The sequence below is a fragment of the Phoca vitulina genome, unplaced genomic scaffold (assembly GCF_004348235.1).
Source record: "Phoca vitulina isolate PV1807 unplaced genomic scaffold, GSC_HSeal_1.0 scaffold1, whole genome shotgun sequence".
Lineage (NCBI taxonomy): Eukaryota > Metazoa > Chordata > Mammalia > Carnivora > Phocidae > Phoca > Phoca vitulina.
In genome coordinates, this window is record NW_022589704.1 from 80,807,225 (window position 1) to 80,879,313 (window position 72,089).

A 72,089-nucleotide genomic window follows, 5' to 3' on the forward strand; every position below is an offset into this window, starting at 1 on the left:
CAGGGACATGCAGACAAGAACAGCACTGTAGGACCAGGCACACAGAAAGAGGAGTCTTCCCTGAGTTGAAACTCTAAAAAATACTGGAGGAAGCAAACATTCTCAGAGATACCATTGCTATAAACTCCACACTTAAATTATGTCCCACGCAAGGCAAAAAGAAAGACTAAAACTTATCTGGAATTAATCATAAGGGAACTTACATGAGGAAATGACACTCCAAAGCATAGGACACAGGCATGACAAGGAGAGTGTGGAGTACCCAGAATATGATGGGCAGTGTAAGGAGAGACCTAGATAGGAACTTCAGAGCAGAGACATTTCTCTCAACCCCCCTGGCTGAGTCTTTACCAATTCTTAATGAGTGGAATTGATGAAGAAAGAATATTTGTAGAGTGAGTACTATTGGCCATATACTGTTAGGCAGTCCAAAGTCAGGTGGATTTTATATTTCCTTTGTATGATTTTTGCTTACATTAAATGTATAGAACACTGCTCATGGTTCTTATTCCACAGAAAGAAGTCTTTCATTGCAGATAATCATTTGTAGTTTCTATGAAATCTTTAACCTGGTGTACCTCTCCTAGGTGGTACAGTTAAGACCCTGATGCCCAGTGTGGGTGGATAAGAGTACATTCTTGGTGGAATCATGCTTTTATTGGGGTGAATTCCATGTGATTTTACTATCTGGGCCATTTTCACAAGCAGCTTCTTCAAGGAGGGTTTAGCCTCCCAGTCATACTTTGTGTCTTCAAAGCCACAGACCTGGGCATATACAATGCCAACCCCATGGATACTCTTTTTAAATAGCTTAACTGATTGGTGCAAGGAAGTCTCCCCAGTGGAATCTCTGCATCTCACCTACTCAGCTGGCTCTCTTCTTTTTTTTTTCCTTCAATTTTTTTTCTTATTGTGGTAAAATACACATTAACATAAAATTTACCATGTTAACCATTTTTTTAAATTTTTTAAATTTTTAAAAAGATTTTATTTATTTATTTGAGAGAGAGAGGGAGAGAGAGAGAAGGAGACGGGGATGAGGCAGAGGGAGAGGGAGAAGCAGACTCCCTCCTGAGCTGGGAGCCCAATGCAGGACTCGATCCCAGGACCCTGGGATCATGACAGAGCCAAAGGCAGACACTTAACCAACTGAGCCACCCAGGCACCCCCCATGTTAACCATTTTTAAGTGTTCAGTTCAGTGATATTAAATATAATCATAGTGTAAGGCAATCATCACCACTATCTGTAAATACCTCTTTTTATTTTACATGTTTTGGAAATTAATATTATTTTTATTTTTATTATTATTTTTATTATTATTATTATTATTAATATTATTTTAAATTACTGAATTTTAAAATTCAGTAAAACTGAAACTGCATACCCATTAAACAATAACTCCCCATTTCTCCCTCCCTCCATCCCCTGGCGATTACCATTCTATTTTCTGTCTCTATGATTTTTTTGTTTTGCTCTCCTCCTGATAACATTTTAGCTGGTCAGGGAAACCAGGCAGTGGGAGGAGGTGGTCAAAATATGGAGCTGTTGGAGACGCAACAAGGAAAGATGGGACCTGTACTTTGTTAAGCATCCAACACAGTTAATTATATGACCTTGCACAAGTTCCTTAACCATGCTGTCCTCAGTTTCCTCATTTGTAAAATGGGGATAATAACAATACTTACCACATATGATTTTTGTGATGCGTAAAGAATTATACATGTAAAATATACAGAGCAGTAGCTGGCATGTACTAAGTAAGCACTAAATAAATTTTAGTGATGGTGATGATGATGGTCTCTCATTAGGATAATTAACCTTGGTTGAATTAGCCAATTTGAGCAGAATATGAATTTATAGCTGACACAACACCTCCCCCCTGCGCCCCGGGTTGTGTGGGGTTAGAAATTCATCTGTAAGGGTGGTTTGCTTGTTCAGATGGTCTGTGTACTATTTCATGTCTGTGCCAGTTTATTCACATTATGTAGATTTACAATGTTTATTTTCTGTTGAAAACACCCTGTGACAATGTGAAGGATGCAAATAAACCAACACTTCTCATGTGGGAGGAAGCCCATACGTCTATCACTGAGATTAATGATCATGTTAGTGACCATACCATTACCTGGAAAATTTTGGCAATTACCAGAGAAAGTATCCAAGGAGCTATAATAAAATTGCTGTTAGAGAAATTGACATTTTCTTTACATAGGGCATCACTGCTTACAATTTGGGCTGTAAGTGGCTCAAGAGATGATATGGCTTGAGATTGAAAGGCCAAACTAAGCATGTACTTGCAAATGCTCTACTTGTGCTTTGCAGACAGTAAGTAGAGCATTTTTTAATTCCACTCCTACCTTGATGCTGTTATTTGTTTCCATGACACTAGTTCTGGGAATGGCACCAGGCATATTCAGCATCTGCAAGTGACGGATTAGATAGTAATTGATGTGTGTTATGAAACTCACATCTGGGCCTTCCACCAACTGAGAGTCAGTTTGATTTGACCTGGCAAAAGGAGTTTCAAAGCATTTGGTTTTTAAATTATAGTGATTTATAGAAAAGTGCCTCTTAAGATGACTATCAGCTGGTAGCAGGTTGAGTTTCCAGAAAAAGTGTGCTTCATTGTCCTGATTTCTCCAAATGGCAAACCCACTAGGGCATTCCTCTTCAAGATGGCCTCCTGGGGCTATCTCTTCCTTTTGTTGAATATGCTGCCTACAGATAGGATTGCAGATGCTAAGATTGTAGTTCACTGTGCTGTAAGTTTATTTTGTTTACTGGATAGTACTTGGATTATCAAAACTGTGGGAATAAAGTACTTTGGTGATAAAGTTGGAATTTAAAAAATCTTCATAAATTTATGTGAAGTTTTTTTTTTCAATTCAAAGTAGTGTTTGCCCAACAAAAATTTTCATGCCTTAAATTCTCTTTTCCTACATTTCCCTCTTTCTTTTATGTTATCTCCCTAGTATACAGCCTACAAGCATTGAATATCTTCCTTCTCTCTCAAGTCCTTCTTCCCTAACAAAATCTGCAGATCTGCTATCAGTCTTTTATTCGTGTTTTTGGATTTCACCTTAGTATGATTAAGTTTCTGTCTATATTTTACCTTTACTGGGTGTTTGCACTTTAGGTTTTTTATTTCTGGTTGGGAAATGAAAAGCTCTTCTCCTCTGTTAAAGGAATTTCAAGTGTCATTAAGCAGCAAGAGAATCTTTCTGGAACTGGGTAAGACAGTTTTCTGATACCATTCTAGATCTTGTAAGACAAGCACTGGAGGTAAACCTGATTTAATCACACTGGGGGTTTCCCAAGGAGAATCATCAGGAATCACCTTCCATTCTGCTATGGCTGCTGGAAGCCACCAGGTGAGGAAGGACATGTTTTGGTCACTAAATATAGGTCTCCTTTGTAGGTTCCCAAGATAGTGCTTCTCCAGCTTTAATGTACATATGAATCACTTGGTACCTTGTTAAAATATTGATTCTGAATTAGTAGATTGGGCATGGGATCTGAGTTTCTGCATTTCTGGATTCATCTCATGTGATGCTAATGTGGTTGGTCTCTAGACCATGCCATTAGAGTAGCAAGGGTGTGGAGGGTTCCACTTTTGCAAATCTTCATTGTCTCTTCTTGACTTTATTCTCCTTTTCCTGAGATTAAATTTATATAGGTATACATTATGGCACATTTAATGTTATTGTTACTAGTGATTGTGACATTCCATAAGATAATTCCTTTAAAATAATCAAATGTCATCATTCATTCAAAAAATATTTATCAAGCACTCACAATGTACTAGGTATTTTTCTACATACTAGTCATATAGGAGTGAATAAGACAAAACCCTATCCTCATGGAGTTTTCACTCTATTGGGAGAAGCAAACTACCAAATAGCAAATAAATATACAAAAGCATGCCAGATGGAGATAGTGCTATGCAGAAAAATAGGTGAGGATGATAGGATAGAGAATGATGGGGTAAGGGTGGGGAAGAAGTAGGTCTATGGTAGGGTTGTTTCCCTCCTCTTCAAACTATAACAAAAGTTAAACTATTATGTTAATGATTAAACAAGCTAGTATTTAATTCAAACACTAGAAACCCAAGGAAAGACTTACTGAATGAAAACAGTAAGTTGTATTTTCTCAAAGCCAAAAATTCTGAGTTTGTAAATGTAGTGTACATCAAATTACATGGCTCTCCCTAGGAGTAAACCTCTCACCACCTGACATGTATGAACTCCTCCAGGCTACTAGGGCACCACTTATATTACCCATCAGTACTTCCAAGTAGCCTAGAACATTAATGACTTCTGAAAAAAAAAACCAAAAAACAAAAACACAACAAACCTTTTTTTAAAAGGTTATCAAGAATTTATTTAGAATAGAACCATGAATATAGTCAACTGATCTTTGACAAAGGAAGAGTGGAGTAAAGATAGTCTTTTACAAATGGTACTGGAACAATTGGACAATCACATGACATCCACATGCAAAAAAGTAAATTGAGACACAGACCTTATACTCCTTCACAAAAATTAACTCAAAATGTTTCATAGATCTAAATGTAAGATGCAAATTTGTAACACTCCTAAAAGGTAACATAGAAGACCACCTAGATGAGTCTGGGTAGGGTGATAAATTTATATATAACCCCAAAGGTGTGATCTATGAAATATATAATTGATAAGCTGGACTTCATTAAAGTGAAAAACTTATGCTCTGCAAAAGACAATGTTAATGGAATGGGAAGACAATCCACAGACGAGAAAATATTGCAAAAGACACATCTGATAAAGGACTGTTACCCAAAATAGACAAAGAACTCTTAAAACTCAACAATAAGAAAACAAGCAAACTGATTTAAAAAAATGGGCCAAACACCTTAACAGACACTTCACCAAAGGAGATATACAGATGGTAAATAAACATATGAAAAAATGCTTCACATCATATGCAAATTAAAACAATAAGGTACCACTATATACTTATCAGAATGGCTAAAATCCAGATCACTGACAATACCAAATGCTGGTGAGGATATAGAACAAAAGGAACTCTCATTCATTGCTGATGAGATTGCAAAATGGTACAGCTACTTTGGAAGACAGATTGGTGGTTTCTTACAAAATGAAACATACTCCTACTGTAGAATCCAGTCATCATGCTCCTTGCTATTTGCCCAAAGGATTTGAAAACATGTCCACACAAAAACCTACACATTGATGTTTATAGTAGCTTTATTTATAATTTCCCAAACTTAGAAGCAACCAAGATGTCCTTCAGTAGGTGAATGGATAAACAACTGTTTCACATCCAGACAATGGAATATTATTCACTGCTATAAAGAAATGAGCTATTAAGCCATGAAAGGACATGGAGGAATCTTACATGCATATTACTAAGTGAAAAAAAACACTCCTAGGGGCTCCTCAGTCCTCAGTTGGTTGAGTATCTGACTCTTGGTTTCGGCTCAGGTCATGATTTTAGGGTCGTGAGACTGAGCCCCATGTCAGTGCAGAGTCTGCTTGAGATTCTCTCCCTCTCTCTCTCTGCCCCTCCCCCCGCTTGTGCACGCACACTCTCTCAAATAAAAAAAAATAAATAAAATATTTAAGAAAAGAAAAAAAGAAAAAAAAAAAACAATCTGAAAAGGCTACACACTATGTGATTCCAACTATGTGACATTCTGGAAAAGGCAAAACCACAGACACAGTAAGATCAGTAGTTGACTGGTGTGGGGGAGGGGGTGACGGATGAGTAGGCAGACCACAGAGGATTTTTAGGGTGGTGAAAATACTCTGTATGATTCTATAATGATGGGTACTTGTCAGTATCCATCTTTCCAAACACAAAGAATGTACAACACTAAGAGTGAACCCTAAGATAAACTATGGACTTTGAGTGACTGTGATGTGTCTATGTAGGTTCATCAGTTGTAACGAATGTATCACTCTGGTGGGGATGTTGGTAATGGAGGAGGCTAGGCAAGTGTGGGGATAGGGGATTCATGGGTTATCTCTGTACCCTCTTCTCAGTTTTGCTGTGAACCCAAAACTGCTCTAAAAAAATTAACTCTTAAAAAAAAAAAGAACCTATTTAGTCATTTTCCTCAGTTCACTGATCAGAGGCCCTGCTATTCTGATATTTTGCCTTCAGTATTTGCAACAAGCCAAACCTCCTCATTTTATAGATGAAGATCCTGAGGTGAAAAGGGTGGGAGCTTAATGGCCAAAACTGCACTGGCAGTCGGTAGGAGCTGGGACCCTGAATGCTGGTCTCTAAATTAGCAGCTTCCTGGTCTCTTCACTTTGCCTCTGGCAACGAGTGCTTCAATAGATAGAATTACATAGAGTTTTAAACACAATGGTCTCAAGATTTTTCAAGGAAAGATCAAACAAGTATGCTAATTGAGACCTCTTTTTTGTCCCCCTCCATGAATATGTGGATCTCTGTGATCAAATAGTGTGGATGTCTGCACAGGGTCTGTGCCAGAGTATCTGTATTTGGTTGGTGCAGAACTCAGGAAATATCAACAACAATAATAAATCGGCATCTTTTAAATGAACTAATATCTTTTTTAAATAATAGAATTGGATGCTGTGTGATCTGGCCAGTATGTCTGGTCAAAACACAAGTGTTCCTTCAGAGAAAAGCAGCTGGTACTATAAAATGCACTTTTGAGAAAGAAAAAAAGAATGAAGTAACTTCCAAGCAAGTTTTCCATTGCAAGAATACTAAATTTGTGTCATTACTCTAAAAATGAGCCAATAAAGATTGTTTGTTTACATTTAAAAACCAGAATTGCGGATAGCTACATTCAATAAGCACTTTGGGGGCAGGTGGTTGAATGGGCAGCTTGCTGGGGCACTAGCAATCCCAATTGGAGCTTTCCTAGCCCTTGGGCTGTCCACCAACACTTGCAAACAAGATAGGTAAGAAGAAAGCAAAAACCATCTGGACAGCACGTCTTCTTAATTTAAGGTTGGGTTTTGTTTGTTTTGTAATTCTAAACTAGTTTTACGTCTATTTGATCCTTCGCTAGGGAACTTGAATTGGTTTGGGTTTGCTCTTGTTTGAAGTCTATGTACCTACAACAAAGAAAATTACTGTAGAAAGAGTCCTGTTGCTGGAGGCTTTTCCCTCTCTTTCTTTCTTTCTTTCTTCTTTCTTTCTTTCTTTCTTTCTTTCTTTCTTTCTTTCTTTCTTTCTTTCTTTCTTTTTCTTCCTTCCTTCCTTCCTTCCTTCCTTCCTTCCTTCCTCCCTTCCTCCCTTCCTTCCTTCCTTCCTCCCTTCCTCCCTCCCTCCCTTCCCTCCTTCCTTCCTTCCATCCATCCCTCCCTCCTTCCTCTCTCTCTCTTTCTTTCTTTCAACAGCAAATCTCTATTGTTACTATTCACTGATCATTTTGGAACCATCGCGTGAGTTGCGTGAGTTATACCAATGGTAATTCCTTTAGAAAGATAAAATTTTTAGGTTTTTGCCAATTGAAGTATTCAGTGTAAAAACAGATTTCTCCAAATGTAGCAAATTGTTGGTTCATTTACTAACCATGTTTGTTTCATGTATTTGCATTTGCCAGACAAACACTGAGAATATATATTTTAATTTTATTGCAAAACTACCATTTCAAGGCATACCGTGAAATTATAATTTATGTTCCTGAGATTTTTGTAGTTTTAGAATGATCATTTCAATTTAGCCCTGGGTACCTTATACCATTATGCTAGGAACACTTCCAGTTTAAACATATATAATTTATTTTTAACAGATTTTGCTTGGAGTACACAAATGAAATGTAACAGTCATTACAGAGATTGTCTTAGTTCATTTACTAAACATGAATCCATGTCCTCCATTTCCCTTATTCTGTGCATGACTCCCTGGCTGGGCTTCTGTTCTCTGCTTTGATGCAAATTGTAGGTTGAAGGAGGCTCTGAACATAAAGTCCCTTTCAGGGGACAATCCTGGCAAATGGGAGTGCGGGTTATTCAGATATTCTGGATTTTTAAATAGTTCATTCTGAAAAATCAAATTTATAAATTGATCTTTCCTCCATTTCTAGCCATTTTACACATGGAACCCCTCTTTGCTTCAAAACCCCCAAACAAACAGCCTTGATCTTGAGACTTTTCTTTTTGGAAGATGACGATTTCATTTTTTGAAGTTATTTTACCTTTATTTGGAAAAAGTTATTCAAACTCAAATTCTTTTTTTTTTTTTTAAAGATTTTATTTATTTATTTGACAGAGAGCAGAGAGAGAGAGCCAGAGAGCACAAGCAGGGGGAATGACAGAGGGAGAGGGAGAAGCAGGCTCCCCACTGAGCAGGGAGCCTCACGCGGGGCTCGATCCCAGAACCCTGGGATCATGACCCGAGCCAAAGGCAGACGCTTAACCAATCTGAGCCACCAGGGCACCCCTCAAACTCAAATTCTAATGAGAGTCTTCATTCTCTCTCAAGTGGCACAGATCAAACAAAGGTGGAGATTGGGCCTATCACAGCTCCATGAGTTTTTAGCAGGAATTACACACAGCATTGAGTATAGAAATTCAAATAGTGTAAAAACATTTTGTGATAGGCTCTGTATTGAACCTATGCCCAGCAAGTTTTGGCCTCCAAATATTTACACTGGGTTTGTATTACCTTTGCCCACCAAATCTTTGTGGCTTATTATGTATTGTCAAGCTCAGTACAGATGGTGTACAAAATATTGCCTTTTTTCTCTACGTAGAAGAATGTTTGAGGAAGGTCTCACAATATCAAGCTGTTTGTTGTGTGGACAGATTTGATGCCATTTGAAACTGGGATTGTGTAGAGCAGTTATCAAGAGGGTGGCGAGTTTTTGGATTCCGCAAGTAGGCGGGGCTCACAAATGCAGTTTTCATCAGTCGTGAATAAATGTCCCTAAGGGATTAAGGTAGCAGAGCAAGCTTTTGCAGACTTGTATGCACTGTGTACGGGGCTTTCAGAAGATGCCATAAGGAGTTGTAGAACTTCCCTGGCAGAAGCTGAAAAATAAAGATGGATTCTGTGAGCGTTAGGGGTTCTTAGGTGATTTTACTTCAGGCTATCCAATAAAAGTGGCACATGCCATTAGTCTTATGGAGAGAGGGTTTTAAATATCTTTTTTCAAAATTATGTTCTCTTTTGATTTATTCTGTGGTCGCTTTTATTTGTCTCATATTTCTGAAAGAGGCCCGTGATGGGGGGCCCAAGGGATCATCCCTTTTACAATCTGACATGTTGAATTTTGTGTAATCCACACATTTTTTTTTTATATTGGACACTTTCCAAGCGCTGAATTAATTCTGCTGTTTAAAAAAAACAAATCAAAACAAGAGACTTCTTAAGAGAGCCAAACCCTCAAAATATGGCCGTGTGTCTTCACAAAGCGGAAGCTAATTGTCATATTTGAATAACTACAAATATCCAGCACAAGATGAGATGCTCTGGCCTCTTCATGGATGACATCTTGATGGTGCTTCCAGCTTTTGTTCATGCCCACGCCCTCTCTTATCTCAGATATTCCGTCTACAGAGGGGAAAGATGAAGTGAATCTTCAGCAGGGAGGGGCGGGCGGAATAAGAAGGTGGAAGTGACTTCAGTGCATAAAGATCTGCCAAGCACTGGCCCGCAGGCTCTCATTACATCGAGGTTGGAGGAGAACAATAAAAAGATCAAATTCAGCAGAGATAAGCGCCACGCATCATCTTAACTGATCGATAAGCAGCTTCTGAGAGTAACGAATGTGAGCTGAGCTGGCTCAGTCTCTCCTAGACTCACCCAGGGGTGAAGATGACATCCCTTCCAGGCTGGGAGGCCTTTAAAGCCAGAAAACCTATAAGGATACAGGCATGCTGCAATGATTTCTCTATAACATTTTGAAGGTCTGCTTTATTGATGGAAATAGAATAATTTCACCAATGCAAGCAGTGTGAATTAAAAAAAAACAAGATAAATTATGCCATTATTGCCACATTTTTCACAGCCGCCCTACTAAACACTGACATTTTAAGAGGAGTTTATATAAAGAGGAACATTATTTTTGATACAATACTGAACTTGCGGGTTACTAAAGCGAATACTTGAGAACAGTCTGAGCATGTTCTGACTAGAACAAAGTCTTAGAGGTGGCTTCCAGTCAGGCATAGCTACATCTTTCATTTAGACATTTCTAGAATGAAAACGAGAGAGTTTTAAGAGACCTTAAACCCTATCTCCCCACCCGCGCCTTCAAGTATAAATTTAGATAAGTGTAATGTACAGAAAATAAGCATCCAAATAGACTCATTTGATTATATGGCTTTTCTGTCTAGGAATTATGGAAACAGGATGCTTTATTTGATCTTGGGTTATAATATTACTGAAAGTTTTTGCTAAGGTTAATAAAAAGGAAATTCAATAGATACATTAAAATGTCTGAAACAGGCTCGTGAGTTAGGACACTGAGCTCACTGCACTTAAAGCTTGGAAGTCAGAATTCTGACGCCACTCAGCAGTGAGTCTGTGTGTGTGTGTGTGTGTGTGTGTGTGAAGTGGGAGGTTGCTCTAGGAAAAGAAATCTCTCTGGCTCAGTATTTTAGAGCAAGTTGCTTCAGAGAAGCACCTTTTAATTGGCATTTAAACTCGTCTATTATTGCAAGTTGGTATAAGAATGACAATTTTCATTTCTGGAGACTCTTTACTACCATTCTCATCCATATTTAAACATTGGGAAGCAAGGAAGGCCATTAGTTCATCTCAAGGATTGTTTAAAAATCTGTGATAATTTGAATCAAAATTTCATCTGAGAAAACTTGGAAAACCTGTCTGGCTAGAAAGCTTTTCTTCTCTTCTTCTTCCTCCCCCCCATCCCTTCCTAAAGTTCTTCTGATTTGTGAGCCCAGGGCAAGTTTAATTATAATTAGTTAATGTTAGTTAATTAGGTAATGTTCATATAGTGCTTTGAAGATGAAAAGTGTTTTAGAAATGCTAAGTGCTATCATTATTAGTATCAGCAAAGGGGGAAAAGTAAGCATGAGGACCACTTTTGGAAGCTGCAGAATGGGAACATGAAATGCTCGGTGCCACGTAACTCTCCAGTTCCACCATCTCACATGTGGAATGAGAAGTAGCCTTTTGTCTTCATTGTTCGGGTGTCCAGAGCTCCTTTCCTTCCTCCTTCCCTGTGCTATGCTGTCACTGTTCAAAGAAGTGAAGCATGAGTCAGTCTTAGGCTAAACCCTAAGCCCTAACCACCCCCCCCCCAATATGTACACTTGAGAACATACTCATATACAAGCATGTTCACACACATAGCTCAGCCTTCAGTGTGAGGTCATGCTCAGGTATATTTCTGAACTCTGAGAGGTTCCACAGGTTCCAATGTTTCGTATTTTCTTTAATCTTTCTTGTTCCGTATTTCCAAAAAAAAAAAAAAAAAGAAGATAGTAGGAAGGGAAAAATGAAGGGGGGCAGAATCGGAGGGGGAGCCGAACCATGAGAGACTATGGACTCTGAGAAACAAACTGAGGGTTCTAGAGGGGAGGGGGTGGGGAGATGGGTTAGCCTGGTGATGGATATTAAAGAGGGCATGTACTGCATGGAGCACTGGGTGTTATACGCAAACAATGAATCATGGAACACTACATCAAAAACTAATGATGTATTGTATGGTGACTAACATAACATAATAAAATTAAATTAAAAAAAAAAAGAAGAACACAGTAGAAAATGAACAAGAACACAAAGAACCACTGTTCTTTGGATTAGGTTATTTATTGAAGGAAATGATCCCGCCAAGTAAACAGTAGCATCTCTTACTTGAAAACACAGGGAATTCTCTTAATTGTAACTGAGATGCAAACTTTGGAGGCACATGGCTCCTGAGCTTTAGAAAATGCAGGACTGTCCCATGCAACTTACAGAGCAGAACACATTTGCAGGCCGGGTTGTATCTGGATGTCACAATTTTTTATTAGCTATGCTGAGCAAAGTAGGTCAATGTAATTTCTGATGTACAGGTGGAGGAAAGCGGGCGCTGGCCAGAGCTAAGTCCAGGTGAGGATGGAGGTTGCTATTTGGACAGTAGTGCTAATTGGAGGCAGTGCCTTTCTCCAATCTGTCCTCCAAACAGAAATCACATTTCTTGTAGATTTAATTTTGAAGAGGCTTATGATAAATAAGACAGTAAGACTTGGGATCTTGGAATGAAATAAATCAGTGTGTGGCCATAAAGACTCTAAAGGGCAGAAAGAGGATTCAGGGCCAACATTGCCATCTTACGTTGGGCTTCTACAGAGGAAGTATAGATGATGTTTGAGTGATCCAAGTTCGAGGAAAGTCATAGAGGAACCTCTCACCTCAGGATTCCTCACTTCTTTGTTTAGCACATTGATTGCTTGCTCTCTTTCCTTAATATAAATTGTTTAGGTGGCAGTAATACCAGGGAAATGGCATAGATGTGTCTTGGACTTGAGTTAAATTATTCCCAAGAGTCCAAATTGGTTTCTCACTGTTTGGTGGAGTAATTTGTGTATCTCACTAAAGGGCTAATGAACACTTCACTTTGGCACTTGGAAATAGACACATTCAGATCATGTTAATCAAACACAATTAACTTTCAAGGAAGGAGGCTGGAAGAGCGGGCCAAAACAAATATGCTGAAACAGAACAGAGATGAATACAAAGTCCTACAGTTAAAAAAAAATCAACTGCACATACATAGAACAACTATGTGGTTTATTAAAACAGAGCAAGACAAAACAGCACGCACCCAGCTTTAAAGGCTTTAGTTGACTAAGAGCTCCATATGTGCGCAGCGATGTGACCTGAATGCAAAAGTGCCAGGGTGTCTCAGCGTCACACGGAAAGGGCCCACCACTGAGCTTGAAGGAGGGCCACATCCTCAACACCAAGTTTTCCTGGTCTTTGAGCTTTTAGAATGCGTGAGTGTCTTTAGAGGAATGGCTGAACTGGGAGAGATTCAGCCCAGAAAAGTACAGATTCTAGAGATAGGTAGGGTGCCATTTTAATATAAAAAAAAAATTTTTTTTTGAATATTAAAATGTCCAACATCTGGAACAGAGATGAGGCCCAGAATGACTATGGCCAAGGAAGAAAGGATTAGTCAAGCTATGTTTCTGGACTTTAAATCCTTCCATACATCAACCCAGACCTTCTCCCTCATGCTATTCCTCACCGTTCCTTTATCAGAATCCTTTGCCATCTGCCCTGGCTTGCCTCATGGTTCCCCAAATTCACCTTCCTAGTCACCTGTGGGGCTTTCCCTCACCTTTACGTTGTCCCTACTGCTTTTCTGTCCAGCTGATTCCTTCAAAGTCTTGCCCAGTGTTTCTCAACCTTGGCTGCATATTAGAATTCCCTAGAGAGCTTTTAAAAATGCTATGCCCAGGCTCTATGTCCAGAGGTTCTAATGTAATGGGTTTGAGGTGGGGCCCAGGCCATCAGTATTATTTTAAAGCTTTCCAGGTGATTTTAATGGAAACCTGGCATTAAGGACCACCAGTTTGGTCCCAGTGGGACTATGGTGATGCGTTGCTCTATTTCACTTATTCCTCTGACCTCCTGCTGAGAAACTCATTTATAATTAATATTATGTCTGATTTCATTCATTCAGCAAGAAAGAACTACCTGTTTTATATTGTTAATCATCTTTCCGGGTGCATACATCTCACTTCTTTAGTTGAACCCTCAGTCCCGTGGCTGTGTTTTATAGTCCATATTCCCCTCTGTTCCGGCACAATACCTTACCCATGGAAGTGTGCACGGGGGGGCAGGGGGGGGGAGAGTTTTCCTTTAAGTTACTGTAGAAAATCCATAGATATTCCTTACTTAATTGGCAAATAAAATATGACGTTTGATAGTTGATACTGAAGTCACAAAAATCATTACCTCCAGAAATGTCCGTAAGAAAAGGGTGGGCCATGAAAGTTTAGCTAAGCTATCGGGTGAGAACACCAGTTAGGAAATAAAGAGCACTGGGGCTGCATTCATTGTTGTAGTAGATATAATGGAGAGTACCTGCGGCGGCTCACCAAACTTACCACCGGAGAGGCACGGAGTAAGTGGGCGGGGCTCAGCGTGCCCGGACTTAAGGAGCAGTTGTCGGGTCAAGAGGCCGCAGTAGCACACGAGGTTCGTTATGTCTAATGTGGCTATCTTTGCTTTCTTTGTTATCCGAGGGAGGGTGACTTTTGGAATCGTTGTACTGAATTTTGTTTTATCCCTACAGGTGGATTTGTGTAAGCCGAAACAAAAACTAATGCCAAGAGACCGAGGGAGTACCCGAACTGCTAATAAATTCCAGTGCCGCCTAATAATAATACTTTGTATTTATATAGCGTCTTTCTCCAAGGCGCTCAAAGCACTTTACGGGCTCTGAAAGTTAATCAAGTTGGGAATGTTTCAATCATTGTGGGAGTGAGATCCAGGGCTACAAACCCCCAAGCTGTGAGCCTTGCTCTCCGTATTTATACACGAGGACCCTGTTAGTGTGGGGAACTTCAAAAAGTCTGAGGCTCTTTGGCCTTAGAGACATTGTAACATGAAGTGAACTGAAATTCATTTCTAGCCCGCTAGCATGAGGATCCAAACAGCGTTTAAACTATTTTAACAAATAAAAACGTTAAAAGACAGCATATGCAGCTGTCTGGCATTACTTTGTCACCCTGACAATTGCTGAAATATAGTGATCCTGGTGTTTGTGTTTCTAGTTATTATAGGAATAATTGTGAGGAGGAAGAGTGAGTTTTACTTTAAGTTTTGTTTATTGGAATTTTCTCGTTTCTCTTTATTCAAATATGTATCATCTCTGAGTAATAAAAAGGACTGGGGAAGGAGAATAAGAGAAGTAAGTTCTTCCCTGGGCTAAGCTATAAAATGATTTTATTTCAGAATTTTGGCTAATAATGAGATTCATGGAAATGATCCATGTCATCAAAGACTATTTATATGAACTTAATCTTCAAATTTGGCCTGTGCAGCCCTTGCTTTGGAACCCCTTCCTTAGCACTTGGACTTGGAAGTTTTATTGTGGAGCTGGATTTTGTTTAGGCAACTACTTTTTTTTTTTTCCTGGGGTCTCCGAAACTTGAAACGAGTTACATGTAGCAAGGTTTTATGTATCTTCTAAAGAGCCAGATGGAGTTGACTTTGAGCATCTGCCATATTGTAGTGGAGTAGGTCTTCCAAAATTAGAATATCGGCTCTTTATCCAAAGAGACTTTGTAATTCCAAGTACAGTGCAATGAAAAATCACTGGGCGCAGTAAGTACTTGTTGATTGATTTTCTTAATACAGGATCTTCCAGAGTAAGTTGAGTAGCATGGCAATGGTCAAAATGATTTTAGATGGGACTGGAGCCCTACATTTCATGAAATGGAATCACATAGAAAATCATTCTTTTTTCAATTCTCCTTCCATTTTTTTCTGATTATGTAAAGGAGACAGGCTTAGCTGGGTACTAGTATGTCTTTAACACTACTACCTTTGAAACAAAAAGAGGAAGCCTCAGCCTTTGACTGCAATAGCATAGAGAGACACTTTGATATAACATTGTTTAATATAACATTGTTTTGGCTTTTGGTATAAATGATACTGCTTTTCCATTTTTGGTAATGATATAAGGTATCTTTTAAATATATTTAGGTAGAAAAAATGAAGATATTTAAAGAAAATATTAAATAAACAACAGCACAGGTGGTATGTGTATGTCATAAGAATTAGTCTATGAGAATGACCGGATTCTTTACTATTTGGGTTTATTACTAAATCTAACACTTGTTTTCATTTTCTCTTATTTCTTTGTCGGAGTTGCTTGCTACTCTTTAAATGTGAATTTGACTTCTCACTACCCCTAAATTATATGTATATAAATGGCAAAAACCATTAGTTTCCACTAATTTCTTACTAACTGTCTAGGTAAAAGTGTATCCTTTTCTGAGTAAAGGTTAAGCGTCCACTGTGTGTAATGAATAAACTTTTCATTTATGCCTTTAGAATAATACTATCTATGTACAATTTTGGGGAGACTTGAAAACAGTCATTCTGTGTTCTGTGATTTATTTATTTTAGAGAGAGAGAGCGAGCGAGTGAGTGAGAGAGTATGTGAGCAGGGGCAGGAGCAGAGAGAGAGGGACAAGCAGACTTGGCGCTGGGCGTGGAGCCCCACGCAGGTCTCGATCTCAGGCCCCTGAGATCATAACCTGAGCTGAAATCAAGAGTCAGATACTTAACCAACTGAGCCACTCAGGCACCCCTGTGTTCTGTGATTCAGTTGAGGAATCATGGTTGAGAAAGGCTTTTGAAGTTGTTCATCAAGTCAAACTTATTAGCTTAATTAGCTCTGCTTTGAGGACATTCAGTGATGTAAAGAAAGGGAAGAAACATCAGAAAGAGGTAAGAAAGAAGGGGGCAGACAAAGGGAGTGGGTGCATTGAAATGGCAGGGAAGGTTAAAAGTGAAAGAGGAATCCCACAGGATCAGAGGAGGGAAACAGAGAACAATGTAAAAACACATGGTGAATTAATAGGTTTGTTTATGGAATACTGGGTACTAACAAAACTATTTTTAAGTATACAGATAATTTACATCCTGATAATGTTTGCTCTCAGGGGCTTGGTGATTTCAAAAGGGAAGGCAGATTTGGGCTCAAATACTGTTACCTGCAATGAGCTCTGTGACCTTGGGAGAGTTGCGGAACTGTTCCTGTGAAATGCAGTTCTAGCATCTACCCTTACAGGATGGGTGCATGGGTTAAATGAGAGCTGGTTAGGAAGGGCAAGTAGGAACTCACTGCAACACAACGAACAAGTGCATTGTAGAGCTGGGATCACCAACCCCCAAAACAAAGGAGGAAGAGTGGTGTTTTTGTTTTTTTGCTTTTTTTTTTTTTGTTTTTTTGTTTTTTTTTTTACAAGACCAACAGATAGTCTGAAAGAACGTGTTTCTTTGCTCTTTTCCTTGGCAGCCCTCAGTATTTCTTGTTGACGATGCTCTCTCCCTGGCTGCAGGATCACCGTGAGCTTGTGGCACCCGGCTCTGGAATCTGCTTCTGGCCACCCTCCAGAGACTGACTTTTAGGCTTACGTTCAGTTGGGGTGGGGTCATTCAGACGGTTGCTGTGATATATCTACAGCCTGTCAGTGAACATCAAGGTCAGCAAGAGAAGTTCTTCCCTGGGCCAAACTATGGCATAAGGGAATTTTATTTCAGACATCCTTTTTGACTTATGTTCTTCCTCCGCAGGACAACTCCTTTTCAGGTACACAGGATCCTTGTCTTATATCTCCTCCTTGTTATCACTCACCCTGCATCCTCACATCAAAACCACTCTCAAGAAAGCAGCTATTTAGACTTTGTGTGAAATCAAGTTAACAGTTTTACCTTTCCCAGGTGTGTTTGCAACTTGAGGTTTTTATTGCAAGTTGTGGAACTCTGCTCTTGTTAAAGGGATTACAGACAATTCCAGAATTTTCTGGAAAAGAGCCCAAGGGAGCAGGGTCTTATAGGCAGAATCCTGGAAATGAGCCATGTCCTCATGCCTCATGGGCTAGCTCTCTGGGCCTGTCCTTACAGTCCTCGAGACCAATGTTTACCAGAGCAATCCTCATTTCAAACACTCTACTCTTGTATGAAACCATTTTCTTGGTTTGCTGGATTTGGTTTGGGAAACATAATTATGTCTGGTGTCTAGCAGACACTGAATTCTCATTTCAATGGATTTGTTATATGGCAGTGTATATAGGCAGGGTACCCAGATGCCTCTATCTCTTGGTGCTATGTTGACCCTCTATCCTTCTTGGGGTATCAAAAGTTCCCGACCCTGTTTAGGTGCCCATGATTAGGGCATTGTACCTTGCTAAGCATATTCACAGCAGGCTCAACCCCATGCAGCCATTTTATCTATCTTTTGATCAATCTACCTTGTTTTTTTTGTTTGTTTTTTAAGAGAGAGAGAGAGAGTGTGCATGCATGTGCACAGGTGTGGGAAGGAGAGGTGGGGAGGGGCAGAGGGGGAGAGAGAGAATCTTAAGCAGCCTCCACACCCAGTGCAGAGACCCAGGCAGGGCTTGATCTCATGACCCTGAGATCGTGACCTAAGCAGAAATCAAGAGTTGGACACTTAACTGACAGCCACACAGGTGCCTCTATCTATCTATCTATCTATCTATCTATCTATCTATCTATCAGCTATCCATCTATCAGCTACCCAACTATCCATTATAAAGAAAATAGAGGGAGAGAGTAGAAGGCTTTCAGACATTTTCTTTAGACAGGTCAAGATTTTCGATAGCTGTTCTTTCCATGCCCCTTCAAGAGGCTGGGCTTGATAACATTTAGGACCAAGCATGAAACGCTGCCTCTTTCCACAATGCTGCATGGTAGAAGGGTCTCCAGAGATTTGCTGTGCAGGCTGCTAGCATTTCGTTTTGATGTTATTGTTGCTGTTCTGGGTTTTAAATATTTTAATGAAAATTTTTATTGTGTTTGTGGACTGGCTTTTAGCAAAGGCTGCAGTTTAAGAAATTCTAATAAATGAATGAGAGATGTGTATAGAGAGAATTAAAAATGAAACCTAGTTAACCCACAGCTACAGAGAATTTCATAAAACGCGATAGAATCTGATGTTGTTTTAGAAGGTGAAGTGCATGACTAGGTACTGGAGAAATAGATTATGCCTCTCTTTTAGAATTATTACAAACCGCCAAAGTCTGCACATTCTTGGTTGGTTTGGTGAGTATTTGATTGTCTCCTTCTTTCAAGTGGATCATTATTGTTGTTGTAATGGGGTCTGCGTGTTTCAGAGCACTGCCTGATTATACAAAGAACAAAGACAATGAAGAAAGTGATGCCCTGCCTGGAAAACCTAGCCTTGTGTCACTATCTCCTTCCTCTTGCAAATAAGTGATGAAACCTTATCCACAAGAGCTCTCTGTTTATACATTTTATGAATAGGCCTAAATATCTAAGCCTGTCTATAACATATTTCCAATGAGCAATACAGCTTATTTTGTGAACTGCACTCCTTCCTCCCACCTCTGGTTTTGATGCCTTAGGGCCTTTCTGTAAAAAATGATCTTATGCAATCCAGCTTGGTGGTTTTCACATGCTTTAAAAATGCATTCTCTTCTGGTGTGATGGTGCCAGGAGTGCCGTAGGATTGTGTGGGCTTATCCCTCCCTTCCTATGCTTCCAAATGTCCAAAGATAAAATGGAAAATAATTATGAGAAGTGATGGTGCCGGTCATTTGCTTGTTTGCCTCAGACCTATTTCTTGCCCTTCTCAGGCTCTGCTCTGTATCGTCAGGGTCAGCCAAAGGGAGGCAGAGGCAGGGCATGGGAGAGTGGGAGGAAGGGAGACACCTGGGTATTGTGCTTTCTTTCTGTCTCAGGTAGCAACTCTAGCAGTGTTTCTAGTTCCCAAACAGCTCCACTTGGTGACCCCAGCTGCCCCCCCCCACCGCCCGAGGCAGGCTTGTCTAAATCCAGCTGTCTCCAGGCTGTCCCAGCCTCTGAGATCTGGCAATACCATCTCCTGCCTCCTCCCATTTGTAGTGAAAAACCCCGTTATTTTCTGATTATACATATTGCATGGCCATTGTAAAAAAACAAAACAAAACAACACACACACAAACAAAACTATAAAAAGAAAAATGTTGAATTACCTGAAATCCCACTATCTAGCAATAACCATAATCAACATATTAGTATGTTTCCTTCCTGTGTTTTTCTGCTATAAATACGTATAAACTGGGAATGCTTTTGGAAGCATCGACTAGATGTTATTTGTGGCTTCTTGGGGCTATAATCTGTGGATGAGCTTCTGTGATAAAAGCTTTGCTATCAGAACATCAGTCCCATTCTCAGGATGATGGGCACAAATGCCAAGATATGGCAAGTTGTGGATAGGGCCCCCTGACCCTCTACGAAAATACGCACATGCACACACACACGTGCACATGTACACCCCACCAGTGCCATCACCACCAGACCCAGTTGTCCTGAAGCCACCTCCAGGGTGAATGTCTTTGGAAGAAGTCCCACCTGCACATTGTCCACTGCAGATGGATACCGACAGGCTCCGAAGATTTCTTTCCAAAGGGAAGCAGGCTTGTGCAGCAACTCAGGAGGCCTACAAACAAATGTGTTCCTTGAGCAGAGTAACAGCAATAACAAACCTTGTATGTTTGTGGTGCTTTCCTTCTGATGAGCTCAAGGCGTCCGGCATTATCGAGCTTCTTGTTTGTTCCTCCCTGTGAGGAAGTGGGGAGCCTGTTTTCATTCCTTCTTTGTACATGGGGCATCTGGGACCTGCAAGGTAACTACATGACCAACAGCCCCTGATGATTTCTAACTCTGAGAAGTTTATGATTTCTCAACTGCAGCCCCGGGCCCTGCTCCCAGGGATTCTAGTTTTGTAGGTTCTGGTGTGGGGCCAAATAATCTGCATTTTCCCAAAGCTCCTCAGGTGCTGATATGTAACTGGGTTTGGGAACTGTTGTGGTGGGAACCTTGTTATGTTCACACTACCTAGTCTTGTTTGAACTCATGTGGTGCATGCTAAGTGCTAGCATTTGTGAAATTTTTGTGTTCTTTACAGTGTCAGTCCTTTAATCTTAAGGTGGCTTAAATGGGGGATATTCAGGCCTTTTTTGGTCATGATTGGTCCTCTTCCTGCTTCTGGCTGTCTGTAGAGATGGTTTTCTGTGCTTGTCGCCTGGCCTCATTGGGTGCAGGGAAGCCTCATGTTTTGGAAGCAGAATGTGGGGTCATACCTGTGATGACCACAAGGTGAGTTCTAGGCAACACTGGGAAAAGGTCAAAGCTCCTCTCTGGATCCCTCCTGTGTCTCCTTTTGGTCCCTGCTGGCTTTGCTGTCATAAAATTTCCCACTGTGCTCCACCCTGGCTCTGAGAGTATGAATTGGCTCTAAGGGATCAAAGGAGACAAATGATCTGACTTTGCCCTCTCTTTAAAATTCTTTAGTCCCAGGCCTGATTTCCTGAGTGGCTAGGTGGTTAGCCAATCTGAATTAATCTGTTGGTGGAGCAGAAGTGGATGTATGAGATCTCTGTTGCTGCAAAACAAACTAACCAAATACTGAGTGGGTCCGGCATTTGGGAAGAGTTTAGTTGGATGGCTCCTGCTTGGGTTTTTAATGACATTGCTGTCAATTATCATCTCAAGGCTTGATGGTGGCTAGAGGACCAGCATCCTGGTTGACTCACTCACATGGCTTTGGCTGAAGCCTCAGCTCCTCTCTTTTTCCGCAGGGCTGCTTGAGTGCCCTCATGACATGGCATCTGACTGTCCTCAGAGTGGGTGATACAAAAGAGGGTAATACAGTCAATGATACTGTTAGAGTGATGTAACCGGACAGGTGGTAGCTACACTTGTGGGAACACAGGGTAATGCATGAACTTGTCAAATCGCTAAGTTGTACACCTGAAACTGTTACATTGTGTGTCAACTCTACTCAAATATTAATAGTAATAATAATGATAAAACAAAAAAAGAGAGTGGGGAAGAAGCCACACCTCCTTTAATGTCCTAATCTCAGAAGCCACACAGTATCACTGACATCTCTACCACATTCTTTTCGCTAGACATGGCACTAAAATCAGTTTGCACTTAAGCAAAGGGGGATTAGGCTCCACCTTTTGAAGGGAGGAGTATCAAAGAATTCACGGAGTATTTTAAAATTATCATGGTGGATAACCCTGTAATATGCTAACCCTTCCAGATAGCATATTTGCATATTAATAAGGCCTCAAGCTGTTCAATGCTTAACAAATGCTAGAGCTCCCTTCTCTGACCTATTGACTTTAGAGAGGGAATAATGGGGGCATTTCAGTCTCTGGTTGATTTTTTAATACCCTCCCCTGTTTGTGATGTGTACACACACACACACACACACACACACACACACACACACACATATGCAATCACACTTGCTAGTTCTGGATCTGGTCCACATCTGGTGAGTCACCCAACCACTGTTGCAAGCAAAACTTTCTCTCCCACAGGACCTTCCCCACCCCCATTCCCAGTCAGGCGCTGGTCTCTCTGGTTTCTGACTTTTATTTTGAATACTTCATCCCGGTAATCCTATTCTTTGTCCTCGGTTTGGACTTGAAGAAAAGCAGAGCAAGAACTGGAATGACATTTGTAAGGAGGAGGAAAATCTTTTCCTTCCGCCTATGTATTCAGGAGTTGTGATATCCCTATATCCTAGCAACAGTCTTGGAGGTGAGGCAATGCTTTGTGAGAATCAAAGCAAGTCTGACTGTAGCAGCGTGAGTATTGAAAAGGCCTTTGAAAGATGAAAAAACTGCCAATTATATGTCTTTGAATTGGATTCCATCCAAGCCCTCCCTGAAGGAATCCCATTTACCTGGTGTCGGAGCAGGACCAGGAAGGGAGGAAGGAAGCCTGGAACTAGGCATGGAGTGCCCAAGTGCATGAAGCAATTCCTTTTGACAAAGAACGATACCTCTTTCCCAAGTTAGGTTGGTGAAATGTGAAGGGTGGATAAACCAAAAATTATGGATTTGTCACGCTTCACCCAGGACATCACGAGTTAAAGACTTGTAAATCACCTGCAAATATGCCATTAATCAATGGTAAAGAGGAATAAGGATGCTTCTCTGTGTAGGTCAAATATGCAAAGGAAATTGCCCTAGGAGTAGACTCATCTTCCAAACCCTCCTCTCTGTATCTAGCCTAAGGAAGACCTGCTTTTGTATGCCTTTTGGAAAAAAAGACCTCATTATTATAAAAGATATAGGAACAGTGTTGCTGATTATAAAGTGGCATGTTTTTATGTCTTCCTAGGGACATGGATGGAATCTTACTTGGTTTGTTATTTCATTTGGGTGTGTTTATGAGGGATGTTAATTAGGAGGAGCAGGTGGTACTGTGTAGATTTGATATAAAGCATCCTTTTCTGAGTGGTTACTGAGTGCCAGGCATCAAAGCAAAGCTTGTTACTTGCATTATTTCATTTAACCATTATAACAACCCAGAGAGATTGCTTATTATTAGCTCCATTTTTTTTTTACAGATGGAAAATTGGAGTTTCTGGAGGGTTAGGTAACTCGCCCATGGTCACACAGCCAGTTAGCAGCCAAACCAAACCTAAATTCAGATCTGACGGCTTTCGGCACAGTGTGAACTCTGCTTTGCCTTATAGATATAAACGTTGCTTGAAGTGGGAGGTTACCAAAATCTCCCACTTCCCATGTAGCACGGTTTTAGACTTTTCTGGAAAGTAGTGAAAAGATTTTGTGCCTTTTCTCAGCATCTTAATCTGTAAAATGGGCTAATGGCTAGATTAATGTGGGGATCAAATGAGATAGGTTAAAGCATTTCTTAAACTGGAAAGTTCAATTTAAATACAAGACATTATGCTCTCATTTCATTTAGAACCTGCTTCAAAAGAGTGGTCAGATTAGCTAAAGGGCATGTAGTGGCTTCCAGCTGTGTCCAAAGCCTTCCATTAAGACTGTTTGCAGAGTTTGGGCGATGATGGGATTTCCACCCAGTGCTCTTGTGTTATTTCTTGAGAATTGGAGCATAATGAGTATTAGGGTTGGCTGAAATTTTCATAGCGCAAAGGTAACATTGTTTGCATGAGTTCTATGCACTAACACTTTTGAAATTGAGCTATATGAGTAGTAAATCACCACCTTTGTAGAAGATAAGCACTTGCCCATTTTCAAATATTAAAATCTAAAAAAGGCAAAGGAAAACATGTTAAAATTACTATTTAGTGCAAAATGCAGGAATGACCCTGAGTTTCAAGTACAAAAGAAAAACAACCTGAGCTGTTCTCCCATATAAATTCAGGTGGGAAAGAGCAGTATACAATGAAGTAATTGAATAAATAACATGAGATATTTATAAGATGAAATTTCTCTTCCTAGACAGAAGGTCCTGAATGCAAAATGTAAAATATTTATCTTCTTGCTACTCACCATTGTCTATTTTAAATAAGGTTGTCTAGTTCATTAATAATGAAGAAGACAGCAGAACACCATCATTCCTGAGATGATTGTACAAATTTATAATAATTTATCATTTCTAGGTGCTGACTTTCATATTAGTTTTCTGTGCATCAATATCTGCAAAATGGAGGCTATCAAATTGTTCTTACTTAATGGATTCAGAAATCCTGCTGTGCATAGAAGTGAGCTTCCTATGATGGAATACTTTGAAGAAAGGGTGGATGAAAAAACTTGAATTTAAGTTTATCTTGGTGTCCAACATGCCAGAGTTCCTAGTCCACTGCCTCCTACCACATCATTTTTCAAAAGGAGATAACTGAAGCCTTAATGAACAAACTCAGAGGTGAAGGAACTATGGGTAGAACCCCAGTACTGTTTCTTTCTTTAAAAAAAAAAAACAAAAAACCTATTTATTTGTCAGAGAGAGAGATCGAACACAAGCAGAGGGAGCAGCAGGCAGAGGGAGAAGCAGGCTCCCCGCTGAGCAGGGAGCCTGATGCAGGACTCAATCCCAGGCCCCCGGGATCATGACCTGAGCTAGAGGCAGATGCATAACCGACTAAGCCACCCAGGGGTCCCTGGCACTCTGTTTCTTAAACCGCACTTTTGTTCAATCTTAGTGTGCCTCCCACTGAGCCACCCCAAGCTCTGCTTGATGATGTAGGGAGGCTGCTCTCCCGGCCTCTGCTTTGCTTTCTGGTTGGAGCTGGGGTATGTAAGGGATAGTGGGTGTGCAGAAGTCAGGACACAATGGGAGTCAGCCTTGTAAAAGATTTCAAAACTCCTTAAGCATTTTTCCAGCCCACAACATTTGCATTGGCTTCACTCCCTGCCCACCTAATCATCTTATTCCCCATCAGACAGCACGTACAAATGCCGGCAGCCATAGCCTCAATTTTCCCAAATCCACCAGTTCCTGTAAAGCCAAGAGAAAGCAGAAAGGAGGGCTGAGTACTCTCAGCTTACTTTCTTCTTGGAATCGGCCCAAGTTTCTTCTCTTTTCTCCAGATTGCTTGTAGTCTCTCTAGTCACCTGAGTTTATTTTCGAGGCTGGTGCGGATGGTGGAACGCAGATACGCAGAGCTGTGTGCCCACGTGTAACTGCAGGGGCCAAGATGATGATGTAAGATTGCTGGATGTTCCCAGAACCAGACGGATGGTTGTAAACAAAGTGCAAAGTGAGGCTGAGAGTGGCTCCCAGCAGGGAAAAGAAAGGTGCAGGTAAAGCACAGGACCAGCTGATTCTCTAATCTCATCTCAAATGCCCCTATTTTAATTCAATGCCATATTGTTTGCCCCTAGATAGGACTGGTTGCTTTGGGCTCAGAGCAGCAAACATGTTCCAGACATTGTGCTAGGTGCTGGAAAAAACAGCCAAGGAGAAGACCTGTTCCCCTGTCCTCCAAAGGTCATCACCTTCATCAGCATCACCTGGAGACCAGATAAAAGTCCAGACACCTGAGCTTCACTCTGAACCTCTGAACTTGCTGAATCAGAGCATCTGGGGGTTAGGTCCAGGGATCTGGTATTAAAACAAATCTAGGTTAATTTCCGTAAAATTTGAGAGAAGGCAAAATTTGAATGGCTCCTGGTTAGAGGTGGGGGGACACTTGTGTGTCCCAGCTGGGAACAAACTGTTTAATTTCCATTAACTTAAGTACTAAAAAAAAAAAAAACAAGTTAAAGTCAGGTCAAGAAAAATTTACTGATACCTACTCTGGTCTTGGTGATTTGGGGGATGAAGATGTCTAAGGCAGGCTCTTGCCTTCCGTTTAGCAGCAGACATAAGACTTACTGATGTAAGCCCAAGGATGAAAAATAAGTAAAAATTTAGGGAGGATGGAGTATGGGGAACATCATCTTGTATGGGGGGAGGGGCATTTAAATGTGCACCTGGGAATCCTGGGCAGTGACATCAGCATCAGCAAAAGTCGCTCCTTTTTGCCCCCCTTTTAACACCCAATTAGGCATCCATCCATGAACAGAAGCGTTTCTGTGAGAGTTGTGGGATCCAGCACCATATATGAGGGGACCTTGGAGGAGTGTGGCCCACCTGTGCATCTGGCGATAGGCAGACAGGCCTTGGTTTGGGCTGTGGAACCAGCAGGACTGCGAACCGGCCCCAGCCTCTCTCTGCTGCAGCTGGGGAAAACCTGCCGCATGCCCATGGGTGGAGAGAGACTTTGTAGAAATCCAGCCTTTCAAAGGGGAGATTCCAGCACTCCCCTGGAGAATCCTGGGAGAAGGTAAGGGGGTTGAGGTGGATGAGGATATTCACTGATGGGACATGGCTTTTCTTTTCTTTTCTTTTCTTTTCTTTTCTTTTCTTTTCTTTTCTTTTTTTTTTTTTTTGATGGTTCATGCGGTAAAATGAATGTTCCTTTCTACTAGTTAAAAATTAACACCTATTAAGCACTTTTCATAGGCTTATACGTATTAACCTTTTATCCTCACAGCAACACAGTGAGTTAGATATTATTGCTCTTCCCACTTTCCAGATGAGAAAATTGAGGCCCAGGGAAGTCAGTTGCCCAATGTTACACAGCAAAGAAGCAGTAGATCCAGGATTTGAGCTCAGCAGTCTGTCTTGGGGGCTTTGGCACTAGGTACGTAGTCTGTCCCTCCGTTCAGGGAGCTGGTTGGAAAGATGTGCACTGTGCACATGGCTGGGCTTTCTCTTCCCCCTGGGCTTCTGCAGAAAAAGTTCATGATGGTATTCCCCTGGAGAAGAAGGGAGAGCTGTGACCCTTAGGAGAGTCTACCATATGAAGGAGAGGATGAGAGAAGCTACGGGAGCTAGAATAAGTTTCAACTTTTACAGAGTCAGCAAAGCTAACACAACATTTCAGGGCATTTCTTCTCTATCCAGAGGTGAAAGGCAACCTGTGTGACCTGTCTCAACACTCAGGTGTGCATTTGGACAGGAGCCAGTTAGCTCTCCTTCGGCTGCTAGTTCTTCTGCTGGTGTCAGCAGCTCAGGGCAGGAACACAGAGGCAGGGTCAATTTTACTCAGGATCCAGGGTTGGCAACATGGGTTATGTAGGTGGAAAAGTAAACACTTTGAGGAATCCTAGGGTTCTGGCAAGAATATACTTGTAATGCCTGATCTTGATGTTGGATGTGGGGAGAAAAGCGAAGCTGATAGACTATAGAGTTTTGGGAGACCTGCATGGTTGGTGTCCGATGGAGGACCAGCCGCACCAGCATGGTGAGTTTGGAAGCTGGGAGGTGCTGGCCACAGCAAGGCTTGTGAATGACTGCAGTGGCCCAAGCGAGTGGTTGGAGCTTATCAGTGAAGAACTGAGAGATGAGGGTGTTGAAGGAATCATTATGTGAATGCTGATGTCACCGAGTATGTTGGCGCTGCCAGAGGAACCCGGTATAGAGGACTTCTGGAAGTGTCCTCGAGTGGGTGGAAGGCAGTATGATCTGAATGAGATGTTCGAAATTATACCAGCTCTTGCACAACGCAAGCTGTGACTTGTGGGCAATTATTAAATGATGGTAGTAAGAGGCAGGGGATGACACTGATTAGGGAAGGGTTTATCAAAGAGGTGGTCCTTGAGCTGAGCCTGAAAGCAGGAGAAATTCTTGATGGGCTGGCCTGAGAGGAGGATTGTAGAGTGATGAGAGCAGAAGAATTAATGAGGCAAAGCATGAGACAAGCCATGGAGGGCTGCTTAGAATATACTTCACTATATAATAGTGATTGTAATTATCAATTGTGCAAATGTGCGTATTACTCATTAATATAAATTGCACTGGGGCTTGTTTTAATGGTATAGCTTCTTGGCCCCATCAACCTTTAAAGGACAGTGCATTATGTCAAACAAATACTGTAGCTACAAAGAGGCCAGTTTTTTTTAGAAAATTTATCTCTGAATTTCTGAGATAAGCAAATGTATTACTACATGGCAATAAGGAGGCGTTTACAGATCTTTGTCTCGCTCTTTATCTTATTGCCAAGATAGTCATCTATTATTTTTTTCCAGAGAGAGAGAGAGAGAGAGAGAGAGAGAGAGATTTTTTTAAATTAAGTGATCCAGAAAATTAACTTTCTGCCCTGATGAATAACTTTGGACAAATACCTCTATCCCAGAACCTACTGGGGGCATTCTGGCATATCTTGGGTTTGGGCATATGGAGGAGCCTTTATGAGTCTTCAGGCATTTCTAGTGAATTTTTAGTAGCTTCTATTTGCTAATATTTTGGGGGTTTGGTGAAAATTGAGCTGTATTTAAATGGAGCCCGAGAGAGTGTGCTTGTGAGAGCACGCACGCCTGAACACAACACTCCCACCCTTTTTCCTCGAGTTGGCGCTGGCCCTGCTCAAAGCTACTGTTCCTTGAGATGCTGAGGGGTGAAATAATTACACCAGATATTATACCAGTTACTGCATCCAGAAAAACTGGGCCCTGGTGTTCTGTGATGTGTGGGTTAGAAAGTTGGCTTAGAGAACTTGCCTTAAAAGAGTCTTTTAAAACAGAATGAAAAAGCTTTAATGTTTTGGAGAGAAAAGAAAAGGTGACTTTTGTATGCTTCTTAATGCATATGTGCAGCTTCGAATGGATTTATTATAGAACTCAAGAACAGAATATTAAGAAATTAAGGATCATGGTGCTTAAAATAGATACCACATTTTTTTTTTCTCTTCTCACTTTAAGCAAAGCAATCTGCTAGGCAGGTGAGATTTCTGAAATGAAAACAATAAAATATCCAGAAGCCTGGGTGGCTATTCCTCTACCAGTAATATTTCCAAATGGACTTTTGATGAATATTTTAAATTTTATCCCAGCTACATAGAGATAAGCAGAACTAGGGAAAACAAGCTTTGATGCCCTTCAGGCTGGCCAAAGTAGACTAAGTGGAAAGAGCTGCGATGCATTTAAAAATGTTCTTAATCTCCTACAAAATCAAATCAGTGCTCAATTCTCTGCTTTCTTTATCAGATTACAGATTTGTCTTTTGTTTTTGAAATCGGTGACAGCTAGGAAGGAAAAAAAATAATCATCCTGGGTCTTTTTATAAGCTGTATAATTGTGTTTCTTCTCTCATCAGATAACTTTCTTCTTCCATTTGCTATTATTGCCATTAAACCATCAACAGAGATGGGCGTTAAGCCTCGCTAGGGTTCCAGTGAGACCAGCATGCGTAGTTGAAAAAGTGTAACCACGACTGTATGTATATTGTGCCTGAAATTGAGCCTGAATATATGCAGATATTCTGTTTCTCAGGAGGAGGTAGTGTGTTACCTTTCCCTGGGAATAGGGCCTCGAGGGTGTGGGATGCAGGTGGATGCATTCTGGATGGGAGAGGCCAGTGAGTAGGATGGGAAGTGGGAGCGCTATTGGCAGAGAGTCCGACGCAGGGGGCACCTGGGGGAAGACGCTGCTAAGAGACAGTATCAAAAGATATTTTTTGCATCTTTTCTAAGATTCCCAGCATAAGAGATGGAGATTTTTAAAACACTGGGCAATTAGAAAGTCTTGCCTGTGAGGTTTTGCAATGCAATCTGAGGCCTACATGCAGAATGGCAACCCCCCAGCGTAGACCCCTAAATGTATGCACCCACATCTGCGTGCCACCCCTATGACTACTCTCGGCAGAACTATAGACACCTGTTGTCAGGCCGGGTGAGTTACCACCTGTGAGGACATTCCTCCTTTCCAGATCAGCAAGAGTTGATTCTGTACATAGGAGGAATTTCTAAAAAGCATTCACTTCCTTAAAAATCCTCCAAAAGACTTCAGCAGGATGTAAACCCAGAGAGTGATCCTGAGGGACCGTAACAATCCTAGAACTTTCCAAGAGGAAGGAAACTCTGGCAACAGTCACAGGCAGCGTGTCCCAAGACACCTCCCTCTGCGTCCTTCACGACCCCCTTCCGTTGCTCCTCCCTTGCCTTTTTTCAGAGCCCATTATACAGTTAGCACGGGACTCACACAGAAAGGGTTGGCGGTTCTTGCTGCTGTGTTTGCCCTTTGGAATCTCTAACTGGCAATGTCTGGGGTCACACAAAGGAGATGTTGTTGGATAGCACCTTCTGGGACAGACATGTCCATCAAAGATACTGTAACTTTTGGCAAATAAGTAATATTTTTATGAGTTTCTCTGATACAAGGTAGGGTTTTCTTTGAGTACAGAAATCAGAAGCTAGTCAAAAAATAGCTCTATTTCCTTTTGGTAGTAGAAATGGGAGTAGCAGTCGAGAAGGTGGTTGAGAGAGAGAGAGAGACAGAGAGAGAGGGGCAGGCCCTGGGTACCAGGCTGTATTTCAGGGCCTGTCAACATTTCCATTACTGAGACCTCAGGTGACTAACTTAATGCAACCATAAACATTTACTCTCTGGATTGAAAGTTATCAGCTTGAAACTTATTTTGATGATATTTTGCTTCTTTTTTTTTTTTTTTTTTGAAGAGGGAGAAGGATGTATTCCCCTCCTGGGCCATGTTAAAATTAGAAAATAAACATAAAATGCCTACTTCATTTGGCTATTTTTGAGAGACCACTGATATAAGATAATGTAATGTGGGCTTGGAATTAAAACTTTTTCTATTTCCACAGTTCCCTTTTATTTTTAAATACTGTCTTAACTTACATCTTCTTCTTTGCCTTCCAGAATGTGTGTGTGCTTGTGTGTATAAAATATATTATTCTTTATATCAATCCTCTCTCCACCTCCTCTCAGACCAAACATTTGTTCTTATCTTCGAGGCAGTGTGCTTTGGGCTCAGAAAAACAAAGAATGATAAAATAGTCTCTGTCCTTAATAGCAAATTTCTTTTCTCTTGGAGAAACATTTTTTTTTAATTGAGGCAAAATTGATACATAACATTATCTAAGTTTTAGCTGTGCTTGTCATTGGACATCTGTATGTGCTACAAAGTGACCACCAAAAGTCTAGTTACCATTCATCACCACACAATTGACCCCCTTCCTCTCTGTTAACCATCAATCTGTTCTCTGTATCTATGAGTTTATTTTTGTATTATTTTCTTTGTTCATTTCTTATATATTTTTTAGATCTACATATGAGTAAAATCAAATGATATTGGTCTTCTTCCAGCTAACTTAGCTCACTTTGCATAATACCCTCAATTTCCATCCATGTTGTCACAAATAGCAGGATTTCATTCTTCTTCATGGCTGAGTAGCCTTCTGTTGTATACATAAAGCACATCCTCTTTACCCACTTATCTCTTGATGGACACTTAGGTTTTTTTCATATCTTGGCTATTGTAAATAATACTGTAATAAACATACGGGTGCATATATCTTTTTGAATTAGTGTTTTGTATTCTTTAGATAAATACCCAGGAGTGGAAGAGTTGGATCATATGGTAGATCTATTCTTAATACTTTGGGGGAACTCCATATTGTATTCCATAGTGGTTGCACCAATTTACATTCCTACAATGGTGTATGAATTTAAATTCCCTCCAACAGTATGTTCCCTTTGCTACACATCCTCTCCAACACTTGTTATTTCTTGCTTTTTGATACTGCCATTCTAACAGGGGTGAGGTGATATCTCATTTTAGTTTTGACTTGCATTTCCCTAATAATCTTTTGAACATCTTTTCATGTACCTGTTGGCCATATGTATATGACATTGGAAAAACATAGAGATCCTCTGCCCATTTAGAGCTTCTAATTTTCTGTCCATATATAACATTTATAATTGTTGTTCATTTTCTTATTGCTGAGTTGTATGAGTTTTTTTTTTTTTTTAAATATATTTTGGATGTTAACCCTTTATTGGATATGTGGTTGGGAAATACCTTTTCTTATTCAGTAAGTTACCTTTTCATTTTGATGATGGTTTCCTTTGCTCTGTGAAGTTTTTTAGTTTTGATTTAGTTCCATTTGTTTATTTTTGCTTTTCCCTTGTCTTTGGAGATATATCCACAAACACATTGCTAAGACTGATGTCAAGGAGCTTACTACCTGAATTTTCTTCTAGGAATTTTATAGTTTCAGGTCTTACATGCAAATCTTTTATCCATTTTGAGTTAATTTTTGTGTATGCTGTAAGAGAGTGGTCTAGTTTTATTCTGTTGCATGAGGCTCTTCAGTTTTCCCAGCACTATTCTGAAGAGTCTGTCCTTTCTCTACTATATGTTCTTGGCTCATTTGTTGCAAATTAATTGGTTGTACTTAATTCTTTTTTTTATTATTATTTTATTTTATTATGTTATGTTAGTCACCATACAATACATCATTAGTTTTTGATGTAGTGTTCCATGATTCATTGTTTTCGTATAATACCCAGTGCTCCATGCAGTACGTGCCCTCCTTAATACCCATCACCAGGCTAACCCATCCCCTCACCCCCCTCCCCTCTAACACCCTCAGTTTGTTTCTCAGAGTCCATAGTCTCTCATGGTTCATCTCTCCCTCCGACTCCCCCCCTTCATTTTTCCCTTCCTTCTCCTAATGTCCTCCATGTTATTCCTTATGTTCCACAAATAAGTGAAACCATATGATAATTGACTTTCTCTGCTTGACTTATTTCACTTAGCATAATCTCCTCTAGTCCCATCCATGTTGATGTAAAAGTTGGGTGTTCATCCTTTCTGATGGCTGAGTAATATTCCATTGTATATATGGACCACATCTTCTTTATCCATTCATCTGTTGAAAGGCATCTCAGCTCTTTCCACAGTTTGGCTATTGCGGACATTGCCGCTATGAACATTGGGGTGCATATGGCCCTTCTTTTCACTACACCTGTGTCTTTGGGGTAAATACCCAGTAGTGCAATTGCTGGGTCATAGGGTAGCTCTATTTTTAATTTTTTGAGGCACCTCCACACTGTTTTCCAAAGTGGCTGTACCAACTTGCATTCCCACCAACAGTGTAAGAGGGTTCTCCTTTCTCCACAACCTCTCCAACATTTGTTGTTTCTTGCCTTGTCCATTGTTGCCATTCTAACTGGTGTAAGGTGGTATCTCAATGTGGTTTTGATTTGAATTTCCCTGATGGCTAATGATGATGAACATTTTTTCATGTGTCTGTTAGCCATTTGTATGTCCTCTTTGGAGTAGTGTCTGTTCATGTCTTCTGCCCATTTTTTGACTTGATTATTTGTTTTTTGGGTGTTGAGTTTGAGAAGTTCTTTATAGATCTTGGATACCAGCCCTTTATCTGTAGTGTCATTTGCAAATATCTTCTCCCATTCTGTGGGTTGCCTCTTTGTTTTGTTGACTGTTTCCTTTGCTGTGCTGAAGCCTTTTATATTGATGAAGTCCCAAAAGTTCATTTTTGCTTTTGTTTCACTAGCCTTTGGAGATGAATCTTGAAAGAAGTTGCTGTGACTGATGTCTTCTCTATGTTCTCCTCTAGGATTTTGATGGATTCCTGTCTCACATTGAGGTCTTTCATCCATTTTGAGTTTATCTCTTTGTATGGTTTTAGAGAATAGTTGAGTTTCATTCTTCTGCATGTGGCTGTCCAATTTTCCCAGCACCATTTGTTGAAGAGACTGTCTTTTTTCCATTGCATATTTTTTCCTGCTTTGTCGAAGATTATTTGACCATAGAGTTGAGGGTCCATATCTGGGCTCTCTGTTCTGTTCCATTGGTCTATATGTCTGTTTTTGTGCCAGTACCATGCTGTCTTGGTGATCACTGCTTTGTAATATAGCTTGAAATCGGGCAACGTGATGCCCCCAGCTTTGTTTTTCTTTTTCAACATTTCCTTGGTGATTCGGGGTCTTTTCTGATTCCATACAAATTTTAGGATTGTTTGTTCCAGCACTTTGAAAAATGTCATTGGGATTTTGATCAGGATGGCATTGAAGGTATAGATTGCTCTGGGTAGCATAGATGTTTTAACAATGTTTATTCTTCCGATCCATGAGCATGGAATGTTTTTCCATCTTTTTGTGTCTTCTTCAATTTCTTTCATGAGTGTTCTGTAATTCCTAGAGTATAGATCCTTTAACTCTTTGGTTAGGTTTATTCCGAGGTATCTTATGGTTTTTGGTGCTATTGTAAATGGAATCATTTCTCTAATTTCTCTTTCTCCAGTTGCATTGTAGTGTATAAGAAAGCAACTGATTTCTGTGCATTGATTTTGTGTCCTGCCACATTACTGAATTGCTGTATGAGTTCTAGTAATTTGGGGGTGGAGTCTTTTGGATATTCCACATAAAGTATCATGTCATCTGCGAAGAGAGAGAGTTTGACTTCTTCTTTGTCAATTTGAATACCTTTTTTTTCTTTTTGTTGTCTGATTGCCGTTGCTAGGACTTTTAGTACTATGTTGAACAATAGTGGCGAGAGTGGGCATCCTTGTCCTGTTCCTGATCTTAAGGGAAAGGCTCTCATCTTTTCCCCATTGAGGATGATACCCACTGTGGGTTTTTCATAGATGGATTTTATGAACTTGAGGAATGTTACCTCTATCCCTATACTCTGAAGAGTTTTAATCAGGAGAGGATACTGTATTTTGTCAAATGCTTTTTCTGCATCAATTGAGAGGACCATATGGTTCTTCTCTCTCCTCTTATTAATGTGTTCTATCACATTGATTTGTGAATGTTGAACCACCCTTGCATCCTGGGGATAAATATCACTTGGTCATGGTGGATGATCCTTTTAAAGTATTGTTGGATCCTATTAGCTAGGATTTTGTTGAGGATTTTGGAATCCATATTCATCAGGGATATCCGTCTGAAATTCTCCTTATTGATGGGGTCTTTGCCTGGTTTGGGGATTAAGGTAATGCTGGCCTCATAGAATGAGTCCAGAAGCTTTCCTTATGTTTCTATTTTTTGAAACAGCTTCAGGAGAATAGGTATCATTTTTTCTTTGAATGTTTGGTTGAATTCCCCAGGGAATCCATCAGGCCCTGGATTCTTGTTTTTTGGGAGGTTTTTGATCATTGCTTCAATCTCGTTACTGGTTATTGGCCTATTCAGGTTGTCAATTTCTTCCTGTTTCAGTTTTGGCAGTTTGTAGGTTTCTAGGAAGGCATCCATTTCATCCAGGTTGCTCAATTTATTGGCATATAGTTGTTGATAATAATTTCTAATAATTTTTTCTATTTCCTTGGTGTTAGTCATGATCTCTCCCCTTTCATTCATAATTTTATTAATTTGTGTCCTTTCTCTTTTCTTTTGGATAAGTCTGGCCAGTGGTTTATTGATCTTATTAATTCTTTCAAAGAACCAGCTTCTAGTTTCCTTCATCTGATCTACTGTGTTTCTGGTTTCTTTTTTTTTTTTTTTTTTTTTTTTTTTTTTAAAGATTTTATTTATTTATTTGAGAGAGCGAGAATGAGAGAGAGAGAGAGCATATGAGAGGGAGGAGGGTCAGAGGGAGAAGCAGACTCCCTGCTGAGCAGGAAGCCCGATGCGGGACTCGATCCCGGGACTCCAGGATCATGACCTGAGCCGAAGGCAGTCGCTTAACCAACTGAGCCACCCAGGCGCCCGTGTTTCTGGTTTCTAATTCATTGATCTCTGCTCTAATCTTAATTATTTCTCTTCTAATGCGTTTGTTGCTTTTTCTCTAGTTCTTTAAGGGGTAGAGTTAGTTGGCGAACTTGGGATTTTTCTATTTTTTTGAGTGAGGCTTGGATGGCTATGTATTTCCCCCTTAGGATCACCTTTGCAGTATCCCATAGGTTTTGAACCGATGTGTTTTCATTCTCATTGGTTTCTATGAATTCTTTAAGTTCTTCTTTGATTTCCTGTTTGACCCAAACATTCTTGAGCAGAGTGGTCTTTAGCTTTCAAGTGTTTGAATTTCTTCCAAATTTTTTCTTGTGATTGAGTACCAGTTTTAAAGCATTGTGGTCTGAGAATATGCAGGGAATAATATCAATCTTTTGGTATCAGTTGAGACCTGATTTGTGACCCAGCATGTGGTCTATTCTGGAGAAAGTTCCATGTGCGCTCGAGAAGAATGAGTGTTCTGTTGTTTTAGGGTGGAATGTTCTGTATATATCTATGAGGTCCATCTGGTCCAGTGTGTCATTCAAAGCTCTTGTTTCTTTGTTGATTTTCTGCTTAGATGATCTGTCTATTGCTGAGAGTGGAGTATTGAGGTCTCCGACAATTAACGTATTGTTATCAATATGACTCTTGATTTTGGTTGTTGGCTTATGTAGATGGCTGCTCCCATGTTGGAGGCATAGATATTTACAATTGTTAGATCTTCTTGTTGGATAGACCCTTTAAGAATGATATAGTGTCCTTCTGTGTCTCTAACTACAGTCTTTAGTTTAAAATCTAATTTTTCTGATATAAGAATTGCTACCCCAGCTTTCTTTTGAGGTCCGTTGGCATGGAAGATGGATGTCCATCCCTTCACTTTCAGTCTGAATGTATCTTTAGGTTCAAAATGAGTCTCTTGTAGACAGCATATGGATGGGTCCTGTCTTTTTATCCAATCTGCAACCCTGTGCCGTTTTATGGGAGCATTTAGGCCATTCACGTTGAGAGTGATTATTGAAAGATATGAATTTATTGTCATCATGTTGCCTGTGAAGACCTTGTTTTTATAGATTGTCCCTGTAAATTTCTGTCCTATATCACTCTTGGGGTCTTTCTCATTTTATAGAACCCCCCCCTTAATTGTTTGTAATTTTTCTGGGCTCTCATTTCCGTTCTATTGATCTGTGTAATATGTTTTTATGCCAATGCCATAATGTTTTGATTACTATAGCTTTGTAGTATATTTTGAAATAAGGGAGTGTAAATACCTCCAGCTTTGTTTTTCTTTCTCAAGATTGCTTTGGCTATTCAAGATCTTTTGTGGTTTCATGTAAATTTTAGAATTATTCTAGTTCTGTGAAAGATGCCATTGGAAATTTGATAGGGATTGCATTGAATCTGTAGAGTGGGTGCTTTGTGTAGTGTAGACATTTTAACAATGTTAATTCTTCTAGTCCTTGAGCATGGAATATCTTTCCATTTATTTGTGTCATCTTCAATTTTTTTCATTTGTGTCTCATAGTTTTCAGTTTATAGGTCTTTCATCTTTTTGGTTAAATTTATTCCTAGATATTTTGTTCTTTTTAATGCAGTTATAAATGGGATTGCTTTCTTAATTTCTCTGATAGTTTGTTGTTAGTATACAGAAATGCCACAGATTTCTGTATACTGATTTTGTATACTGTAACTTTACTGAATTTATTATAACTAACAGTTTTTTTTTGGTAGAGATGTTAGGGTTTTATACATATAATATCATGCCATCTGCAAATAGTGACAGTTTTACTTCTTCCTTTTCAATTTGGAATAATTTTATTTATTTTTCTTATTGCTGTGGCTAGGCCTTTCACTAATATGTTGACTAACAGAGGCAAGAGTTGACATCCTTGCTTTGTTCTTGGTCTTAGAGGAAAATCTTTCAGCTTTTCACCATTAAGTATGATATTAGCTGTGGTTTTGTCCTATATGGCCTTTATCATGTTGAGGAACATTCTATTTATACCCACTTTGTTGAGATTTTTTTATCATAAAAATGATGTTGAATTTTGTCAAATGATTTTTCTGAATCAGTTGATCATATGATTTTTATTTTTCATTTTGTTAATGTGTTGTATCATGTTGATTGACTTGTGGATGGTGAACCATCCTTACATACCTGAAATAAGTCTCACTTTCCCACTTGCTTATGCTGTATGATCCTTTTAATATATTGTTGAATTCACTAGCTAATTATTGAAGATTTTTGCATCTATATTCATTAAGCATATTGCCCTGTAATTTTCTTTTCTTGTGGTAACCTTGTCTGGCTTTGGTATCAGGGTAATGCCAGCCTTGTAAAATGAGTTTGGGAGCATTCCCTCTTCTTCAGTTTTTTGGAAGTTTGAGGATAGGTATTAAATCTGAATGTTTGGTAGAATTCACCAGTGAAATGGTCTGGTCCTGGGCTTTCATTTTTGGGAGATTTTTGATTACTGATTCAATATCCTTATTAGAAATTGGTCTATTCAGATTTTCTGCTTCTTCATGACTCAGTCTTGGAGGGTTGTGTATTTCTAGGAATTTATCTATTTCTTCTAGGTTGTCCAATTTGTTGGTGTATACTTGTTTGTAGTAGTTTCTTATGATGCGTTGTATTTCTGTGGTATCAGTTGTAACCTTTCCTCTTTCATTTCAGATTTTATTTGAGCCCTCTCTCCTTTTTTCTTGGTTAATCTAGCTAAAGATTTGTCAGTTTGGTTTATCTTTTTAAAGAACCAGTTCTGAGTTGCATTGATCTTTTCTATTGTCTTTTCAGTCTCTATTTTGTTTATTTCTGTTCTGATCTTTTTTATTTCCTTCCATCTACTAACTTCAAGTTTCATTTGTTATTCTCTTTCTAGTTCCTTTAGGTATAAAGTTTGATTGCTTATTTGAGATTTTTCTTGTTTCTTGAGGTAGGCCTATATTGCTATGAACTCTGCAATTAGAACTGCTTTTGCTGAATTTCATAGATTTGGTATGCCATTTTTGTTTTTGTCTCTAGGTATTTTTCTTAAAAATCTTGCCTTTGATTTTTTTCAATGACTTATTGATTGTTTAGTAGCATGTTGTTTAATCTTCGCATTTTTGTGGTTTTTCCAGTTTATTCCTAGTTTCATACTATTGTGGTCAGAAAAGATGCTTGATATGATTTCAGTCTTCTTGAGACTTGTTTTTTTGGCATGATGTGATCTGTCCTGGATAATATTCCATGTGCACTTGAGAAGAATGTGTATTCTGTTGCTTTTAGATGGAATGTTCTGTGTATATCTATTAAATCCACCTGGTCTATAGTGTCATTCAAGGCCAATATTTTCTTATTGATTCTCTGTCTATCCATTGATGTAAATGTGCTGTTAAAAAGACCTATTATTATTGCATTGCTGTCAATTTTTAGTTCTGTTAATATTTGCTTTATATATTTTGGTACTCCTATGTTGGGTGCATAGATATTTATAAATTTTATATCTTCTTTCTGGATTGACCCCTTTATCATTAGGCAGTGCCCTTCTTTGTATTTTATTACAGTCTTTGTTTTAAGTCTATTTTGTTGGATATGAGTATAGCTATACCAGCTTTCTTTTTGTTTCCATTTGCATGGAATATTTTTCTCTATTCCTTCACTTTTGGTCTGTGTATTGTTACTTCTGAAGTGAGTCTTGAAGGCAGTATATGGATGTCTTGTTTTTCTTTGTTTTGTTTTGTTTTTTAATCCATTCAGCCACTCTATGTCTTTTGATTGGAGAATTTAGTCCATTTACATTTAAAGTAATTATTGATAGGTATGTACTAATTGCAATTTTGTTATTTGTTTTCTGGCTGTTTTTGTAGTTCCTCTCTATTCCTTTCTTTTCTTTCTTTCTTCCCTTGTAACTTAATGGCTTTCTTTGGTGTTGTGTTTAGAATTTCTCATTTTCTTTTGTGTATTTACTATATGTTTTTGCTTTGTGGTAACTGTGCAGTTCATGTATAATATTTTAAGTATATAACAGTCAGTTTTAAGTTGATAGGAACTTACATTTAAATACACTCCAAAATTTGACATTTTTATCCCCCACTAGCTCACATTTAACATTTTTTATGTCAGATTCTACATCTTATTTTCTGTATTCCTTACCAAATTATTGTAGTTTTAGTTCATTTTACTGCTATTATTTTTTAACCTTTATACTTGCTTTATAAGTGATTGATCCACTATCTTTTTTATATATTTACCTTTTACAGTGAGATTTTTACTTCCATATGTTTTCTTGTTATTACTTACTTACTTAATTTTTTTTCAGCCTTAAAAAGTCAGTTTACAATTTCTTGTAAGGCTGGTTTAATGGTGCTGAACTCCTTTAGTTTTTGCAAAATTGGGAAACTGTCTCTTTTTTAATTCTGAATGATAATCTTGCCATGCAGAAAATTTTTGGTTGGCATTTTTTTCCTTTTAGTATGTTAACCTTAAAAATAAAAATGCCAGTTCTTTTTCCAACAAAAATGGGTTTAATAGGGAATAGCAGAGAATTACAATCTGGGACAAGGAAGCTACTGTAAAAGCAGGAAGTCTGGAGAACAAAAGGAGGTTTTTTTTTTTTTTTTTTTAAGAGAGCGAAGAAGGAAGTTAGGAGGGCTGTTACAAACTAAATGTCTATTGGAGTAAACTGGGAGTTTGAAGTATAATGGCTTCTTTTTTAAAGTTTTTATTTTCATTTCAGTTAGTTAACATACAGTGTTATATTAGTTTCAGGTGTACAATGTAGTGATTCAATAATTTTCATACATTACCCGGTGTTTATCACCACAAGTGCACTCCTTAATCCCCATCACCTATTTAACCCAACCCCCCACTTCCCTACCCTCTGGTAACCATCCATTTGTTCTCTATAATTAAGAGTTTGTTTCTTGGTTTGTCTCTTGGCTGAGTTGTGACACTCTCTCATTGGCTGAGCTGTTCTTCTTCCTACTGGGATGGTACAGTAGTAACTAAAGTAGTATGGACTTGAAAGGTATGTCTCTAACTGTTGTGTTTGCAATTGAGGAGATGTCCCATGCGGCTCAGAAGTACTATCCCTCCCTACCTGGGCCAGGTGTTCAAGAGGTGTTGCCTATGTAAGCTGTGTGTGCCTGCCTGCTGTGGTGGGGTCACAACTGTGGTATGAGGGTGGGTGAAGCTTTCATTTGATCTGGCCACAGTGTACAGCTGTGGCACTGGGTGAACAAGACCCTCAGCAAGGGGGTCCTCCCACAACAACAAGCTAGAGGAAGAGTTCCAAAATGGTGCCCACCAACACTGGCACCAGCAGATTAGAATGAGATTACAAAAATGGCCCCCGTTAGTGTCTCTGTCCCTGGAAGGAGTCTCAACAAGTATCTGCCTCTCTGGCAGACACTTCAAGATTAGTGTGGGTCCTTCACACATGGTCTAGGCATTTTTCAATCTGCTGTTTTTGTGCTGGGTCCTGGGGTTGTGTGAGTCTGTGTGTGAGCCCCTTAAGAGGAGGTTCTTGTTCCCTACAGTTCTGTGGTTTTCCTGGACATAATCCTTACTGGGTTTCAAGGGCAGGTGCTTTGGGGTCTTGACTCCTATGTAGGATGTAGATATTAGGATGCTTGATGTAGAGCACAGACCCCTCACTTTTCAGGAAAATAATGCCATATTTTTGAGATCCCTCCCAGTTGTGGATCACAGAACTTGGTGTGTGTGTGTGTGTGTGTGTGTGTGTGTGTGTGTTGTTTGTTTTTGTGAGACTGTGTGTCTGCCTCTCCTACCTGTTGTGATGCTGAGCTTTTATCCTTTCTTGTGGAGGCTGTGTTCATAGATTTTCAGGTCTTTTTCAGAGGAAATTGTTCCATATGTAGTTGTGAATTTGTTGTGTCTGTGGGAGGAGGTGAGTTCAGGATCTTCCTACGCCACCATCTTGAACAACCCCTCTGACTGTTTTATTTTTCTATGTTAAATTTTAACCTCCTTGAAAGTAAAAACTGGCATTATAGTCATAAATGTACTTAACAAAAACAAAACACAACACAGTCTCCTAAAAAGCTTATGTCTTAAAAAATGGTGACTTTCTTTGATATCATTATTTTTTTTTTCTTCAACATTCCTTCCTTTAAGCCTGACTGAGTGAGCTCCAGAAGACATCCTACACTAAGGTGTGATAGGCAATATAATGGTCCTTCAAAGATGTCCACATTCTAATCCCTGGAACCTGTCAATATGCTACCTTATTTGGCAAAGGGGAATTGACGTTAATCAGCTGACCTTATAATAGGGAGGTTATCCTGTTTACTGGGTAGATCCATTGTAATCACAAGGATCCTTAAGAGCAAAAGAAGGATTAAGAAAGGAAGGTCAGAGAGATATGACATGAGGACATAACCCTCCATTGCTGGCTTTGAAGGAATTATGAGTGGCCTCCAGAAGCTAGAAAGGGCAAGGAAATGGATTCTCCCTTACAGCCTGCAGGGAGGAATGTGGCCCTGTCAATATGTTGATTTTAGTGCAGGGAGACCCATTTTGGACTTCAGACTTTCAGATTAGTAAGATCATAATTTTTTATTGTTTTCAGTCCATGACTTTATGGTAATACATTGCAGCAATAGAAAACCATTACACAAGGTGAACACAAAATAGGTCACCCTAATAGATTATTAGTTAATTCCCCTCCTGGTTGATTGGATCCCTCAAATGCCTGAATTTCCTGAGGGAATTTTCATTAGCCCTCATTCATATCCTCCCCATTTTAAACATTATGCCCTGGACTTTTAATTTCTCTGTATCTTCTATTTTCTTTCCTAAAATCACCTGAGTTTCATTGTTTAGGGTTTTTTTTCTACAGATTAGAACATCTTTGATAGTAACTATCAAAGGTGATGTTTTAGGGGCGCCTGGGTGGCTCAGTTGTTAAGCGTCTGCCTTCGGCTCAGGTCATGATCCTAGGGTCTTGGGATCGAGCCCCGCATCAGGCTCTCTGCTGCGTGGGAAGCCTGCTTCTCCCTCTCCCACTCCCCCTGCTTGTGTTCCCTCTCTCACTGTGTGTCTCTCTCTGTCAAATAAATAAATAAAATCTTAAAAAAAAAAAGATGTTTTAGAAATGGGAAAATTAAGTTATGTTCTATATGGTCTATATCAGTCAGGATCCAATATGAAGGTATAAACCATGTAAAGTTGCATATAAAGAATTATTAGCTATAGCAAGAGGATTGGAGTTGTGAGGAATTAGAAAAACTAAAGAATGCTAGAGAGTATAGAAAAAGCACATATGAGGAGCATGAACTACCCCCAGAGCACCCAAGGAAAAGTCCCCCCAGGGCTGAGATCCAGATCTTGCTAGAGGGCATGGTTGTGGCTCATTGGATAACATTTGTTGCATGGTGCCCTGCTGGTGGAGCTTGCTGAAAATCTGTCCTCTGGAATTTTCCAGAAGTCCACCCTCTAGAATGTCGAGGAAAGCATCACAGGAAGGTATCTTGCTGGAGATGTTCTGCTGTGAAAGGAGAGTGCTGGGGTAAGCTGTTGGCCACTGACTGATGCTGGCCTCTGTGCACATAAGATCTGGATGCTGGAGAAACTGAGTGTGCTGCAGGGTCTGGGTGTTGGAGAAGCCATGCATGCTGGATCTGAAATCAGGAAGGAAGTTCCCTTCCTCATGTAGTGTCTCTCCTTCCCCTTCTATTGACAAAGGTTAACATCATGCCTGCTGACAGAGGAAAATATTTCAGGGCTCATTTCTATTCACAGAGCAGGCAATGAAGGGTGAATTTGGAATTGAGAGGCAGTAAATTGATAACTGGCAAGTGGTCCTAAAGGGCATATAATGTAGGACAGTGGTTCTCAAAGTGTGATTTGTGGATCCCTGGGTTCCCGGAGATCCTTTCAGGGCATCTGTGAGGTCAAAACTATTTTCATAATAATATTAAAATATTATTTGCCTATTTACTGTGTTGGTACTCGTGGTACAAAAACAATGGTAGTAAAACTGCTGGAACCTTAGCAAAAAACACAGTGGTACCAAACTGTACTAATGGTCATTGGAGTCTTTACTACCATACATGGGACATAGAAATAAATAAGTTCTTTTAAAAATCTCCTTGGTGAAACAGTAGGAATGATTAATTTTATGAAATGTCAAACCTTGAATACACATCTTTTTAATATTCTGTGTGACGGAATGGGAAGAATGCATAAAGTAAGTCTTCTGTATATCCGATTATAATGATTGCTCTGAGGAAGAGCAAGTGTGCAGTTGTTTTAGTTGCAAGCTGAACTGGCTACTTTTTACCATGGGATGGTATTTTAAATGAAAAGAATGCCTGATAAACTATGGTTATGCAGACTTGGATATTTGGTATACATTTTCTTAAAAATGAACAAAATGAGCTTATCAATCCAAAGAAACCTGAGCATGTGTTGCCAATGATAAAAATTCAAGCTTTCAAGTGGAAATTAGAATTTTGGAAAACCTCTATCTCCCATCAGGAACTTGACAGCTTCCTAATCCTTAAAGACTTCTCTGATGAGATTAACAGCAATATCACTAATATGACTTTTTGATATTATATAATGAAATGTGTCAACATGTAGAAGATCTGATAACCCAGTGAATTAATATTTTCTAGATGACCAATGCATGCTGTCACAAAATCCTTCATGGATCCAAGATCCATTTAACGTGTAAGATAGATCAAAGGATTTTAATGCAACAGAAGACAAAATGGTCATTGATATGGTTTCAGATTCCATATTGCAGCTAACCTTTAAGACACTATGATGAATTGAGTTTTGGGTAGTATCAAAGAATTTCCAGTTATCTGAAAAAGCTATCAAAATTCTTTTCCCTTTTCCAACTACTGTGTAAGGCTGGATTTTCTTTATATACTCCAACCAACATATCACAACAGATTGAGTACAGAAGCAGGTATGAGAATCCAGCTGTCTTCTATTAAGTCAGAAACATTAAAGTTATTTTCCAAGATGCAAAATAATGTCACTCTGCTCACTCAATATTTTGTTTTGGAAAATATGGTTATTTTTAGTAAAATATTTTATTTATGTTAATATATAATTGGTTTATAATTTTTATATTTATTACTAAATATTTAAATAATTTGCCGTAAAAATTTCTAATATAGTAAATATTAATAGATAGAACTCACATGCACAAAAGCTCTTTGGAGTACCCAATCATTTTTAAAGATCATAAAGGGGTTCTAAGAACAAAAGGTTGAGAATTACTGACATAGGAAATGGTGTAAGTTGTAGGTTTTAGTTTAAGGTAAGAAGTACTAGCTGAAAATTAGAGCTATTACAATCCCACTAGTAATAAAAAAAAAACAAAAAGAAAGTCCCAGATAGAAATGACTTCTTATCCCTCACATTGGCAAAGATTAAAAAAATCTGATAGTATCAAGTTTTGTGAGAGTGTGTGAAAGTAAGAATTCTCATTTATTGCTGGTGGAAGTTTGAGCAGTATAATCACTGGGGACAGCAAATTGACACTCTCTTGTTTAATTGAAAATGCATTTTGTAATCGAGCAATTCTACTTTTTATTATATATTCTTGAGAATCTGTCACTGTTGTATTCAAGGATGGAATGGGCACAGATGCCCATTGTTAGCCTTTTTTTTTTTTTTTTTTTTGTAATGGCAAACAGTACAAAGCAGCACCAATATATAGCAGGATCCCATATAACTGTTAAAGTGAATGCACTAACTCTCCAAATGTAGATAGAGACATTTAAAACATACTATTGAGTGAAAACAGCAAATTACAGAGTTATATGGTACAGTATCATTTATGTACATTTTAAAAGCCACACTCACAAAACGATGTGAAATTGCATTCTCTGGGTCAAAAACAGTTGAAGATTAACAAATCCATATTATTCAAACTAATTATGTAGAAGTTTAAAAAACTTCTATATATTTATGAATTTATCACACTAAATTCTTTGGGGAAGGAGGTATAGACTGACAATGGGAAGGGACTTCAACTTTATATGTAATATTTCATTTCTTTTATAATAATAAAAAAGATAAAATATCAAAATGTAAATTTTAAATGTAGGAATTTGAGTGTCTATTTTACTATATCTCAATTAATTATTTTCTTTAACTGAAAATATCCCGAAGAGGATGAAAGGAGTCAAGACGCAGCCTGTTTCCCTTTATTGCAGTGGTTCTGGATATTGTAGGGGACATTCAAACACCCAATGCAGGGGCTTCTGGGAAACCCACTGCCTCTATTCAAAAGGAATACATGTGGATAGAGCAGCTTCTAGTTCCATGGCAGCTTTTTGTTGTAGGGAAGATACATGAGAACTGTGAATTTCTTCACAGCTCCTATAAATCTCAATACCTAATTAGGTTCATAAAAGGCTGACTTCTGGTGCTTAGTGAAGGAAGATTTTTATCTAGCAGAATATTCACTTTAGCAGACCTGAAAATACTGACTTCATCCAGCCCCTCTAAGAGGGTCCATTTGGATATTTTTCACCAGCACTATGAAAGTTAGAATGGTCAATTAGACATGGACAAAATGGGCTTAAGATGTATAAATTGTAGTTAATAGGCAGCATGTAACCTAATGTATACCAAACATCTTCTTCGGACTGTACTTTTTTCTTTGTTTCTGAATTGCTTTCAAAATAGAATTTTTTTTTTTTTTTTTCAAAATAGAATTTTTAATGGCAGTCTCACAAGATTGAAAACAAATGACACTATAAATTAGTATTTAAGTCTTTTAAGCAGTTATTACTTGCAGAGCTCTGGATGGAGAGGAAAGGGAAGATCTGACCAGGATCTTAAGAAAATCCCAGCCTAACTAGATAGCCAGAGCCCATACAAATGAAGTTCCTACCAAACAAGCTATAGGAAGTGATAAAATTGGGTCTTGGCAACCAGGGCTAGAGAGAGCACTGGAGCTATTGAGGAAAGATTGTGATAGGAGCTGGCTAGCCATGTGTTTGGGAACAGCTTCCCAGGGGAGATGCGATGCCCAGAGGAATGAAAAGGGAGATGATCCAATTTACCTGTGTGAGGGACCACTTACTTTGGGACTTGTGATTTTCTGCTGAGTTTGGAGGTTAATTCTGGAAGAATAGATTAAGCCAGCAACACAGTTGTGATTCATGGCAGAGGCCTGACTCTTGCAAATGAGTCGGGAAATATGAGGAGTGTGAAATATAGCAAGCAATGGCTAAATAGTTCAGTGGTGGTTATTGTTATTAGAATGTGTGAGGCAGTCTTCTATTTATAGCTCGCCGTTCTGAGCGTCTGTTCAGCTCCCACCTCCACCCAAAGAACTCAATGTGACATCAGGCTGGAGAGCCGCTCATCTAGGTGAAATTACTTAGGGGATTCCAGTGGAGCTTCAGATTATTCACATTTCAATGGCATTTTCTCACGAAAGATATAGGACGGTTTATAGTCAGCTGTCAGACAGCGACACTGAAATACGCTCTGAGATGGGCCCTGGATGCTACAGAGTTTATTTCTCTAGCTTACAGCCACACCGAGTTAGAATCTTAAGCAACTCTGACTTTTTTTTTCACACATCTTGAGTCAAAGTGGTCCAAATGAATCACCTTTTGTAACATATCTGTAGGACCTCTTCTTATTCTTAATGAATCTCTGTCTTCTAGGCTTAGCATCCTGATAGTTTATTCAGTCATTCATTTATTTAATATGTGTTGAGTAGTCTGCTAGGTGCAATTAAAAATAAATAAGAAGTTTTTAATCTAATGAAGGAGGTAAGGAACATCCTCAAATAGTCTTAAAACAAAATGGAATGAGAAGTGCCATATCAACCAAGAGCAAAAAGAATTCAGAAAATGGCCGTGTTTAGATGGTGTTGGGTGGGAGAGGTAAGGAGGTGATGATAGAGCAGGAAGGAGCTGAGAGCCTTACAGGAGAAGCTGGACAAAGGTGTAAGCCCCATGACCGGGTTTATGGCTTGGTAGTCCTTCTAACTGGTGGTTTAAAAATATCTGTTCAACATTTGTGTAGTAGAGAAGATAAGACCCACAGAAGCCTCTTCTGTACTGCCCCAAGTCATTTAGCTCTGGTCCCCAGCTTGTACCTTATTTGTTTAGCAGGGTAAAAGCCCTATGGTTACCTGGATCCACTCCCCGAAGGCAGTCTAGCCACCTGCCATCTGTGGTTATTCACAGTTACCCCTGCCAATCCTCCCCAAGCCCAAGTGGCTTTATTAAATTATTCCTTCCTAACACCTACAGTGCTGTTTCTGAATGGAGTCCTAGTAAACACAGTTTGCTCCATTTCACTACATTCTTGAACACTGCTGGAGTAGTTGCCATCTGGCCCTCTCCCTAATCCAGCTCTGAAAAGAAGCAACAGTCTGAGCAAAAGTTCAGAGACTAGAGAGCCTGGGGGTGATATACCATGAAGTATCATCTGGAAGGAAGCAGTGGGAGAAACTGCTGCAAAGGACGGGCCTCCAGTGTGTAGAGGCCTTTGAAAGCTAGTCTAGTCCAAGAGAATTGACTTCTGTTCACTAAGTCATAGTAAGGCACTGAAGGATGATGAGCCAGGGTTATGATTTGCAAAATCAGATTTGTAGTTTGGGAATTCTTTTTTGGTCAATAAAAGGAAATGGTGGACCTAAAGATGTATAAAAGTTGTACATTTTCATTATTCTTTGTAAGTTTCTATATTTAAAAAATGTCTATGGGGCGCCTGGGTGGCTCAGATGGTTAAGTGTCTGCCTTCGGCTCAGGTCATGATCCCAGGGTCCTGGGATCAAGCCCCACATCGGGCTCCTGGCTCAGCGGGGAGCCTGCTTCTCCCTCTCCCTCTGCCTCTCTCCCTGCTCATGCTCTCTCTCTCTCTGTATCTCTGTGTCTCAAATGAATAAATAAAATCTTTAAAAAAAATAAAATAAAAAAAATAAAAAATGTCTATGGTCAGTCACTAAGAGTCATACTCATGGTTAATATTTTGCTGTTTCTGTCCAGTTCTATTTCTTTGTGTGTGTTTATATGGTTGAGATAACAATGTGTATGCAATTTATTTTCAGTTTTTGTACTTCACATAACAACACTAATGCCCCCATGGTTAAAAACTCTTCATGAACATAGTTTTTTTTTTTAGTTGTACCGTATTTTGTAGGAATACTTTTTTCCTCAACCATTTGCTTATTGTGAACATTTGAGTTATTATCTATTTATTATTAAATACTGTTATAATTATTAAGATTCATTCGGCAGCAACATGATTTAGAGAAGAAAGTTGTTACACAAATAACACACAACTGAGATGGGAGCCAGTGACAGGAAGAAGTTTCATTGATTCCATGTCTAATTTGGGTAGCAGCAAAGGAAGGAATGGAGGGAATCAGATGGGATTATTGTTAGCTTTTCAAGCTTTGATTTCCTAAAGCCCTGAAGTAAGTTTTCTTTCTCTTTCATACCCAGTGAGCCCTCATTACATGTTTGTTGAATGAATGAATGAATGAATGAACACTAGGCTTGGGCGATGCTGCTGTCACCAAGAACCAACACATACATGGATTCTAAATAACATTTTTACTCCTATGGCTTCCCCAAAGAGAACATTATCTGTCCTTGGCAACTATTATCTAAACAATCCCAATGCATCAATTCCCTCTGACTTGTCTGATGTATTTACTTACTTTTTTCAGAAACAGAACACCCGTGAAAACAAAGAGTGGTCAGCAAAGAAGTTAATATATTTGCTCCTGTCTTTTTCAATATTTCCCGTTTCCTCTAGTCAATAGGCAAGCATTTATAAAAATTTCTATAATGTGCCCAGAGCTGAGCTGTGCTCAGTGCTTTGACAAGTAAGTGTGTATTCTGCCTTATACATGACTTATAATTTAGTTGTGTAGCAAATACTAACATGCAGAGGTAAAAAGAGAGAATGATTTAGAGATAGTGTTTAGTGAAGAATGCATTTATTATCTACTGAAACGTAGAGACAAGAATAGCAGAATAGAATAAGAGTATTAGTAAACACAAAGAATTAGAAAACGCAAAGAAAGCAATGTGAATTTCATGAACCAAGTTGAATTTCTCAGCATTGTGGTTTTGTCTAACTCCATAACATGGAGGTAGGCAACAGCTGGTCCCCACTTCCTGTGTAGGGGATCTTTCTTTACTTCCCTATGATAAATGGAGACCCCTAAACTCATTTAATCAGTGCTTCACCATGACATTCTCAGCTGAGATGTTGGCCTGTGTATACAACCCCAGAGACAGACTTTCACCTAAGACCTGCTATAATCCATGTGAATAATCAATATTTGCTGGTGCAATGATCTCACTCTGGGAAATAATGCTTCTGAGCTAATTGAGCTAATGAGAATATATTAGCTCTTGGTCTAGTGAAAGTGATGGCAGAGTAATCTAATTCCTACTGGCTCCTGGATAACCTTCAATTTAAAGGTAATGACATTAAGAAATGTTAAACTGAGTACGCTCAAGTGTACATGATATGTACTCATTAGGCAGTGCAAATGGCCATCAGTAAGTCATAATGATTCTTCAGAGCAAGGGTTCTTCACCTGGGGTCCATGGATAGAATTCAGACATTCTGTGGACTTGGATTGAAAAGAAAGAACACCTTGATTTTTCCCTAATTTCTAATGAAATCTAGCATTTTCTTTCATTATGAATATAGGCACCTACTTACAATGGTATTTAAGTTACCTGTGACTTAGTCATTAATAGAAACTACAGATATTTTTGTATCACATTACATTTGTTTCCTATATCCTAAGATATTGTTTATATTCAACACTACTTTGAAAATATAATTAAATCCACAAATAGACCTTGTATTTCATACATTAATAAAGAGTATATTGTTATATCAGTAATTAGTTTTTTTAACATTTTGATACTGGTATTTAAATATAACTGGTTTCCTTTGTATTCTTTTCAGGGTTTTTTTATGCCTTAAGAAACATTATTGTGAGAAAGCATTATAGATGTTACCTGACTGCAAAGGGGTTTATGCACAAAATGATTAGGGACCCTTACTTAGAAAGAGGAACCTTTTGTTCCTGGTGAAAACTTTGCTATTTGCAATACAAATTCTTTCTGTTTTTCTGACACGGGGGATCCTACCAGTCCCTTTCTATGGGGGAGAACTTGGAGTGGTTCTGCTGTCAGTTTACACAGTGAGATCTTACACCATATGTAACTCTAGAGGCTAGAGAGATGACACTCTGCCAAAATGGTTGGGAAACATGGAGAAACAGAGAGCTGGTGGCTGGACCATCTTACAAGGAGAAGTGACTTCTGTAAAATTGTATCATGTTGCAGACTGCTGCCTTTCCTCCGTGGCTATTCTGCTTCTCAACTCATGTCACATTAACACAAGTTTTAGACAAATAAGCTAGCAAAATATAGGGCTGCATGAGCCAGCCTTTCTTCTAGCTGGCCGGTTTGGTTGAGGGATGGCAGTAGAGGAGGAAAGGAAAAAGAGATGGTCGGGGTCAAACTGTCGTTTCATCTCCTAGTATAAGCCCTCCTTGGTGGTGTGACGTTGGTTAAGTAACACATCCCTTCTAGACTGTGATTTCATCATGTTAAAATGAGAGGCCAGTTCTGATTCTGACTGGGTCCTGGGTGCTGGTCAAGATGGAGCAGTTCTTTTAGGACTCACGATTTTGCTCCTGTTGGCCTCGACTCCCTGACAGCCCAGACATATGCCAAGAGTAATGGAGAGAATGGCTGGAACTCAGCTTCCCAGGAGCCTCTTGTAAGCTGATCTAGAATGCTGCAGGGCCTGCCGGGTGAGGAGAGAGCACAGGGAGGCTCTTTGGCATTAGCTTCCTCGGGTCTTCAAAGGTGAAAAGTTGAACGATGTCACCAGTGAGACAGTGCAGATTCCATTTCACAAAGACCTTTGGAAAGCAGAGTCCTCCCCGACCATGCTCTCGGATGGCTGGTCTGTGTCTGTCAGAGTGTAGGAGTAGGTTATTTGGGCCCAAGAGTAAGCCCAGTTCAAATGGTCATGATTTTCCCTATTGCTTACTTTACTTTCCATAGCCTGTCTCCTTTTTAATTTATTTTTATTTTTTTGCATTACTTCTGCTGATTTTAAAAATTGCTCATTCTCATGCGCTCAGCTCTGAGGATGAAAATAAGCCTTTCAGATCAGGTTTTTGTGGCCTAAGCTGGGAAAGTAGATAGGGTACAAAGGAAAAATGTACAACGGTTCAAGTGTAATGTCCTGGTTTATTTGGGTTTAATTGTGGAAATGTGTGGTTTCTCAAGCTGCATATCAATTTATGACAATATTAAAATGCTTACAGTATAATACTTCATGGAGACACCTTGATTCAGGAAGCAGAGATCATAGTGGTCTGAGCAAATATGTTCAGTTGCTTTCTGAATCTGAAGCCCACTCCTCTTTCTAACAACTGCATCTCTGTTATTGAATTCCAGGGGAAGAAACTGCTGGTGAGCTCTTGGACTGGTTTTAATGCAGCAAAAGATTACTGTATTAGAAGTTCCCTAGCTCTACAGGATTTCACCTAGGAACATTTTGTTTGTTCTTAAAGCTTTGTACAAAGGCCTTAGTTTAGCAGAACTTCTAGTTGATTGCAATTTTCGTATAATCTATCTTTAGGAGAAAAAGGTAAATGCCAATGAATTACCTATTGGTGCTTTGTTCAAGAAACCATCTTTCAGATCATGATTTGAGATTAGTGGAAAATATGTTTAATCTCCTGTACCTGCTATCTTCTCACTATACTTTATGACTATGATTAACACTCAAAAATGACCGAAGGCAAAGCAAAACCTCAAATCATTAAAGGTCCAGAAAGGTTTAAGAGTACCGAAGTTTGAAGCTCAATTTTTCTTGCTTAACAACCCTCATTATCAAATCTTATATTGAATATGCTGATTGATATAAGTTTTATTACCCTTTAGAAAAAAGCCAAAACCTGCTAAGCTAGGTGCTTGAATGGAATGATATCTGACTTCCCATTTAGCAGGAAAGACAGTGTATTTAAGGTATATTTTGAAGACTATAATATAAATTTAAATTTAGTCACCAGCGTAGCAAGGGAATTAATATCCACTTCATTCTTAATTTATTTGGTTTGAGTATTCTGCAGAACAGAAGAAATTTATGCTTAGGAAATACCCAACAGGCTAAAGTTTTTCAGCTTCAGAATGACAAAGTATCTGGAAGTGAAATAAGAAAGTGAAACAAACTTTTTATGATTTTTAGGTTCTGACCTTTATTCTTTGGGGGGAAGCAATGGTGGGTTGAAGACTCTTTTGATTACTGGTTCATGTAATTCCCATGATCATTGATAGGATTTCTGGAATAGAACATTTTAATCGCTAGATCTGGACTGGCCCAAGAGTGGTATGAAATTTGTTTATTATTTCATTTTACTGGAGAGTCTACAAGAATATTATTCACAGCTCTAGACTTTTTCTTTTCCCCATCCATCTAGCATCTCTTTCAGCCTCATTATTTTATGTCTGTAACAAGATGAGTCATAAAATCAAAAGCAAAATGTTCTTGTTTGCACTCTTGGACAGAGGAACCAGTGTATAGCTCAGTGAAATGAGGCAGTAAACCTAATACTTTTATGCCAAATGTACAAAAGTACATACTTTTGTAAATGCACTTAAAGCTTTCAGTCTGGTGGTTTAATAGAATCTTTAAGTTCATGAACAATAGGAAGAGAGGCATGAGAGCAGAAATTAAAATGAATAGTTGCAACTCCATCTAATAGAATGTGTAACTTTAATCAGCTCTAATCTCCATTCTGACCCCTTCTCTCTATGCCAGTCATTCAGAGAACAGAGCTGGGGTTTTATTCCATAGTATCTTGGCCATGTCCCCTGCTCTGTGTGTTGTCCTTCTGTGTCTTAACGGTGTGTAGTCAATTTTGTCTTCTTTGGACATCAGCAATTTCCTACCCTCCTAAATCAGATGAGGACAGCCAAACACAGCTTTAAAAAAATGCTCATTTCCCATCCATTGACAAATGTTTATCAGCACTGAGAACGTAGCAGTGGACAAAATGGACACAGTTCCTGTGCTTGTAGAACTTATGATCTACTTGAGAAACAGACTATGTAAAATTATGTAATTTCAAATTGATCTGAGAACTGCAGTGGAAAATTGGGAAGTACAATCTTCAAAGATTACAATTGATGTTAGTTTGGGAAGTCAGGAAAAACCTTTCTGAGAATGACACAAAGATGATTTGAAGGATGAGTAGCAATTACCTGAGGAATGACTTGGAGAGAAGATTGTTCCAGGCAGATAGAAGCACAATATGAAGGCCCTGGGGAGGAGAAGAACTGGGAGTATTTGAGGAAGGAAAAGGTGACCAGTGTGGCTGGAGTGTGGTGTGTGTGTGGGAGTGAGGGTGATGGGATAAGGTTAGAGCTATGGGAAGGGGCCAGATCATGCAAGGTGTGTGGTCTGTTTTAAGGACTTTGGATTTTATCTTAACAAAAATGACAGGCCATTGCAAGCTTTTAAGCAAGGGAACTACACAATTGGATTTAAGTAGCCAAGACCACTTTGGCTACTGTGTGGAAAATCAACTGGAGGAGACAAGAATGGGTAATGTAGTATTACTGCTTTAGCCCAAGACAAGATCATAGCAGCTTGGATTCCAGGGATAGCATGAAGATGGACAGGAGTTAGTTGATTCAGGTATATTTTGTCAGTGAGGTAGACAGGACTTGGAGATGCCTTGGAGGAGGGGATGAGAAAGAAGGAAGTGACAAGTGTGACTCCCAGATTTTTGGCTAGTGCAATTAGGAGGGTGGAAAAGATGCCATTTGCTGAAATAGGGAAGGCTGGAGTTAGAACAACTGAGGGGGAAATCAAAATTTAATATATTATGGTTGAAATGTATTTGAGACATTACAGTAGTAATGTTAAAGATTTAGTTAGTTAAAAGGGTCTCCATTTAGAGATATAAGTTGAAAATTGATCAGTATGCGTAGATGCCACTTAAAACATCTATATAAGTGTATAAGTGTATGAGTGTATAAGATATTACTAATAAATATCATATAGTAAATAAAGAAAGGAAGAAGCCCCAGAACTGAGCCCTGAACCTCTAAAATCTAAAGGCCACATAGAAGAGGTTCTGTTGTTTAATGAGCCTAATAAGGTACAAGTAGAATTAAGAAGACAGTCAGGAGAATATGGTGTCATAGGAGGGCTTGAAGAGAGGGTTTAAATAAGAAGAGAGAGGTCAATTTGGTTGGATGTGGTTGGTAGTTTAGTAAGATGAGAACTTAATGATTTTGAGGTCATTGGTGGCTTTAGTAAGAATAACCTTAGAAGTAGAGGCAGGATTTAGATTATGGTAAATGGGCAGTGAGGTAGTGGATATGAATATGTAGAAAACCTTTTAGGGAAAGATTGGCTGTGAAGGGAAGCAGAGAGAAGATGGTCTCTGGTGAGGATTGCAGGTCAAGGGAGGACATTTTTAAAAGATGGGGGATATTAGAGTATGTTTGAGTACTGACAGGAATGAAAAAGAAAGAGGAGGTGTTTGAGGATGCAGGAGAGAGGAATTAATGATGGGGCAGCCTCTCTGAGAAGGTGGGAAGGGGTAGGTAGATCAAGAGTGAGCCCTGCCAAAATTCCATAGTTAACAGAGTTGGGATTTTGCTAGGCAGGGGTTATAGAAGGGGCGGGGGGTTTGTACATATTTGCCCAGGAGTAATTTTAGTGATAGAGCAATGATTTTGATCTGATAAGGAAGGATTTGAGGACATGAGGGCTTAATGAATAGAGAGAAATGGAGAAGTCTACAGATTTGAAGACTTGATGAAGACAGTGCATTGGACAAGACTTCCTACACAGGATGTTGGTTTCATCCATGCATATAGGGTCTTCCTTTTTCAAGTGCCGTATATCCTTATTTGCGTTATGTATTACAAAGTATCTTTAGAACTCCTCCACAAAAATTCTTATGCTTCCAAACTAAAGTAGAAGAGTAAAACAAGTAAGCTTATCTTAAATTTCACTTACTCTTGCCTCCTGTCTTAACATACTTCTTTGTGGCCTGAGAAGCACTGATCATGTGTTTGTTGGAGAAAAACGTTTATTGGAATGTCAGGATCTGTTCACTTAATTCTGCTTCCAGTTAGGTGCCTGAATTTATGTGGTTCCCCCATCAGCAACTGTGTGTAAAAAAAAAAAATCACATTTTTTTGCTTTTCCCTTATAGACCCTCTAGACACAAATGTATTTCCTGACGAGGACCAAACTAAGCCTTAATTATTAAAGATTTTTTTTTGTTGGTTTCTTTTCAAACTAGATTCTTGCACTTCATATTTACACTTACTTATTTGTTGAATACCCATCAACTGACTGGCAATGTGCTAGATTCTAGGAATAAGAAAATTTAAAAACTAATGTACTCTGGGGCAGGCGTGCAAATCACAATTTCCTGTGGTAAATGCTTACATTAGGCACTTACAGAGGACTAGGGGAATACCAAGGAAAGGAGCAATTGATTCTACCCTGGTAAAGGAGTTATAGAAGGCTGCACCAGGGAAGGTATTTTTGAGAAGGGCCCTTAAGGGTGAGTGGGAGTAGGTAGTAAAGGCATGAATGTGAATGATAATATTTGCAACCTGGAGAGGAGTCTGTTGTGGTTTGAGACTAAGTTGTATGGATCTAGCCCCAGGATTTCAGTTTAGAAAGTTTCAGTTGACCAAATTCTGAGGAGATTTATGGTCAAGCTAATTGAATATTATTCTATAGGATAGAAAGCTTTTAAAGGTTTTAAAATAGAGGACTGATTTGATCAGTTCTGTTTTTCTTGCTCTGTTTCTGTTTTCCTTCTAGTCTTGATATATTTCTGTTAAGCAACTACTTTTCACCTCAGCCAAAATTATGTCTCAGAACTGACACCACTAAACTCCAGATGTCTCAACTTGCACTGCTGTTGTTGACAACTCTAATGTACCCATTGACCCTTTTGTCTCTGCTGCCTGAAAATGTGGACCTTCCTGTCAGATTTGTGCCACCTAGTCCTGGAATGATTCTCTACCAGCCCTGCTTCTTTGAGTCAAAGTCCTGAGGGGGTGAGTCTGATTAGCTAGGTTTGATCATGTGACTGCGCCCCAGCTGCAAGGTAGCCTGGCATGATGAATGTCCGTCCCACCTTTCCAGTTTCCATACTGGGAAGCCGTCTCTGCCTTGTATCAAGATTCCTAAATGTAGAGGTTCTCCAGATATAAGTAAAGTTACAAATAATGATTAGCTTTTAATCAGCTAAAAAAGGAGGGAAAAAAAGAAAACTGTTTGTAGATCATCCTTTATGGATGAAGAAAGTAACTTGTCCAAGGCCACAATGGTATAAAGTAGTAAAGGCAGGACCTGAACAGAAGTCTGACTCCACAACTCATACTCTGAGCCACTACGTCTTATAATTAAGCTGTAGAGTGTGCACAGGGGTGATAGTGATGGACTGAAGAGAGTAAGGAGGTCTTTGGTTGTGAAACAGAGTAAAGTAAAGGGCCTGTACAGGAGTTGGGCACACTGGTTTTGTTAGCACCATAACATCACTAGGGTGGGGGCAGGTTGTTATAGCCACAGTCAGGAACAAAACAGGGATGGTGCTTGATCAGTTCAGAGCCTGTAGTTTGGCCAACTTAACCAAGCAGCATGGCCGATGTCCCTGAGACTGACTGTTTATATCCGTGGCCTTTGTTGATCTATTTCTCCTAGATCTTTGCCCTTTCCAGCCTCACTTACGGGACCCTAACTCCCTGCTCCCCCTGTGATGTTCTTCCTTGTCACTGAGCACTGAAATTCAAGTGGATATTTAGAGGGCCTTTTCTGAGAGGAAAATCATCAGTGTCCATCAGATATACATACACCAGATGCAAAAACAAGAATAATAGAAGTGTGTAATTTTAGCTAAAGCCAAATCTGGTCAGAAGATGCTTCCAAGAAGTTATTCCACTTTCAAGAAAATTTTGAATTTTTTTGGATCCTTCAATGAAAGTAAGTAAATTGAAAGGTTTCTTGTAAACACCAGTCAAAATGTTGCAATAAATCATCTTCTAAACTACATAAACATTTAGGCCCAATTACATAATTTCTATTTTTTTTAAATCTTAAAAAACCAAACCGAACCAAAAGGAGATCCTTGTGATTAGTCCTTGTACTCCATCCACTTACCAAGTGTTGGCTTCTCAGTGACTTTAAGTTTGTAGAATGTGGTATTGCTTTCTCTGGGAATGAGCATTTCCAAAGCATCTTTCTTTTCTTGTTTTTACCTTGTGGCATTATCTAGCTACCAATATAGAGATTTCATAGAGTGTTCTTTATCTACCTAGAAGTCCTTAGATTCTTAGTGGGACTTCCAGTTAAATTTTGTAAATGCAAGGCTATTGTTGAATACTCTGCAATAATAAATACTTTATATTCCTTTCATATGCAGTTGTCCTTGTGGAAATCAGAAGGCTCCTGGCACTTGAGGGAAATACGTACCTAGACATCAAATACTCATGAAATCCCTTGCTTTTTTTCCATCATGCCACTTATTACTGTTGTTCACGAATCTGAATACAGCCTTTTCCTTTTCTTTCAGCCACTGCCAATATTTATCTTTCATTTCTTCTGTTTCCCACAATTATCTACCTCTAAACATTATCAAAACTATCCCCAGGCATCTAAACTTTAAATGAGATTGTAACTTTTCCATTTGGGCCTTGTTTCATTAAACAAATATGTGGGTGCTACAAGATTTTGCAGCAGATACTGTTTATGTGGGAGTTGGATTTGTACTGTTTATAGTTAAAGAGAAAAAATTCAACACTTTATTGGACATGTACTAGCATGTGGGTGAGGTTGAAGAAAATAATTGAGCGTTGAAATCAAACACATGCCTGGGAAAATATTCCTTTCTGATGGGGCAGGCAGGAAAGGCCAACAGCTGACACACATGGAGAAATTTAGGGGTTAGACCTTCTTTTTTAGAATATTCCTTCAGGGTACTCAGCCTCCTAACTGGAGCTGATTGCCCCAGAAGAATTCAAGGCAAACTTCTATTTCAGAAGAAAGACATTTCACCACAGAACAAAAACCATGTATCTTTATTTCATTGTGTATGATCTCTCCCAGGCTACTAAAAGCCACTCATCCATCTGTCTGTCTGTCTGTCTATCTGTCTATCATCTATGATCAATTCTCATCATACATGGAAGTTACGTTCTGTACAGCTGCTGTGAACACTGAATTAGTGAATGCTGAACCATTGCTCCTAGAGGAAATGCAGGGTTGGGTTTCATGTTCACCAACTCATTATTACATACCTTGTTTCAATGTGTGTTTCTTTTTAAAGACACCTCATTTAATACGTATTGTTGATTCACTGACATTGAACTCACAGCCAGCAGCGCTATAACTCATGCCCGGATGAAGCTTGTTTAATACATATATTTTCTTCATAAGGCACATCACAACCTTGCGCTTAGGAATGATAGACGGCACTTAGCCACTATGCTTGGGGGCTTCAATGAAAAGCACAAAAATGTAAAAAATATGCCGCAAAGTAGAATCCAAAAACGATCTGTCTACAGTACAAGAACTAAAACAAGAAGGCAGAGCACTGCCTTCTTCAACTGCAGCTGGGGACATGTATGTCGGGTGACTCAATATTTTTGCTGCTTTCAGCATGTCCATGAATAACTGTGAAAGTACCTCAAGTATTGATTTTGGGGTAACAAATAAATTTTAGTGAGCAGGCAAATTTGGAAATACAGAAGCTGCATATAATTAGGATTGATTGTATCCATCCCATCGATCTATCATCCATCCATTCATCCCTTTATGTATTTTCAGGACATAAAACACTGAGAATTCCTAGTCACTTTATTTGGGGGTAATCTATATGGCAAATGTGACTGTGTTATCCTAGCCTTAAGACTATTTAAAATATGCCATCCTGATATCAAGGACTTGCAGGTCTTGTTCACTGCTATATTCCCAGCCATAAAAGAGAGCATGGGACAGAGTAGATGCTCAAAAAAATATTTGTTGAGAGAATCAGAGTGTATTGCAAATGGTACTTGTTGCATAGAATAGCATGTTTTCCTTTCTCTCGTATTGACCTCAGGTAGAAACATCTCAGAAATCCAAAAATATCTCCACTGTGTAGGTTATTTTTTGCACACAATCTTCAAAGAAGAGGATTAAAGTAGAATAATCAAATAAATATGATCTCTGGAATCAATGGACCTCACTTCAGCCACTTTCCCAACTTAGGCAGATGAAAATCTGTCTCCAAATTTTCTACTATCTCCCACTTCTCCAAATTAAGAAGATTCCACAACTTTCCCAAGTTTTTCTGTCAGCATTTAAAGAGCTCTGTCACCTTAAAAATTTTATTATTTTTTCTTTTTTGATGAGAGCTTTTTATCTTATTATACATTAAATTTTCCCTCTTTGTCTCTCTCTCTTTGTGTCTCTTTGTTTCTCTTCCTTTTCTCCTCCAATTCCTCCTCTACCCCTCCCCATCTTGTGCCAGGGTAAACAATAATTCTGTATATCAAAACCTCTTAAGCTAACAGGTGAAACAGTGTGTGTCAGAGGTTTTTGTTTTTTTTTTTTGCTGAATGTTTATTTACAACTGTATTGTCTTTAGTCTTTATATGCACATTTCTTTTTTGCAGTGAACCAGTAGGTTGGATATATTACTGGGACTCTGTGTGTTGATCAAATTGTTTAACTCAACATATGTCCAGAAATACGTAAAGAGCAAATAAATGTCCAAAAAATAAAGATGAAGGAGATTACATTTTTAGCATGGAGGTCAAGTTATGGCATATGAATGTAATCTTACAGAATATGGGAGTATAGGACATTATGCAATTCAACAAGAGTTAGATTTGTAAGTACAGTCATTCCCGCACTCCTTATTCAGTTTCAGTTACCTGTGTTCAACTGTGGTCCAAGGACAGATGATCCTCCTGTTGTATTGTTAGAAGGTAGGTAGCAGCCTAGTGCTAGGTCATAATGCCTGTCATTCAGCACAGTTCATCTCATCACATAGGCATCCCATCCTTACAAGGAGGAGGGTGACTACAATTCAGTGAGAAATTTTTTTTTTTTAAGATTTTATTTATTTATTTGACAGAGAGAGACACAGCGAGAGAGAGAGAGAGAGGGAACACAAGCAGGGGGAGTGGGAGAGGGAGAAACAGGCTTCCGGCGGAGCAGGGAGCCCAATGCGGAGCTCAATCCCAGGACCCTGGGATCATGACCTGAGCTGAAGGCAGGCGCTTAATGACCGAGCCACCCAGGCGACCCAGTAAGAAATTTCAAGAGAGAAAGAAAGAAACGATAATGACATGACTTTTATTACAGTATATTTTTATAATTCTATTTTATTATTTATTGTTGTTAATCTCTTACTGTGCCTAATTTAAATTAAAGTCTGTCATAGGTGTGTGTGTACCTATGGGTACATAGATACATAGGAAAAAACATAGTATATATAGATTTGGTACTATCCACAGTTTCAGGCATTCTCTGGGGGTCTTGGAACATATTCCTTGTGGATAAGGGGGGATTACTGTAGCAGTGATCTTAAAACTCCTCAGATATTGGGGGCACCTGGGTGGCTCAGTCGGTTAAGCATCTGCCTTCCACTCAGGTTGTGATCCCAGGGTCCTGGGATAGAGCCCCATGTCTGGCTCCCTGCTCAGTGGAGAGTCTGTTTCTCACTCTCCCTCTGTCCCCACTGCTTGTGTGCTTTCTCTTTCTCTTTCTCTCTCTCTCTCATAAAGAAATAAAATCTTAAAAAAAAAAAAAACCCTCCTCAGATATGGAAGAAGGTAATCATGGGGCTGGAATGAATTGCCAGGGAAATTGCTGGGACTTAGTTGTATATAGAATGTTGTTCTAAATAGTTTTCTTTTCTCACCCTAGAGTCAGGTCCCTTATAACTCTGGAGGTAATATACTATCTGGGATAGGATGCTACTTGAATATCATTATTTTTTTTAAAGATTTTTATTTATCTGAGAGAGAGAGAGAGAGAGCATGCACGAGTGGGAGGGGGGAGGGGCAGAGGGAGAGGGAGAAGCAGACTCCCTGCTGAGCGGGGCTCAATCTCGGGACCCTGGGACCATGATCTGAGCCCAAGACAGGCACTTAATTGACTGAGCCACCCAGGTATCACTGAATATCATTATAAACCTGGATGAATACTTTTGAAAAGTATATGTGGTAGAATGGTAGAGTTGTGGGGGCAAGGTTACTGAGAATAATATTATAATAGCTGCCATTTATTGAATCTATAAACCATTTTCAGGTATCATGATAGATGTTATATTTTTCTGTTCTTATTTAATCTTCAAAACTCTTTGAGGTGATATTATCTCTCTTTTACTTATGAGGCAAATTTATCTCAGAGAAGATAAATAATCTGCCCAAGATCATAGAGCTGGTATAAGGGACAAAATAGGACTTTAGTACAAAGCTACATGGCTCCAAAGTCCAAGGTATGTCTTTCATCTAAAATGAGAAACAGACCAATATAAAGGAACAACTTACTACATGTTTATGACTGTGAAAAGCAATATATAAAAAGGCTCATTGTAGGAAACTTTGTTCAAAGTAAACAAAATAAACATCACCCAAAGTACTATGTTTTAAAACAAATAAGCAAAGGAAAAAAAAGAGAGAGAGAGGCAAACCAAGAAACAGACTCTTAACTATAGGGAACAAACTGGTGGTTACCAGAGGGGAGGTGTGTTGGGGGATAGGTAAAACAGGTGATGGGGACTAAGGAGGGCACTTGTGATGAGCACCGGGTGTTGCATGGAAGTGTTGAATCACTGTGTTGTATGCCTGAAACTAATCTTATACTGTATGTTAACTAACTGGAATTTAAATAAAAACTTTTTTTTTAAAGTACTATGTTTTGATGAAGTTCTGTTCAATTTCCTTTTAGTCTTTTGCTGTGTCTTATATAAATATATTTTTTCTTCTATATCTGTTGTATATCTATGTATATAAATATATATGTATATGAAATATATATGAACAAAAGCATAGGGACACATTTCTTTGTACACATACACAAACATGATTGGGATCATGTGCTGTATAATAATTTTATGGTCTATGTTGACAAACAGTATGATTTTCAAATTCTTCAAAATCAACACGCTTAATGATTACTTAATGCTTTATGGAATATATGTACTGTAATTCACCTATTTTTGGATATGTAGGCAATTCCAACTTTCTTCAGTATTATAAGTAATAGTGTGATGAAACTTGTAGTTTTAAGAGTATCTGAATCCCAGATTATTTCTTCATGAGGGATACTTAAAAGTAGAATCACTAGGTAAAAACACAACTTTTAAGGCTCTGTATACTTACAGTCAAGTTGTATTCCTAATACATGCACTTAATTTTCAAATAGGAGAGTACCAGAATCAATCTCTGCATATAGTATTATTATTAAAAGTCCCTTACAATTTTTGGTTAAAATGCATATTGATATTTCACGCTAGCAAGACTGAGTTTAAACTTTCTTTTCATGTTTTTCCACTTCATGCCATCTTCCATAGCACCATGTCCATCATTTTGCTTCTTTTAGTTGGCTTCTATAATGTGACTAAATTTTTACTGTAATCTTAGTATCTCTACCTTTGGCTGATTATTATGTAGCCTTGAAATTACCAAGCCAACATTTATGCCTATTTTTGTGACATGGGGACATTGGATGCCATGTATTTTATGGAAGCAGTTCTGGGTGAGTTGTCTTTGCCTGTCCCAGCCCCACCAAGCTGGCCCCAGCAGGCTCAGTCCTTCCAGAGCCATGGAACCAGTGGGCACCGAATGGATATGGTGTCTGTAGGCACATTCCTATTAGAGGTAGGGTTTGGGAATAATGGTAGGCTGTCCAAGTGTCTGGAGGCTGTTGTAGTCTTGGTCTAGGTCATACTGAAGGCCTCAGTATGAGCCCTTCCCATCCATGTGGGGTCAGGCAATCCCAACTGATATTCTGAATAGAGTCCTGGCCTCCGTTCTCTCTGCTGCATTTCCTCCATGTGGAAGTTGAATGCACTCAGTGTTCTGGGGTTTACTCTGGACCTGTCTCCAGTAGGCCAGGAGTCTCTTCTTGACTTGGCTTCTACCTATCTAATCTCTAGTGTATAACCCTGCTCCCTAATAAGAACTACCACCTTGTAGAAGTCTTGAAGTCCTCTCTTTCCTGCCTGGAACCCATTCCTGCTTGGGATGGACTTGAGTTTGGCTCCCATCCTTTGGACTTGTCATTTTGGACTCTGCATGCTCCCATTCACCCCACTGTACAATCCCATATATTTCCATTCTCTTTCCTTGTCTCCTTCCCTATAGCTCTTTCCTCTCTTCCCTTTGCAAGATTGGGTATGTCTACACCTGAGCTGTCTGCATGGTGTGGAGCTGCACTGCTGCTGGGGACTCAGATCTGGGCTTCAAGCTCTAGCTTCTAAAAGTGTGATGTGGACAAGGTATTTAAATTTTCTGCATCACAACTTGTTAGTCTGTAAAGTGGAGATTCATTATTTAAATTAACATCTATTCATTACTTAAGGCAACATTTACTGAGTACACACATGTGGGGTAAGTGACCTTTGGCCTTTGACTTCAAGAATCACACCTCTTGAAGTCAGCCAATTCTTTCTACATAATGACAGTACATCTCCCATTTGACTTATTTTATCTTACTTATAATTTGCCCCATATGTTCAAGAATATTCCAACATTCCTTTAGAATTATATCCTATTTTACTAATAGCAGTGAAATTTCAATTCAGTGGAGAATATCTATAATTCATTATCGCAATGTAACATCCTACTCCTCCTCACAATACCAGGCTGAGAGGACCTAAATGTTTCCAGAAATGTGGCTGGCTTATTAAGCTGACTTTTAAAAAATCAAATATAACTGTTAGAATATAAACGTTCTTTTGGCTGGAAATTCTAAATGTCTCCTATAAGAATATAACATTATAAAATAAATTCTTCTTGATTCAAGCAATGAAGAAAATAATCTCTGGCCTCCATGTAGCTTAAGCTCAAGTGTGCATGCACGTGTGTGTGTGTGTGTGTGTGTGTGTGTGTTTTAATAGAGTTCTAGCTGTATTTAGCATTATTCCCACATTGCTGACAGAGTATTTGTGCTATATTATTTGTAGGGAAAAACATATCTAGTGGGCTGAAATGGGAAATAATAGGCAGTAAAACCATGCTGAATAGAGTCTAGAATTCAAGTTGGATCTTTCTGAATATTGGCTTAAAAAAAAAAGAATGTGGATGAAATGTAGGCACATTTTTTTTTCCTAATATATGTGTATATATGTCTCTATGTAAGCATGTGTAAATAACAATGTGTGTATATACTGTTTTTGTTTTTGTTTTTTCTGGATCAGCCTACCTCTGCAAAGACTAGAGGCTCAAATCTTATATATATTTTTTGAAATGATTAAATAAAAATGAGGCTGATTTATAAACCTGCCAATATCATGGCATCCCAGAATGTGATGTTTTTCTAATCTGGAGATTGATGACCCTTTGAAGTGATTCAATACACCATGCCTAGTTCAATTTTTGTTTCAGAAAATAAAGTAAGAACCTAGTTGTTCTTTTTTTTTATTTTTTATTTTTTTTACTGATACTGCTTTTCAATCTTTTTATGGGATTCCTATATTCATTTGCATTTTAAAATGTTTTCCCCATCTGAATCTCCTGCCATTCTGAATTATTCCAAAGGTCTTATTGATTAAGATGGAAACCTTGGTGAAGTTTAAAGAAATATTTTTTATTTACAAATTTCAAACAAAGCGTTATTTACCATAATGAACAGTCAGGTCTGAATAGTGCATTTGTGCATTAATCTTTGATGCTTTTATAGGTGACTTAGAGCTAAAAGTCCCAAGCCTTGAGACCTCCTTCATCTAGATACCCAGCCCTAACCCACCTTCCTCTCTGTTCCTTGCCTGCTCTTTCCTGGGTTTAGCATCCAGTGATATTAGAGGAAGAGAGGCAAGGATGGGGTGACTGGGGGCGGGAGGGGAAGAGATGGTTAGTTGGCCAACAATCATTTATTGAATGCCTGTTATGTGCCAGACACTACTCTGGATCCTAGAGATGGAGCAGTGAATAAAAGAGGCAGTCTCTGTTCTCCAGCAGCTGACTTCTGCACTACTTAACCAGAAAAATAGGGGCAAGATGCAGGACATCTGTAGCATGAGAGCTTTGCTGCTCCTATTCTTATTTTAATTTTGAATGGAAGATGATACGTAGCATTTATTGTATGTCTCTATTGTGTCTGAGGCAGTGTGCTAGAGGCTTTCCCTATATGTGATAACTGAACACATTCAACATAAAAATTATAACTGAGGTGAAAAACCAGCCCCTCTATTTGAGGGACTCTGTTCTCTCCAGTAATAGTGATGGCAATGCGCTCACATTACCTTAAAATTTTCTCCTGTCTTCTTGTTCATTCTGGAAAAACCAAGCTCATACATTAGCCTTGTATCTTCTAAGAAATTCATGGAATCTACTCCTTTCCTTATACAACATGTCTTCCAAAAATATGAATGAGTGAATATGTGTTTAATATTTAGTGTCACCATGAAAGTTAGTGAGGTTTGGTTTGCTAATGTCAAGAATATAAAATTCAAGGCTTTAATAAAAGTCCCATGAATATATAAGTTACTTATTTTTTCCGGCATGTAATTGAATGCCATTTATATATGAGGTATGGTAGTGGAGACTTCTGATAACAAATTTAGTCTGAGTGGATTATTTCAAATAGCTTAAATACGCAAAAATAATTTTCTACTAATCATATGTATAGTAGTTACTTTTATTTTATTTTATTATGTTATGTTAATCACCATACATTACATCATTAGTTTTTGATGTAGTGTTCCATGATTCATTGTTTGCATATAACACCCAGTGCTCCATTCAATACGTGCCCTCTTTAATACCCATCACCAGGCTAACCCATCCCCCCACCCCCTCCCCTCTAGAACCCTCAGTTTGTTTCTCAGAGTCCATAGTCTCTCATGGTTCATTTCCCCCTCCAATTCCCCCCCCTTCATTCTTCCCCTCCTACTATCTTCTTCTTTTTTTTTTTTTTTTAACATATAATGTATTATTTGCTTCAGAGGTACAGGTCTGTGATTCATCAGTCTTACACAACTCACAGCGCTCACCATAGCACATACCTTCCCCAATGTGTATCACCCAGTCACCCCATCCCTCCCACCCCCCACCACTTTTACAAAGAACAGCATGATGGCTTTTATTAACAGTCTCTATCCATGAAAGAATATCTACATATCTTACCACTAGACAGATCATCACATTTATTGTGGATCTTTCAACTTAAGACACTTTGGGCCAAAGAAAGAAATATAATTTATTAAAACAGAATTGAAATCAGAACATGTTTTCTTTCTGAATTTCTAGAAATTATATTTGGTAATTGACAGCTGTCTTAGTCCGTTCAGGCTGCCACAACAAACTACAGCAGACTGGGTAGCTTATAAACAACAAGCATTTATTTCTCACAGTTCTGAAGGCTGAGAAGTCTAATATCAAGCACCGGTATGGTTGTCTTCTGGTGAGGACCCTCTTCTTGGTTCATAGCTTGTACCTTCTCTTGGCGTCCTCACGTGGTGGAAAGGGGCAAGGGATCTCTGTGGTGTCTCTTTTACAGGGCACTAATTCCATTCATGAGAGCTCTACCCTCAGGTGCTAGTGACCTAGGCACCTCCCAAAGACCCTACCTCTTAATACTATCACGTTGGGTATTAGGCTTTCAACGTAAGAACTGGGGAGGAGGGACGCAACATTCAGAGCATACCAACAACTATATTGCCTAACAAATAGACAATCATTTCTTTGGAGCAGACAAGGTGGGGCCCTGCATGGAATCTGAGAATGGGCTAAGGTTACAGCCTACCATCTCCTCTGACCAGATGATTGTCTATGCTCCCAGCCATGGGCTTGATGTGGGAGTAATAGGAAAGTAATCTAAGGATAATGGCAGCATAAGGGTCTCTCCTGGCTTCTGCTGAAATAACTTCACCATTATAATCTTACAACAGAATCATCAGATGATAAAACAGATGTTGGGCAATAATGTCATTTTTGTAACACTTTAAATTGGATGCTAACATGAGGTTCACTTCGATGGAGAATTCATGTCATGTTGCAAATCTTTTGAAAAAAAGGATTATAACTCAATTCCTACAGATGCTCATTAAAAGTATTTTGAAATTATAACATTATATAGCTGTAAGATCCTTGGGCTCCCTGCAGACTTGCATCTAAATTGTGATATCTTTATTACTCTGTGTTTATTGTACATGAATGTTTTCTAGCAGAGTTTGATCTTCCTGCTCACATTGAGATGTTTACATTTAAACAGGAAGAGTTGCTGGCAGTGTAAAACTACACCGAAAGGAGTGGCCCCATTGTTTTAAACATGAGCCTTCTACAAAATAAGGACCAAAATGTGAAAAGTTACCTTTACCCAAGGTAAACCTTTGGAGGCCTATGAACCATCTTGATATATTTATATGTAGACAGCATGCTCTCAGTAAAGCTTGCTGAGTGATTGACAATGTGTGGAGGACTTTGTACCTAATAGTGTTCCAAAAGTGATCTTCTCCCCAAATAATTCTCCAGCAGAAAAGGATATGATACGGTCCTTTTCCTAAAAGCATTTATAATCCATGTGAGAAGTTCAAACAAGCAGTAATTTAAGAATATATTAGAAGTTAACAGACCATCAGAAGGAGGATAACATAGGACAGATGGATTTCACCTATGAGACGTGTAGAGAGTATATTCCTTTAGTCTTGGGTAAGTGGCCATCACTGAACAAAATGGAGCAGATAAAATTAAATACAAAGCTGATGAAAAAACAGGCTTATTTTTTGGCTTATTTTGTGTCAAGTCCTGAGATAGCTACTTCACAAACATTTTATTAAATCTTTACAAGAATCTCAATAAGCACAGTCATCCTATTTTACAGATGATGACACTGAGGATTGGAGAAGTAATTGTTGCATATCAAAAGCTAGAGGGTGGCAGAAGTGCAATTTGATTTGATGTCTGTTTTAGATTAATATGCTCTGCTGTTTTCCTAGGGTCTAGTGAGATTTTTGTTTACTGAAACTTAAAATGTTTACAGTGGGGACAAACAAACTGATGGGGAATTAGGGATTCTTGCCAATCAATGAACACCCTATGAATTAGAATAATAAGACATGTTTGTAAGCTCCCTGAGGCCCAGAACTATAACTATTTTTTGAGGGGTATTATTATTATTATTATTATTATTATTTTGGCAGATCTTTGAACACTCTGACAATGAAGTAGTTGATTGACTAAGGAGTTGTGAGGGTTGCAAAGAAGGAATAGAGGTAATAATAAAGACATTTCCTGCCTTTCTATTATACAGTGACTTTGGCAAGGAAAGTTTTTAAAAAACATGTTTGATGGAATACTGTTCATTAAGGCCAAATCATGCTGGTCCAAGGTACTAAAGGAATCCAATGTATCTTTAAATTTTCCTTGTATAAAGTATGAGGTTGGGAGGCAAGGAAAGTGGAAAGAGAATTTTAAATGCATTTATGACAATTCTGGAAAAGTAAGTACTACTTTGACCGTGTGTTTATCTTTTGTTATGACTGGATGAGTCAGTAAAATTTTCAAAAAAATTAGTGATTGTCCAAGTGTAGTTTCGAAATTTTAAAAGAAGGGGTGTGGAAGAAGGCCTAAAGTACACTTATTTTTGGCACAAAATGCTTCCAGATGGTTGGTGTTGTTGATTGCAATGGAGTTCCCATCTTCTAAGTCCCAATAATGGGTTTCCTCGGGGAAGACAAAGGCTAGGATTCCATTCTCTTAGACACGTGAGCTCTGGTGGTGGCTGAGGAAAGTGGTCATTATTCTTTGCATGATTGTGGTTGCTGAGAATCAAAGTTCATTCCAAGCTAGTAGTCTGTCCCAAGTTGACATACTGAACTTGGAAGGGTATAGCGAAAAAAGAAAGAAGATGGGAAAATGCTGGAGGCATTTCAGCTTTTATTGAATGATATACTAATCACATGCAAATTTGTATTTTTTTTTTTAAATCACAAACTTGAGGACCCGTCATAATAAGATAGCAGTCCTATTCCTTTTGAATGATGTAACTATATTTCCACTTAAAATAATAATAATCTGTTCCCAACAGCCTCTTTCATATATTAACCTCTATCAATGTTACCTTTGAATAGTTCTGCAACTCCCGTGGTGCAAATGTCTCTGTTTAACTAACACTCTTTATTTTATTACATTCAAAATGTACTTGTGAAAATGAAAGTGCTTTGTATTGCTGTTATAACTCCAACAATGTGATTATTTAGCACTTTTCAGAGACTGATTTCCTCGTTAGTATTTATACAGCCCCATGTACCTGCTACGAGCATTAGAAAGGTGCAAACAGCATTGGAAAGTTGGAATTTTTTAGCATGTTTTAGAGTAAGAATGACAAGGACTAATAGTAAGAGAAGAACAAAAAGGAAGTTTTCTAAAAAGTGACATTTTTAGGCTCTTGTTGACAAACCCTCTGAATATATGTGGAACATAATCAAAATAATCACCCACTACATCTGAAAACCACATTGTGGTTGAAGAAGAAATCAAGGCCAATCCATTCTGAAGGCTCAGTGTCGTCTGATGTTTTAGCAGATGACAAAAACTTTGTTCACAATATCCAAATGCTCATAGAACACCAAACAGAAGTGTGTTTAGATGAGGACATATTTCCTAGGTACCACCCATGGATCCATCCTTAAAAATTTCCGGCTCTAAAGCTTGTGAGTTTATTTCACATAATATTTCACATAAATACTTCCTAAAAGAAGAAATTACTTACCAACTGAGTTACCCCTAGAAATTTCTGACTTAGATTTTCCTGGAAGGCAGAATCAAAGGTAACCAAGAATGACTTGGCTATAGTAGTGTCTACAACCTGGGATCCTTGATCAAAACCTGATGAAACTTTGCAGGTTCACATTTCCAATTTTCTCTGTATTTAGAGGCCAAGGTAGGCTGAGAAGTCCCTCTATGGTATGCATTTTGCACTGCATTTACCATATATATTTTCTAGCCTTGAGAACATTAAGTGAGGCCCGCTAACCCTTGACTCAGTGATAATGTGAGACAAGCAGAGACAAGCAAAGTATTTTGGTGGTTCAGAGATAGGTCTTCATAAGCAGAACTACAACCTCTGGCATTATGATTCTGAGCTTTTCTTGCTGCTTGATCTCTGACTGAAATACAGTCAGGGAATGGTTAACAAACTATAATGCATCAACACAATGGAATATTCCATAGTCTTTACCAATCATAACCAGAAAGAAAATGTAGAAACTTAACACTCTTTACAAAATAATTGAAAATCATATTGCAAATTGATATGGACACCATGGTAATAGCTTTGTAAAGTATACATAGGAACTGGAAGGTAATAGGCAAAATTAAGAATAGAGGTAAAGTTGGTTTATTTGGGGATTAATTTTTGCTTTCTTTGCAAAAGTTATGATAGTTCCATTATTTCTCCAATATGTAATTTTTATACTAACAACCTGATGCTTGGTATAATTTGAGTAACTACAAAGAAGATGAGTTTCTAAAATGTGTATGCTTGGGAACAGCATTATAGCTGAAAGATTTGAATTGGGTCAAACTCAAAAAGTTAACTGGGTTTAAAGGGATTACATCTTATGTCCATGGCTGTAATAAACCATTTTTAAGGAAGAGAACTGAATTAAGTAATACCTTGCTTCCCGAACTGTCATGATTATCTTTCTTTTCTGAAAGAAGTAGCCAGCTATCTTTACTATGGGAATTTAAGCATAACAAGGGAGGGAGCCCTGGAAAATACTATTAATATTTGCTCAGCAGCTGGCAAATGAATAAATTGGCTATATTCGGGGGCCTTTCTGATAGTATTTTCTCCAAAGAAAAGTTAGATGGACTACAATTAAGTTAGAACCTTAGTATAGGATTTCATGATTGGAAGTGACCTTAGATATCACCTGTTCAAGTAATTTTACAAATTCTAGAACTCCAGTGGAACCCCAATATAGGAACCAACTCTAAGAAGAGCTACTTTTGTTGAAGCATGGGAGCTATGCCAACTCTCTTCCACCAGGGTGACCATTGAGACTGTCTCTTACCTCCTAAATAATCCTGGTCCTTCTGCTTCCTGACATGGGATGACAATGGCCTGAGATCCATTTCTAGATGAAAATCTGGGTCTCCTGACACCCACCCAATGGTCTTTCTATGAAACCAATGGTTTTCAGACCTCTTGTAGATCTGTAGGACACAGTGGATTGGTCTCTCTGGCTGACAGAGGAAAGCAGTACTGAAAGGGGGAGATGGAGCAAGGATCAGGCTCCTTTATCCCATCTGACCAGAGCATCCCTACTTTTACCTTTGTATATAGTGTGGTTAATTTTAATATTCTTCTGGGGAAAAGCATTCCATTGCCAAAAAGGAAAAGAGGAAGGAAGGAAGGAAAGTAGGAAGGAAGACTACCACAGGACTATCT